Source organism: Epinephelus lanceolatus, chromosome 1 (assembly GCF_041903045.1).
Source record: "Epinephelus lanceolatus isolate andai-2023 chromosome 1, ASM4190304v1, whole genome shotgun sequence".
Classification (NCBI taxonomy): domain Eukaryota; kingdom Metazoa; phylum Chordata; class Actinopteri; order Perciformes; family Serranidae; genus Epinephelus; species Epinephelus lanceolatus.
In genome coordinates, this window is record NC_135734.1 from 50,375,084 (window position 1) to 50,447,172 (window position 72,089).

The following is a 72,089-nucleotide window of genomic DNA, read 5'->3' on the forward strand; positions in this document are numbered from 1 at the left end:
TTTCCCATTAATATTAAACTGTAGTGGCTGAAATAGAGGCGCGTGGAGAGAGAGAGAGAGAGAGAGAGAGAGAGAGAGAGAGAGAGAGAGAGAGAGAGAGAGAGAGAGGACTGTCTCACAGGCTGCAGCTGTCTGACTTAAGGCGGCAGAGCTGGAAGGCTGAGGCCACTGGATCTGTTCAACCCTGTCAGAAGAAATCTTATTTGCATTTGCAGAAACTTCTGTGGTGGTCGCACCAGTTAGAAATAAATATGAGCTGAGAAGACGACAAAAAGAAGGTGAGGAGAAGTGAAGGACAAGAGGAGCTGTGTGAGATGTGAACACAGAAGCATGAGCGCTGAAATGAACAAGAGGAAAAATACTTGTAAAACACTGAAACAAAGAATCTCCTCTCTGAAGAGATGACTAACCCTAACCACTTCCTGTTTCAGCCGCCTGGCTCTTTGGACTCTGCTGTTAGTAATAGATGACAGACAGCAGCTTCTGATGTCCCGAGACAGCAGCCCGCAGACACAGATGAAGGGCAGAGGTTTTTTCCACTGACTGAGAATCACTGAGGCACTGAGCGAGACACAGGCAGCAAACCCAAAGACTTTTTACTTGTTTCTTTACGTCATCTCTTGAGCTCCAGACTCTGGGAAATGTTTCCGTGAGCTACAAAGGACAGATTGTTACATGAAGTCAGCTGAACACAACTGTTCCCTGGTAAAATGAAAATATAAGGTCAGGTCATATGCAAACACCAGGAAATATCTGCACCAGGGTTGAGTTCTGCACATGGAGCAGTTCTCCAGTGGAAAGTTTCTCAGTGATCAGTGTCAGAGTGAACTCAGATTTCTACAGAGTCGCCTAAATGATGAAAAAGAACTTCAGATGTGTTTTTATTCACTTCCTTTCAATAAGACGCAGCTGATCAATCAGTGGTGCAGGCACAAGTCACATAACGTTAACCTGAGATCACCTGTGTGTCGTCAACGAGCTTCAGCTGACGGAGAGACTCTGACATTAAACTGTCTTTTTCTGCTGATCAGCGTTAAATTAAATCAACTTTAATGCTGCAAAACAATAAAACATGACAACTTATAAAAAAAGTAGTTTGTATCACATCTGTGGCAGAAACACATCCCATCATGTCATTGGAGTGTGTATCTGTGCAGGCTGTGACTCCTCTGCTCTGGACACTATTAATGGCTGCTTCAGATTTTAAGGTTTGTTTGTGTTGCCTGAACATGAAATGTTGGAAATATGAAGTTTGCAGACGCTGCATCAGCAACAGCTGACAGGTGTGGTATAAAGTGGAGTGTGGCGCCCTCTGCAGGCCCAATGCAGCACCTACACGCTAAAGCATTGACTCACAACCTTTGTCTTTAAAGAACCCATTTTATATTGAACTGAATTTATTTGAACTGAATTTTATTAGCACTCAAGATGTGACTAAAACAAGTATATAGACTGAAACATGGCAGGGATGTGCAGGAGAGGTCAGACACCAGAAGGTGGTGAAAACCTCCGCTCCAGAATTTCAAATCTATTCTGATACAAATAATATTTCTCTCCTAAACATATAACAGATAAAATAAGTAGTTATAATAATCATAAATGAAACAGACATATAACACATAAACACAAATAACACATGAGGTGTTTTTTCATATTATATATTAACTAGTCCATAGCCATTGGTAGCTTTGTCACCTTCTACCTATGCCAATCCTCAATGCCTATGTGCAGTTTCACATAGATTGACCACGTCAGTGAGTAGAAAAACGTGGGACAGACAGAATGACTGACTGACAGAATGACACACTGACAGTTTCCTTGATTATGTACAGCATACCATACCATGACTTAGTCATACCAAACATTAGAAAACACCAACACTGGTCCACAGGGGGAGCCACAGCGATCGGTCGCATTTTAGCCATTTTGAAGCATTTTTCTGTTGTTATAGCGCCACCCAGTTGCCAATTAGAGTTAAATTTCTCCAGTCACCTTGAGGCGTCCTGTTCTACATATCTACCAAGTTTAGTAAAAATCCATATGGCGCTTAGGCCTAGATAAGAAATGAGCTCTCTAGCGCCCCCATTTTGTTTGATGGGGTCAATAATGGAGGGGTCCCCTCAGATTATGTGTGGTCATATGCCTACAAAGTTGCGTGGTGATGGGTGAAACCCTTGAGATGTTATACACCTTTATGTGATGAGCCACGCCCTCCGCAATATTCATTGCCTTATAGAAGCTCAGTTTTAGTAAGTTTTCCAACTTTTGCCAAGAGGGAACTTTAGATATTGGTCCCTAGATTATGTTCACCCAGTTTCATGCAGATCGCTCAAACTTCCTAGGAAGAGATCCATTTGAAGTGTTTTTCAAAAAATTAAAAATGGCGGAAAATCTATATAAGCGGAAGTTATGGGTTCTTGAGGCAAATGTGTTCCTCATGAGGAGAGGCATCTCTGTGCAAAGTTTCATGTCTCTACGACTTAGGGCTCATTTATGCTCCCTTTACATACGAACATGTATACGTCCGTTTCAAACGATGTTACCGTCACTGCCCACATACTTCCATGTGTCCTTTACGTTGGCATGGATGTTAACCAATATATCCACCAGGGGGCAGCCCAGCGTCAAAAGTTTATGACAACAACAAACTCAAAAACAAACATGGCGACTGTGGAGGAGATTTTGATAATGTACCTCTTGCATACAAGACAAAAACAGAGGCAGCGTTGTAGGAGGCGGTGGTCGGTGAGGCCGTTAAATACATCGCGACTGGAGGACGGAGAATTCTTTTCTCTAGTACTGCCGATGAGAGAAACTGAATTGTTATTTTCTTCTTCGTGTCTCACTAGAGCTACGTATCAGACAGTGACAGCAACACTGCCCCTATGGTTCCCGGTGGTACTGCTCCGTTTGGCCCGTATCCGTAAGCTTTATGGAAACGTGCAGAAATACGGACGAAATGAACGCAGAGCACGGACAGAAGGCTCCGTCTGTATCTGGATCCGTATTTAACGTTGAGCATAAATGGGCCCATACGGGGCATGAGATATGCCCATTCAAAGTTTGACATTTCAAGGGGTTGCTATAGCGCCCCCCTTTGGCCAATTGATGTAATATTGCTTCATTGGCATCCTCCCATGACCCTCTACCACTGTGCCAAATTTCACATGGATTGACCAAGTCAGTGAGGAGAAAAACATGGAACAGACACGCACACACACACACACACACACACACACAGAGCTTTCGTCATTATAAGACGAGTCACGTTGGACAGGTTTTAATGAAATGAGAACTGTTGCTCCAGAGTATCTTTCCTCTGTGTTTCAGGGTGAACTGTCCAAGTGTTGTACAGTAACAGGGAAGATAAATACCCTCTGCTTGTCTTGTTGGATCTGAACACCTGAGTTCATTAAGACAAAGTTGTGAAATACACAAAATAAGCTTTGCTTTTAAAACATATATTTGTTTGATAAATGTTAATATTAAAGTGAACAGCAGATTTTATTTCTTGAACAGAGGAGCCGATGATTCCCAACGATCTGCTGCAGTTGATAATCTGACAGATTTCTTTTGGATTCAAGTTATTTTTAGCAGGGATGATGAAGGGTCTGAACTGTCCTGGCCCAAACCACGTGACATGGTGACGTATGGATCCACTACACTACAGTGGAGTGTTAGCAGACAGGATTGATTCACTGTGGAGCTCAGATTTATAATAAGCCAGAAGACTTTTTGCACTGAATCAAAGGGGAAAGTTCTCAGTGATTAACAGAAAAAAAACACCAGAGTGAACTCAGATTTCTACAGAGTCTCTAAATGATGAGAAAGAACTTCAGATGTGTTTTTATTCATTTCCTTTCAATAAGACGCAGCTGATCAATCAGTGCTGCAGGCACAAGTCACATAACGAGTTAACCTGAGATCACCTGTGTGTCGTCAACGAGCTTCAGCTGATGGAGAGACTCTGACATCACAGGGTGCTGCATCATCAACAGCTGACAGGTGTGGTATAAAGTGGAGTGTGGCGCCCTCTGCAGGCCCAATGCAGCACCTACACGCTAAAGCAGCACACTTTTTCCTTAAAGCATCAGAACAATATTTAATTGACTCCCGAGGGGAAGCTGTGATTCATTACAGTCCCTGCCTTGTAAAGAAAAGAGAATTATAAGAAAAGTATGAAACAGAAGTTTGTAAATATAAAGTCATGAAATGAAATAAAATATAAATGAAAATGTGTTTTAAGAATAAGATCAATGTGCTTTGAGCTCCAGCGTTTAACACTAGAATTTAAGATATTTAAATAACAAATATTTCACACTGTAATTAATGCAAAACACCAATGGTTAAGAGCAAATGATAAACTGTACATTGAACCAAATAAGGAGATTATTTCCTGTTTCATTGCACCAGGTAAGGAAACTAACAGAAGGAGAAGTCATGACAAATTTGCATCGGAGCCAGACGTTGGTGTCGACAGAGATATCCAACCATGTAAAGAAAACAAAATGTCATCGCCGTCATAAACGCTGTTTATTATTGTAATTTTATGGGTCGTCCAATGATTGTAAACAGTCACTGGGTCGGTCTGAGAGAGTTTTGCGATGATGTGATGAAAATATTAGAGACCCATCGAATCTGAATGTAAGACAGTTTAAGACTTTTTAAGGACCTGTTCACAAATGGCCTCATGTGACTCTAACGACTCCAACGACCACCGTTGCAGCAGGAGTTTCAACAACCTTTGGTGACACACCCTTGGAGCACTAATGAATCAGTGACATCATTGGCCTTGTGAAGACCTTCTCAGAGGTTAAATACCTGGGTGATTCCACACCAGTTTGTCAGACTAGTTCCAGCCTAGTCAGACAAGCATGAACTGATGAAGCCTCTTGGATAAGAGGTGAAACGTCTTCTAAGACTAAACTAAGTCCAGTTGTGTTTGATTCAATTGCCTTGAGATAGACGCTAACAACAATTGTGGCCTTGAATTACAGTTAATAGCTCCAGTTTGTTCCTCTTTTGTATCATGTTCAAGTCATAAAGCTACACCTCTGTTTTAATTTAACCATCAGCAAAGAAAGAAAATTGATAGGGAGGCGCAATAATATCAGCTGCTTCAAAATGGACTATCAGAATCAGCGGACACGCCTTTTCTTAATTTGCACGATGAATGAATATTACAGACACTGAAACGTATTTCATGTCTCCATCTGCTGGTGGGCCGTCACGATAAGATAATGCCTGTGTAGTATGATGTTAACTCCACTTCAGAGGAGACCTGATGATCACTAACATTAGGTGGTGAAAGAACGGATATATAGATCAGTTATCAGTCAAATGAGTTATCGCACATTGGCAATAAATCCAAAATCGTGCATCCCTAATTAGGGTCCGGGCAGCTAAGCTTTTACTTACTTTTAATTACTATTCTAATCCTAGGTATTCTTCTTTCTTCTTCTTCTTCTTCTTCCGAGGAAATCATACTTCCCATGGGTGAAAACTCACCAAACTTTGCACAAAGGTCCAGTCTCATGCCAGATATCCTCAGCTGTAAACTCAAGCCAGTAGTCCTGATGGTGGCGCTACAGCAAGCGTCTAAAGTTCACAACTTTGAAAATTCATAACAAATCAAGCATACGTGCTACAACTTCACAACTTTCATCAAACTGTAGCCCCAATACTGAAGAAACTTTTGTACACTTAAACCTATTAAAAATTGTGAAGTTCATCACTCTGTTTTTTTCAAAAACTGTAAAACTTCTTAAACCTATTTCCTCCCACAATTTTTGCTCAATTGACACCAAACTTGCTACAGAGCATCTTCAGACTGTCCTACACAAACAATGTTTCTCAGATTTTTGATTTATCAAAAATTGAGCCTACAGTGCATCAAAATGTTTGACTGTAAACGGTACTGTAAACATATACATGCAAATTCTTGCTAAATAAATCTTCAGTGTTCATGAAAAAAATGACAAAATTCTAGAGTCATGGTAGATGGTGTGTGGCAAATTTCAGAATTTTATCTCAAAAACTGAATTTTTGACAGCATTTTGAATTTTGCTCTAATGTGAACAATTGGAGTCAATGTAAAAATGGCAATTTTAAACATCAGTTTTTCACTTATGGAGCAAATCAATCATTGTTACAAACAAATTACCAACATCTCCATGCTGTCTAGATGCAACATGTGTATTTTCAGATTTTTGTTTCGATAACTGAATTTTTTACAGTGGTTTGAAATCTGCTTTTCCATGCACGGACGGCTGCTAAACCTGCACGTCTGGCTTAGTCAATTTGTGAAGCTACACATGAATTGTCACTGACTAATTAGCTCAGTGAGATAGAAATTGATTCTTAGTCTCAGAGGTTGTGAGTTCAAGCCTCAGCTGATGCAAAAGGCAGATTGTGTTGCTAAATGTCTTCCAGTTCTTCTGCTTGTTGCTCAGAATTGCCTAAAAATGCCCGGACCTGACCCATCTATAACATTTTAATTTGTTTCTCCTGATGTTGGCTGTATTCTCTGCAGGTAGTTGGAAATTAACTTTGTCATCTTTTTTGTTTGTTTTTGTTTTTACTGTATTTATTTCAGATGAGAGGCTGCGTGTGTCAGCTGAATCCTTTGGTTGGAAACAGGAACAAAGCAAAAGTTGCTTCTTATATGTACAAAAAATAACATTGATTTTGTGTTCACTGAATATCGAATAAACATTTACATATTGTTCCAAAAAAGCTTTTTTTTTTAAGCCCCTGACAGCAGTGACAAAACCCTCCTTTCTACTCGGCTACGCCCTCCTCAGGTCATGGTTCGTACTGCATCAGCCTGTTTCTCCTCCATGAGCAGGTTGCATTTCTGGTCTCCATCGGCCAGCTCTATGTGAAGAGCCTCAGTGTCTGCTGGCTCTGGACCATTATGGAGTGCAGTGCATTGTCAGGTTTGTACGTCTCTTTATAAAGTGCCTGAGTCTTCGAGGTATCTTCTAAACTGTTGCTGTGATCCCGAGGCTCCGTAATGAGCCATGACTGTGATGATAGCCGTTTAAGTTACATTAGATTATCAGCAGGTGAATTAACTCGCAACTCGTGGCAGTGCTGTGTTCGCTTCAGTCAACCCTACGTCCTCACTCTTGATTTAAAACAAACAGAATATTGTAGTTGAAATAAAAACGTGTACCTTTTTGTATTTAAAGTATAAACTTAATATTCCAGCTATCGTGCACAACTTCAGGCTAAGCTAACGAGCTCTGAAGCAAAGAAGCTTTTTGCCATTTTGGTCACCAACAGTCAAACAATGACACAAGGCTCAGTGGCTTTATACATCCAGATAACATTTTATTATTTCCACTTTTTAAAAACAAAACGAATCTCATTGTTTTTAATACAGTGATGACGTTTAAGTCTTTGAGAGCTCAGCTTCCTGTTCTGGTGTGAGAGCATCATGGCGAGAGAGCGAGACAAGCAGAGGAACATACAGACTGTTGATGTTCAGGAGCAGAGGAGTTTAACTACAGACCTCTGACACAGAGAGAAAAAGGGCCGTTAGCCCGATGAAATCTGGCGTCTGTTTCCTGGAACCGTGACTTTCATGTCTGATCAGAGTGAGACTTTATTGAACGCACAGTGAAGGAGCAGTGTCAGCAGTCTGAGCTAACACCTCTGCAGGGGAAGAGTGTAAACATGGAAGTATACAAAATACTTTATAAATACAGCGTGGCATTCATGGAAAGAAAACAAACGTGAAAAATATAAATACAGTGTCTTGTTCTCTTCTTGGGTTTTTTTCCTCAACAGTCCAAGAGTTTGCAAAGAGAAAGTGGGAGAGGCTCTCAAAACCGACAGGACAGCGATGGAAGCTGAGGATGATGATGATAATGATGGTGCATGGCAATTCCTGTTTTTGGACTGGCTGATTCGCTGATTGGTGGGTGACTGAGATGGTGTGATAATAATCCCTGACTGTCTATCCTGCCTATACTCTACCTCCAGAGACAGAGGACGAGGAGGAGGACGAGAAGTTGTGTTTTGGGTATACAAGAGGAGACAAACGAAAAAGAGGAGAAAACTACAGCAACAGACCTCATGTCAGGTTTAAAATCCCTCCTTATATGACAGAAGAAGAAGAAGAGAGAGACAGGAGGGGAGGTGTTACATGATTACAGGTGGGAGGGAGGGAGGAAGACACACAGGTGGGAAAAGATAAGTGACAGGAAGTAGGAGAAGAGGTCAGAGGAAGAGGACTTTGGATCAGAGGAAACAGGAGTCTGTCTCTTGGTCTCACAGTCCTGTGTCGTTGTACGTGGGCGTGGCCACCTTCAGGATGCTCTGTGCGTTCTCCTCCACCAGAGGGCGCCACTTCACCTCTCCTGTCAGCAGCAGGTCCTCCCCGTCCAGAGCATCAATGTACTGCATCTGCACACAACAAGACATCCAAAATTACCTCCTGACTTTGGTTCATCTCACACAGAGCAGGTCAAAGGTCACAGTAATCAACTGATATTTATTGCATTGAACCTCAAACCCTAAATGCTACTGACGGACTGACAGGTGTTGTAAACATCAAGTGAAAGGTATTAACAGTCGGAGTGGGCAATAAGGCTCTAAAACAATATCAAGATGTTTCAGAGTATTTTTGAAGAAGTAAAGAGAGAAGTAAAACATTCAGGACGCCACACTTTATTCCAAACTACTCAAGCTGCTCCTCTTTTTGGAGCCACCAAGGAGTCGGGAATCATTTCACTTTCAGCCATGCTTGTTGTTACCGTGGGTAACAGTGAGACGTCAATATGTCAACATGTTGAAATATCACGAGTGTCACATCATATTAAAAAATATACTGGTATTATCGTGAACAAGATGATATGACACACCCTATACTCAACGATCACAAAGCTTCTGATTCAAATCATTATTTTGTTGTTTTCCAACTGTTTCTGTTAAACAAACAAACAAACAGAACTTGGAACGTCATTGCGCAGAACACGGCTTTACAGCCTCGTTGTTGTGGGGGTGTTAAATCTTGCAACTGCGGTGAAGTTTGTTTATGGCCTAATGTTAGCTTTTTACTTCTGGCGATCTTGTGTTCGTGCCTGGCAGCTGTTTGCCTCCTCTAACCAGTCAAGTTACAGTTGATATCCATGTCTGTCCAGACTCATATGTTGCCATGACAGATGACACTGCTTCAAACATGGATGCTGCTGCAAAGAAGCTACAAATTCTAAGACGTGTATGCTTAAGACACATCTTCAGCCTGACAGCACAGAAGATACACATACAAGGCTCCTACAGCTCAAGGAAAGTCAGATTTCAGATTTCTAATGCCACATGGAATGAGATTTAAGATCAATTTTACAATGACTACAAATACCTGTTTCCTCTTGACTGCACTGGTGTCATTCAGTGACAAAGCAGCCTTCTGAGTAACTTACCAACAACTTATGAGATGAATTAAGTTACCGCAGTAGCACACGTACAATACTGTGGGCTGATTTGCATTTCTGTTATCAGCTTAGACACGTGGTGCCACGCCAAGCTGCACACCTACGCTGGGCGGCCCACGCTCAAGCGGGCAGTGGTGGTGTCTCGCCGACCACAGCGAGCCCCTGTTCTCCCCTCAACATGTGTTGTGAGACTCTCCTCACCTCTGTCTGCAGGAGGCCAGAGAGAAAAATGTTTGTGTTCAGCTCTCAGTACGCCTGTAGCTTCTAATTTTATCTCTGTGGTTTGGAGTTTAGTTTCTCTCCTGCGTCCTGTTTTTACTTTAGATATCTGCTTCATTTTTCTGTTTCATGTTCACTATCAGCCGTGCAAGAAGATGTGAAAAGTTGCTGCTCGAAAACTTTCCTCATTTTGATGCTTCACAATAAAAGTGTCACGTAACAAAGTGGCGGGGACTTTTATTTTTAAGACCTTATAGGAATTAAAATATGTTTATTACAGAATTAGCAGAACGTTATAAGCAGCTTTTCTTCAATTAAGACAAGTCTATCAGCACTGCAGGGAGGAAGAGTAAAAGTAGAAACAGCCACAGTGAGATGTTGATGAAGAGCCTCAGACAACAGGCTGCAAACAGCTCACCTCCAACAGGTGAACTTCTTTTACCTGCCCTGCTGTGTGATGGAACACATACAGCAAAAACAACAGGGGACTTTGGGTTCAAGTCACTGATTAATGGGTATGTTCACCGGTGGTGGGGCAGAGTTGATCCAGCAACAGGCCGGGTTGGTACAGGTTTTAAAAAATATTAATATAATAATCTATAATCCTCCTCCACTGAGCTGACATACAGCATCTGATGAGAAATACAGAAACAAAGCAGTGGGACAAATAAACGAGGGGCCGGTTAAAATAAATCAAAGTGAATAAATTAAATACTGGAAGGTGAAGTTAAAACACAAATGTATTTCTGCGGCCACAGCTGAAAAATGTGACGGTAATAGTTTGAAAAACTGTGTGTTAAAATGTTTTATTGGGATAATATGAGGAGTTTTTTTCTACTCAGTGAAAAACTGTGACGCGTGCGTTTGGAGCAACACGGTGTGTCTGTTTGGCATGTTTAATGTTGTCAGCAGGTTTATTGTGACAATTAACCTGACGAACCTGTTTTCGTTCCCTGGAGGTGTGTTTGTCTGTGTGTGTGTGTGTGTGTTACATGGAGGGAGCCCAGAGAGGCTTTATAACCAACAGGCATATACACACAGTAGAGTGTGTCATTTGTTTGTTTTCTGACGTAAGACTACACACACGCACACACACACACACACAGAGGGGGACACTTTGCTGGCTGATTGAGTTGGACACTGCTTCCATGACCTTTGACACACCTGCATATGTGTGTGTGTGTGTGTGTGTGTGTCACTGCTTGTTGGTCTGATACAGCGGGGGCTTGTTCTCTCCACACGCTGCTTCTGAGCTCATGAGAGTCAGAGAAGCTGTAGGTTGGACGAGCATCATAAATATTAAAAGTAAGCGGAGCGGCGAGGGACTGATGTAAACAGAGCAACAGAAATCTGTAGAGAGGAGATGAAAGGACGCCGAAGTTAAAAGGAGAGAGGAGGTCGTGGACCACATGGCCCCAGCAGCAGATGGAGGCCTGCAGGTGTTTCTGAAAGCAGGAGAGTGTTTTCAATCTCATGGAGGGAAAGAAAATATACAGAGAGGAGGAGGAGGAAGAAAAGTGCTCAGAGGGGGTGGGTGAGGCGGAAATGGGCAGAACGCAGAGTGTCAGGTTGTAGCGAATTCTCCAGATACAGACAGCTGACATTTGGGCTGATATTAACCAGCATTAGATTTATTTCATCAACCCAAGAGGAGCGGAGGAGGAAGAACGATCCTTTCCTTCAGTAAAATCACCAGTACAAAAGTATAAAAACACGCCTCTACAAGTTAAAGTTCTGCATTCAAAATCCTATTAAAAGCACACAGGCACTCTCAGTTAGATGGGCTTCAAGTATCAGAAGTAAAACTTCTCTTTCTGAGTATGTTTATGACATTATGAGAATATTAATACTTATGCATCAGTCAGTATGTTCACATGACATCAGAGAAATTGATTTATTGCTTTTGTCTGACTAAAACCAGACTTTTAAGTAAACATGTTAGTCCAACTGAAATTGTACTAAATCAGATTTCTCAAAGTCGGACTCACACACCCAATGAATTAAACTAAGTCCATTTTTTTTCATCCGAAATTGTTGCACATCTAAAACTAAATACGACCTCACGTTGTGTCAATCACGTTTGTCTGATTTTCACCCGTCATAAATATTTTCAGAACAGGATCGATTTCCTGTGTTTTTCACAGCTGTCAGAGACGTCCGTTAGACCGTTTGACGTAGAGACGTTTGACCAAGAATCAGTGAAGATAATGTGGCGGCGGGACACAGCAGCAGATAGTAATATTCAGGTGGATGATGATGATGAAGAGGAGGATGTGGAGGACAGCTCCACCCCTTCATGCAGCTGCGGGGCCAAATGAAAGACAGGGAGGAAGTGATGTCAGTCAGGTAGGTAACTCCAGTGGAGAGAGGCAGAGGAGGAAATGTGTCTTTTAATTTTGTCTCGTATTGGGAATTTTCATAACGAAGAAAACAATCAAACACATCAGATTCAGTGTGCGAGGTTTCTGTGTGTAATAACTGTTTTTTGGATGAGAGATTAAAAATACGCATCTGAAAAAAAACAGACCTAGTGTGCAAAGTTCTTAACTCCTGCATGTATACAGTCAGACCCAAACTGGCCGAGGCGCTCTGAGCATGCTCCACAGTTTCCGCCCCGGGCTTTGACTCGAAAGTCAAACAGCGTTAAATGTGTAAGAGAAGGAGAAGCCGGTAACAACATGGAGTAATCTACATCCAGAGCTGTAACTTTTTGGACGGACCAAATGTACAGAGCTGTAAAGTTGGTGGCAGTTAGCAGTTAGCAGTTAGCTGCTAGCTAACCGTAGCTAACTTGTTTGTCCATTGTTTGGTCTGTGACGTAATAGGTCAACAGGAAAAAGGTCCAATACTAACAAGCTGAAAGGGGGCATATCTCCACCTATCGTAGAGGAGTCGCACATACTTGGCTCAATAAATGGATTCCCCTCCCGTGCTTGTATACTGGGACAAGGACAGTAGGCCAGTTAAATGTCCTCGTCCAGCTGTGGCTGCAGCTCCTCTTCACTGTGTGTGTAAACGTTCTGAGTGTTAGCTAGTTTCAACTTCTTTATATGTATTTAGCTAGTTCAGTCCAGTGTTTCCCAACCTAGGGGTCAGGCCCCTCCAAAGGGTCACAAGATAAATCTGAGGGGTTGTCAGATGATTAGTAATAGTGGAAAATGGAAATAAAAAAAACAAAAACAAAAAGTTGACGGAGAGGAGCTGGAGCGTTCATTAGGAGCTTTTATAGCACCACGCTGTATAAGCCCAGAACGCACTCAGGGCAGACACGCAGCAGCAGAACGACAGGCATATTGAAAGTCAAACAACCACTCATTGTGCTGGGTCTGAAAGTTTGCATTCACTTGCAGCAGCTGCTCCTCTCTGATCTGATCAGCTCTGAGCGGCTCAATAGATCAATTATCAACCCAGCAAGTCACAAACTGCTCAGGACAAAAGAAGTCACGTGAGCTTCGTCTGCACTGCGTTCATTGACCCGCAAAACCCTCCAAATTTAGAGAGGGGTCACACACTCTCATTGTGTGGAAAACACAGACTTGACATATCCTATTTTCTTCTCCTCTTGTACAGATTTTGCACTTAAAGGTGCAAATACAGCACAGCCAAACCTCATCTGCTCATCTGCCAGAGATGCAGAGGAGGGATGTGATGTAATAAAAGCAATGTGATTTTTTTTTTTAAACACAAATACAGTAATAAGTAAGTAGAAGCTGAACACACCTGCTTGCGTACGTATTCCACCATGAGCTCGAGCTGTTTGGGGTCTTCACACTCACAGTTAAAAATGTTTCTCCACAGAGCTGCTGCCAGCACAGAGTCATCAGACAGGATTCCCTGCAGACACACACACACACGTTCATTACATCATTAATCCCGCATTATGAGTGATATGTTTACTATCAGTGAGCACAATAGGCTCAAAATCAAAAATCAGCTCTTTGATGCCTCTGTATGAGTGTGTAAAACAAAATATTTCTTACCTCATCATATCCAAATATTGCAGCGTAAAACGTCTCCGTCATCACCTTCATTCCTTCCTTTCTATGGATGGCATCGATCTGTAAGTGATAAAGAGACAGAGAAATCAAAGTGAAGCACGGCAGAAACACATTAAAGAGTTGTGACAGGACATTCATCTCATTCACTACAGTGCTGGATCGACAAACACCATCATCTTTTACTTTTTCTCTTTATCTGAGCCACATTCACGTTCTGACTGGAGCAATGAAATGTCATCAAACTGAATCCCCTGAGGGTGGAGCTGAGATGCAGCAGCAGTTAAACATCACACGGTGTACAGCAGGATGGCGAAGTCGTCGTAGAGTTCAGCTGGTTTCATCTGGATGCAGCAGTAATTATGAACACAGAGAAAATGACCAGTGTTTTTCTTGCTCTTTACCACAATTAACATGAAACCTAAGAGCAACTCCAATCACTGCTGCTGGACGTGTGTGTTGTAAAAATACATGTGCTGCTGCTGATGCAGAGCTGGACTAGGAACAGTGTGTGTAGGCTGTGCTTGGTACTCCAGTGTGACACACACACACACAAGCCCCTTTTACACTGCCTAGTCAAAGCGGAAATTTCACGCTGTTATTCCGCATTGCTGCTCTTAATAAAAGGTACAATCTTGCAATGGCGGGACAGAAATGTCTCGCCTTTAAGGTGCTATCTGAAGTAGAAACAGCACCGAAACAAGTCTGTATAAACGGGACAGCCAGCAGGACGAGATCATGGGCAACACAGCTGTGACGTTTTGAAGACGTGTTACATGTGTGACCAACAGCGGGAGATTTAAAAAGTAGCTGTTAGCAGATTTGAAGATAGAGAGAAGATTTGACAGAAATATGATCCTCTCTGACAATCAAAATCCCATCAGATTATTTCTGTGCAACTGGGCCCAGCTGTTCAAAAAATGTATCTGGATCAATCTGATCCAGATTTAAATCCTGTGTTTTTCTGTCCGGGATCAGGTAATCCATTTTATTTCTGTGCTGGTCTTTCAAAGCACCATTGGATCAGATCGCCCTGATCACACACACTCTTCCAAGATTACCAAATCCAAATAACCAATGGACTACATATCTCAACGCGATTACCTCTCATCTCCGTAATTGATTTTGACAATTCGGGGATTATTTTAAGAGGACAACATCCTTTTGTTTTTACTTTACTGTATGAAATGCTTCACAGGCAGCCTCATGTCTTCTTTATCTACTTAATCACAGTAACTGTTAAACAAATCAGGTGCACAATATAAATAAATGTAGATGTACTGGACCAATTTAAAAGTTTCATTACACTTTATTCCTGAAATGTACCTTGAATCCAGCCTCCTGCTGGAATCAGAATAATCCTGAGTTCTTGCATCGAAGGTATCCTGATCCTACTGACAAGTTGTGAACAACACATACTGAGGGTTTGATGCAGATTAAAACCAAGACTTTTTAACAACCTATTTTCAAGATTTGATCCTGTCCCACAGCCGTAATCCGATCAGATTACATCTGCACAGCTGGGCCCTGCTGTTCTGCTGACAGTGAAGAATAGTTTAAACCACAATTAACCATCTGGTTTCTTCAACTTTCACTCAAGGAGCAAAAATCTAATTTGAAAGAAATGATAATTTGACATTTATTGTGATAATTATTGATAGAGTTACATGAACATTTTTATTTTGGTTACATTTTTGCCAGATGGCCCAGCCCTACCTGGACCATAAGAACACTTCAACAAGCACTGAATAACTCTCACATGCAATATGATGGCTGTCTCTAGAGGGCAAACCTACTGGATCATGTGCAATACATACACTGAGTCAAGAGTATTTATTAATTTATTTTACATATAATTTTAGAACTTGTGTTGTCAGCTGTGGATGTTTGTTGGCTTAAGTTCTTCTGCATTGTCTCCTGTGTCTTTGTCTTGCACTGATCAAAGTCGTGTTCCTAGTTTTGTTTTATACTGTACAATCACAATAAAGGCAGTCGTCTATTTCTGTTCTGTCTTCTATCTGTAGCTGCAGCCAGGTGTTTAGATTAAATCAGAATAAATCGGATAGAAATTAGAGTTTGAGTTAAGGTTTGTGTTGGGCTCTAACTGATGAAGATTTTTAAGTTCTCAGTCATGTGTGCAGGCTTGTGCCAGCACATAGGGATATACGCAAGTGTACGTACACATGCTGACAAAAGTTCACATGCGCAGCTGTGAAAACACACACACACACACATACACACGCACACACACACAAACATCCCCTCCCCGTGCTCCGCCCAATGCATGCATGCGCACACACCAAGAGTGACCTCACAAACCACACTGTAATTTCTCATTTCTGACCTCTTTCTGTCACACAAAGCAAAATGAGCTAAACTAAAGAGCTCTTATGTATAAAAAGCCCGCTGAACTTTGGCTCCGGTTCAACCATCCTGCTTGGTTAACATCATGGATAATGTAGACTTGATGTTTCTAGGTTATAGCTGCCACCAGGATTATTTGAAGAGTAAATCTAAGTGACTCGAAAAACATGTTTTTGTGTGCAGGCAGAGAGAACTCCTGACCTCTGACCTCACAACCTAAGTAACTGATTGACCTCAAACTACAGCCACAGTTTCATCAACAGACAACTGTGATCGATAATCGCCACTGGACTGGAGTGACATGTAGAGATGAGTACTATCATCTGGTATTAAACGGGCCTCGGGGCCGAATTATCAAAGACAGTAGTGTTGATAGGCTCCGACGTTAACGGTTCTGCTATTGGTATTAGAGAAATTCAGGTGACATAAACTCTCCAGAGGAGAGGTCTCTGTGTCCGAGCCTCACAGCCTCTCTCTGAAACTGGTGGAGAGAGCAAACGCTTTGAAGTTTGGTTATATTTCACAAGAGTTGATGGCAACACTGCTCATTACCATGAGTTCAACAACTCCTGAGCATGTGAGGGCAGAAGCACAAGTTACCTTTGGAAACATCTAGCGAAAGTGCATCACATACAGGCGGGGAAATGCAACTTTTTTCTACCGCCTAGCTTGTACTTCATCTCCCGTTACGCCAACCACCTCGAATATGTTAAAGTCTATAACGGTAATTTATTAAGGTTAATGTGGTTTCTACCATTCAAGTGCTGGATCAATAATCAGTATCGCCAAGAGTAGTAGTATTGTTAAAATCTTAAAGATAACCATCCCTCGTCAGATGACTTGGACTCTGATGACACTGTCGTCAGTGGGGATGAGTGGAGCAGAGAGGCAAAGCTCTGCTCCTAGCTGGAAGAGGAACCTGTTGTCGGGCGTGGAGCTCTTTGCTTCCTGCTGGAGCTCTGACTACGTGCAGGCGTGCTGTGTTTACATGGCAACTCGCGCAAGACTTGAGAACATTCGGAGACGTTCTTGTTCTTGAGTCTCGCAAGTTGCAGGCTAACTGACCACGGTGAGAAATTATGCTATTAAAGTGGAGTAAATTATGTATATATGTATATATTTCAGATTGTCTACTTTACTATTTTATTTTTTGTTTTATTTTATTGTCTACTTTAATATTTTATTTTATTTTATTTTAATGTCTACTTTAATATTTTATTTTATTTATTTCATTGTCTATTTTAGTATTTTATTTATATCTTCATTTTTATCTCGTTTCCATTCATGCTGTATTTCTATTTCTACTTTGCACGGAGCATTGGAACAAAAACAATTTCCCGCCGGGGATTAATAAAGTATTCTGAATCTGAATCTGAATCTGAATAAATTATGTCTTTTCAAGTCAGTTTTGCATGCCGCGGCGTCAGGGCACTTGGATTACGACAGACGAGCCGTTCTGACATTTGTGAAATGCATTAGAAGAGTTTTATTACATTTTCAAAATGTGCGTTCCATGCACTTCAAGTGTATGAAAAAATCCGGTGAGCCGTTATCCTCCGATACCCCGAACGAATTTTGTGGATTAAAAAACTACACCGGACTTCTTGTCTGTATAAAGTGATCATTTCCTTTAAGCATCAAGGTGAATAAAAATGAGCACAGATGTGTCAGTGACAGCATCTACTGTATGGTTCATATAGAACTTCAAGCACAAATTATTTTTTTCAAAGTGCACTTTTATGTATTTTGACCCTTCCTGTTCTTAACGTTAGTTTACAGTTACCATCATCTCTGATAGTAAAGCGCACTGTTTAGTGACAATAAAGTGTTTGGCCTTGGTACATTTATCTTTGTTGCAACTCTTAAATAATTTTTAAAAATCAATCACAAATGCACAACTAACTGTAGTATGTTTTCCCCCCATGAACTTTGGGAGTTCATTCCTGTATAATTTGAGCATGAGAAAGTCTTTCTGAAAGCAACATGCAAGCAAAGCCAAGATTTAAGTCTGTGATGTCAATGAGCGACACTTCCTGGAGCTGCTCCACTGAGAAAGAATAGAGGCACAACTCTGTGGACACGGTGACTGCAGCCAGGCTCGCTCTCCGGGGATTTGACTTCACTTTCTGCCTGAGAACTGTTGGCACAATTATGCTGATGTAAAACTTTAAATAAACAAAACCAGCATCCTATGTAGCATGCAATGGCACGAATAAAACTTAATGCACTGTTGCATCAGCCCAAAGCGGAAATGTTTCGAACATAATGAATATTTATTTAACAGAATGACATTCAGTTGTTGTCAGGCAGAGCACCAGTTTGGACGCCATTTGTTTTATATTTGTGGTTTTTTTAGGGACACAGCACTACTTAACAGAAAACGCTGCTCGACAACCGGTCAGGCATTTGGAACTGCAATGCTGAAAATAATAAGTCAATCACTCATGTTAAACACATGTTTTTGTGTGATTTATTCATACTAATACAGACGTCTTTGTCAGAATCAGATTACAGATATGTCTTAACTAAGTGTGAGACTGCAGCAGAACAGTTGTCCATCTTTGTGATCTTATCCATGTTAGTTTTCATGGTTCATCGGGCCGGTGTAAAAATGTTCAAACTGGTTTGATATTCAGCCAAATTAGACCCCTAGGTCTCCCACTTGACTCAGCAGCTGCTCCTGAGTGAAATATTGTAGTGCCATTTCCACCAAGCAGTTCAGTCCAGTTCGGTTGGGTGATTTTTGTATTGTCATTGTCACAAGTTGAGGATGGTATTGACAGAGCTGCTCCATTCTGTCCTGTTTTTTCATCACCCCTCTGTTCAGGTACCTAACACACTAATATGATACTTAAAGTGGAGGTAGAAACACTGCAGTCCTCTGATTGGTCGAGAGAATCGCCACTCTTGCTCGACTCAATGCACAAACTCATTATATTTTCATATACCATTGATCACCACAGAGACCGTGGGCTAAACACTCCAGCCTGCTCTTTTTTGCTCTGAAATTGTCGGCGTGCGACCCTGTTCCATAGACGATCAGGGAAGTGCGGACATTCCTCTTCATCACTGGTGAATAGGGAATAGAGTGAGAGCTGGATGGAACAGTGACGCAGCTGTTACCAACTGGTAACATTCCGCCTACATTTAAAAGTACTGTCTGCAGTGGAGACGCTAAACTGATCTAGGGTTTAGGTACATGTCTGTACAGGTCATATACCAGTTCTAATGGTACTATCTCATCACGTGGTGTAACATCAAAGCACTCTGACCACATTGAATCCCTACAGGCCCTGACACACTAAGCCAACGGTCGGCTGTCCGTCAGCGTTGGGCCTTCTCTGAGCATCTGTCGCCCTAGACAGTGCAGTGTGTGCCGCACCGTTATTCCTTATCGGCCCTCATCGGCTTCCTTTTGGCCGATTCAGCACATAAAATGGGTGCAGGTGATGGTGGAGCCCATTGGAGAATGAAATCACTCTGACTGTCAGGTCAGCTCAGCACACAAGGAGAGAAACAGAAGTGAGGAAAGTAAACAAAGAGCTGAAGCCCAGAGGGAGTGAGACCAAAACAAACTTGTTCCATAAGGTCAGATTAATTTTCTTTGGTCACTAATGTTTCCTGATGGTTTGTGTTATTGTTCAGTGGTGCCTTAAATCCAAAATATAGTCATACTGGCGCAGTTGTAGTTTTCTTGAGAGAAAAACTATGATGTGTCTCCTCTCGTCACCAAAAAAACAGACTTGGTGTAGGTTTTTCTAGTAAACAAACACAACATGCACTATGCACAGGTCCTTCTGTCCCAACATCTACTGACATTTGATCTCCTTTTTGTGGCCGACCTCAGCTAAGCAGTAAATTGTCAGAAACTGGTGACTCCGTTGGTCCATTTATAAATAAATATGATACTGTGTCAATCAGGTTTTCAAATTGCTTATTACTAATTTGCCCAGACATCATGATGACAAATGCCAGTTCAGCCGGTTTGCATAGAATCAAACCAGTTTTCCATCGTACACAGCACTGGCAAAACCATAATTTGACCCAACTCTAGTTCAAAAATGTATTTATTAATTTATTATTTAACAAACAAAAATACTAAAAAAAAAAGTCTTTGCTGGATTTTTTGCCTTTCTGTTTTGTATCTTTGTACACTGAATATCTATCTTTGACCTGTTGGTTAAAACAAAACATCTGAAATCTAACGGATCATTTCTCACTGTTCTCTGATGTTTTACAGACAAACCGATCGACTTATTAATTGAGAGAAATATCATCAAATCAATCGACAATGAAAATGAAAAGTCTGTTGTGTCATCAGTTCATTTACGTTGAAAGTTTGAAGGGAACTATAGTAGGTCAACAAATACTTGAACACAGTGTTTTGTTCCAGACTTAAAAATGGGCTAAGCAAAACAACTTTTGTCATCATGTCGTATCTTTAGACACTGTGGGTGAAATTTTCCACCAGCAGTTATTGACTGTGTTTCTATGAGGCTGCATATAGTGCATATTACTGTCACATGACATTACTGGTACACAGGCATCAGGTGGAGGCTTCTATGTTTAGGAAACACTAACCCTGTGTGTTATGGCATGCTGTGCATCAGGCCGTACGTGTGGTGTAATGTGATGCATGTACAATATGTGTTTATGAAGGAAATGCTGTTATATGAGCTTGTGGGTTTAATCCTGCTGAATGTACAGATGATTACCATGAAGTTGTGTAAGATGCTACACACACACACACACACACACACACACACACACACACACACACACACACACACACACACGCAGAACGTACCCCCATGATTTTGCTCCTCTGCTCGACATCCTCCCACATGGAGTGGACAATGTAACGGCACATGTACTTTCCTTCTCTGCCCTCCTGACGCATCCGCACCAAACACATCCTGACAATGAAATAAGAGGAGGAAACAAACAGTGAGAGAGAATGAAGACTTGTGTTAAGAAATAAGACAGATGGGAGCAGGAAAGGGACAGCAGGGAGGACAAACAGCTATACTATATATGTGTATGTGTGTTTGTGTGTAAAACTCACCACACGTGCAGCTGCGCTACCAAGAACCAAGAGTTGAGTGTGTCAGGGAGGGAGCACTCTGAAACAAACACACAGCGATAACCAGTGTTACAACACTTACACATGTATAATGGCATTATCAGCTTTTGTAGTAGTTTTCAGAGCTGCACCTGTGAGTGCATTAAAGGTGCAGTTTGTAAGATTTAGGGGGATTTAATGGCATCTAGTGGTGAGGATTGCAGACTGCATCCAGCCGAAACTTCTCCTGGTTAGAATTAAGGTTCGTTATTCGGGAGGTTTTCACTAGGAGCCGAATTAATGGCGGGAGTCTCCTTTTCACCAAAACAAATGGACTTGATGATTTAAACTGCTAAAAAAACTGAATAAAACAGTTTCACTTTACAAATCTGTGTTTTTGCTACTCTTGTCATCACAGATGAGCTTCTAACTACGGATGCCAATGTGAAAATATGAATGTCCCTATCTAGAGCCAGTGTTTGGTTTGTCTGTTCTGGGCTAGTGTAGAAACATGGTGGTGCAACATGGTGATCTCTGTAGATGGTAGGGTTGGGTACCGTTCATAATTGAACCGATACGGTACTGATACCGGTATCTGGAATTCAGTACCGGTACCAAACGGTACCTTATTTCAGTACTTTTTAACCCTATGGGCCCTAGGCCTTTTTGGGGTATTTTTACTGCCTTTACTTTTAAGCTCATATCACAGTCATTATAAAGGCTACATACACATGCTATATCTTGTTTTTTTCGGGACAATCTGGGCTAACCAGATTTGCCATCATTTCATGTTCTTCTATGTGCCTGTATTTTATATTAATTTTTATATCAATGAAAAAAACAAATCTGTGTTGCTAAATTCTTACATTTTTACATGTATCTCAGCATAGCAAGCTGGAAAAAGACATATTCTGCCATATCTGAAGAGGGGAGACTCTCTGGAATCTGGCAATATAAGAACCATGATACTGGGACATTCTGTCACTTCACAGTTGTCCAAAACATGTGGTTTGTGCCAGGCGGACATTAGTATTTTTTCATTATTGCAATAAATTCCATTGACTCATTCACAAGTCAAAAATGTGTTTTATCTGAAAGAAACATGCAATATTTACATCTAAGATAATAGAAAATAGTCAACCAAGTGCAATGATGTCCTCCAAGATAATATTTGTTTTTCAGTTTCAGTTATATATTGGGGAGACATTTTGGGCATTGGTGGGGGGGCACGTGTCCCCCTCAATGTATATGGTGACTACGGCCCTGTCAGCATGCATAATTAGGCTACTTGTCTGGGTGCGCAAAGGTGAAGTGGCTGGTCTTGTCATACAAAGTTTGATGGAGTGTCAACTGGACAATATGGAGATATTTGCATCTTGAAAGCCGGACTACAAATGTGGAGAGACAGGGAGAAACACACGCAAGCCTAAGACGTGGTAAGATACGATATTCCTCACTATATGAAGTGACTGATAACAAGATCTGTATAATGGATTGTAAAGAAATTCGTCAAGTTTTTATTTTGTAGACAATTGATCTGTATTTATAGCATGATGGGATGACAGCACAATGATGTGTGTGGTATCATTGGAAAGCTCTGCTCCTGCGCTTTCATGTGATATGCATGGCATTTCTGTGCGAGCCTGCGTTCGCGAGTAATCCATCCAAGAGTAATGTGTGTGTAAAGCTGTATGAAAGCTCTGTTATACATCATTTTATTGTAATTTTTCACTGTGAAAACATTGGATTACCGACAAGTGCTTGGTCTTGTCGGAAAGCTACAATTCTGTTGTTTCTGCTGATATGCGTGGCTTCTCGCTATGACGCACGGTCACGGAGAAAATCCACAGAGAAGAACGGGTGTGAATTTGGACGCACTATGCGTCGTTCGGGCCCATAGTCTAAACTTCTCAGTTTCAACATTTTATTGAGAACATTTAGGAACAGTGCTGCACGTTAACTTCTGTCTGCACATTGTTTTTGTTGCCATTGTTGCTGAGTCTGAGGTGCGAGTCATGCGCTCTCGCTCCGCCTCCACCTCAGGTACCGAAATTTGGCACCGTTTCATTTTAAGTGAATCGGTACTGGGTAGTACCGACGTGAATCGGTACCAAGTACAAAAAGTACAGAGTTTCGGTACCCAACCCTAGTAGATGGGGACCTGCTCCCTTTGTAAATCTGTTGGCTGGACAAAAGAAGACATCTGAGAGTCACCCTGGGCTCTGGGAAGTTTGAATAGATGTTTTTTTTTTTTTTTGTTTTTTTTAAATGGACAAAATGACTTATCGACAGAGCAGTCAATAATGAAAATAATCATTACTTATAAACTGAACTTAAATTATTTTCCCCTTTACAATTTCTCAGCTCTCTAACAATCCTAATACAACATATCCTGGGTGTGAGCATGTATAATGTGTTTCATTGTCAGCCCGGGCACCAGCGTTGGGCTCCTTAACCAAACCAGCCCCTCATCTCTGAACCATCAGGGGACTGTGCATACTGAACATATAGCAGCGAGCCTTTGCCATAGCAGCAGGTTTAAAATGCAGTATGATAATGTGGCAGCAGGCTCTAAGTGTGTGTGAGTAATATTAGTGAACAAGTGTGTGTTTGTCTGTGTGTGCCAGGCAGCAAAGTGTCAAATAAATGTGTCAGGCAGGTGGTGACAGTGTCCCTGAACTCCAACCAACTCCGTTTGGACCGGGGCGACGCCAACAACGCCTCAATGTTCTGTGTTTGGATCAGGACGAGTATTAGCTCTGCGTGTGTGCGTGTGTGTGCATGCGTGTGTGCCTTTTCTCAGCATGTGTATTCAGTATTATCAAAAAGATTTTCTCTTTTGGATTCAAACATTCATCGTATCTTCAAAAATGTTACATACCGGATGTAAATCTTTTGTGAATGGGGCTCAACCTAACTTAAATCAGTATTCAAGATGGCTGCTTTAAATGCTTTCCTCGGTTAATTTATGGACCTGTTCAATGTCTACAAACTTGAAGAGAAGTGCGGTGTGGGAAAAGATGCCCTCAAGTCTTTAACATCAGGAAACATGAAAACCTTTGGGGCTGATCTGAGCCACTTTTGGAACCAGACAAGCTCAAACAATTCAACACTAACAGAGAGGGAGATCACAGATACACAGTGTGAAGGTTTGAGCAGTATTATATTATTATAGGTGTATATGTAAACAGGCCTCAATACAGGCAGCGTTAGTAGTCAGTTATTGTCAGGTCTTACACTTACTGTCAAAGAACTCGTCGTAATTGATTCTCTCTACACAGCATGTGTACATGCGCAAGGCAGCAATCTTGATTTTCTGTGGAGACAACAAAGGGGGGAAAACATTTGTTACATCATAAACATATTCAATAGATGCACTGATCTGCCGAACATTAAAACCACTGACAGGTGAAGAGAGCAGCATTGATCATCTCGTTACAGTGTGAAGTTCAGCCAGGAATCTGGATGCCATTTGACACGCTCCAACCACCCAAACACTGTTGCAGACCAAGTACACTCCCCCATGGCAACGACAGACCGTGATGGCAGTGGTGCACCCAGCAGGACAATGCATCGTGTCATACCACAAAAACTGCTTCGCAATGACCCGAGAAATGTGACAAAGTCCCAAGACCTTATTCTTATTGTGTGTCTGTAGGGAGTGCTAGTACCCCACCTCACAAGTGACAGGTTTCAAAGGATCTGCCACCACCATCCTGGTGCCAGACACCACAGGACACCCCAGAGGTCCTGTGTCAATACGTTAACAAGTCAGAGCTAAGTCTGATCCAAGGACGCGCTGCCATGGATCAGGGTACCTCCGGGGTACCGCCACTTCCCATGAATGCTAGATCAGATTGGGGTACTTGGTCTGTAATGGTGGTAGGGGCATCCACATGAATGGCAGGACTTCAAGTTCCCCAGCAGAACATTGCATTGTAACAAGATCAATGTTAATCACTTCACCTGTCAGTGGTTTTAATGCTGTGGCTGATCAGTGAATACTGCTGCTTTAAGCCACATTATTTCTACACTGAAATGTTGGTGTCCACAATTAATAAGTGATTGGATATATACAGTAGGTATACCTGCAATAAAATATTTCACTTTACTGAAACAGCTGCTTGAGATTTAAGAGATATGATATTGTGTTTATATACTGCAGGACAGTGTTGTTACTGTCCACACCAACATTTGCCATATGTCACTGGAAACTAGTGAGCTAAAAATACTGTCATTCAATGCAACAGTGTTCAAATGAAGAACTCCTTCCTTAAAGGAATACTCAACACATAAAATGACCATTTGTATATCAATTACTCACTTCGTGTTGACCTTAAACCTTTCTCACATGCCTCCATGGTGAACGAAGACCAGAGGAAGGTCTTGACAGAACATCAAGTTTTAACAAAATTGCATGTTTTAGAGTTATGTGAGAGTTTGTAAACAGATGTTTGATATAGTTTTTCTGTTTTTACATGTGGTCACCTATGGTTTTAATTTATGGAAACTTTTCTGTTTTTGCATTCTTTGTTCACTGTGGAGGTATGACTTGGCATGGCAAGAGTTTTCTTCATGAATTCAACATAACACAGGGTTAGTTATTGTTACATAAATTATAATTTTGTGGGTATTCCTTTCTTGCTTTGTATCGCACCTCTCACATGTGATTCTAAGTACTTTACACAGAAAAAACATGGAAAACATTTACTGACTTCTTTTGAACCATCTGATATATTCTGTGTATTTGGCTTGGGCGGTATCTTGTTTTTCATACCTTCATAGAATTTCATCATGGTATAAGGTATATGACGGTATTTGGGTGCGGTGCTACCCTGCCCCACGCAACTGGTAAATTTGCTACATTACCCAAACTCTCTTGACTTTTCCAGTATAATAAATTTGCAAAAGGTCAAAAGATGTATTTTGTTTTTATCTTTCTCTAGTTTCTTTATTAATCAGAGAAATACTATCGTTCAGTTTTTGGATTAAAGTTTCTCTCTTTCACCAAACTAAACCGGGCTTTTTGCCTTGTGAACTCGCGGTAAAACACTCTTAATTCAAACTAAAAAGAAACAAAAGAAAACTCAACAAAACTGCCTTTAGTTTAGGGTTGCATGATAATATTGGCACATCATCTGTATCGGCCAATATCGGAATTGGCCAACATGCTTTTTCTTAATTTGCATAATGAATGAATATAACATACATTGAAAAGTATTGTATTTTATGTCTCCACCTGCTGGTGGGCCGTCATGATAAGAGTATGCATGTATAATATGATGTCAAATCCACTACAAAAGAGACTTGACGATAACAGATATCAGGAGAAAAATCCAGTATTGTGCATCCCTACTTTAGTTAGTTAGTCCATTGTTAAAACTCGTTTGGTCAAAATAAACTTATAATTCACTGAGTTAGATTTGAAAATGTGCTGTTTCCCCTGTGGTCTCTCTGCTTTACAGTCAGTCCTGTTGCATTAATCTCCGCCACTTGCCCGTTGCACCACACTGACCTCTGGAGGTGCGTGATGTGCACTACTCGCAACTTACGACTTGGGCGATGTGAGGAAGTGAAACATGGGCGGCTTCTCAACTTAATCATTCACGCACACACATCAAAAGAGAGAAGGAGTTAACTTGTTAACTGTCCGTGTCAAACTGAACTGCAGAGCTCTCACTGCTGCACTGTGCCGCTTGAAACTGACGAGGCGTGTGTCCGCATGCCGAAGATACGCGTGTCCGCGTGCTTACTGGCGGGGCGCGTCCTGAAGACCTGTGTGAATTTTCCACAGGAGATATTTTTACTTTTTTGTCTACTCAAGAAATGACCCACAAATGCTACACACCAAGAATTATTATTTCATTTATCCATGTTTTTATTTATGTATGCCTTTTTTACTTATTCATTTTAATATTGTACCTGAAGTTATATTTGAGCAAAAAGGAAAATATTTCTTAACCTGTGTCACTGTTTGTGTTTGTTTGAGATGGTTATTGAAAAGCTGGTTGTATCTTGGGTAAAATGTTCTAATAAAGCAAAGATAGAAAATATTGCAGTATCTTGTGTGCTGTAAAGTGGTTTGAAAAAAAAAAGAAAAAAAAAAAAGAAATCAGAATTGGCCATCGAAAAACTGCAAATCGGAAATCGGTACCGCCCCAAAAAATTGTAATCAGTGCAAGTCTACAAAAAGTCCTCAGTACAGCCTCTCCAATATGAAGTGAATAGAAAGATGAGCATCTGTATTTTTGACAGTATTGAAAATCACAGCATCTGGATTTTTAAATACCCTGGTATACCTTGATACCGCCCGAGCCTACAGCATATGTATATATTTTCTACAGATATTTCCCAGGCTTTGATAACATCCATAATTCTGATAGCTGTGGTGTGTTAGTGAGCTGCCACAAACACACACTTCACTACAACAACTGTATGAAGAAAACAAGAATACAGAAGGCAACACAAGCCTCTGAGCAGAAACAGGACATGAGATCAGAGGTGTGTAAGTGCTCATGCCAAACCTTGCCAAGCCGGCGTGAAGCCCAACACTTTGCTAGATGGCACAACAACAACCCACATTCCTCTGCACATACGCCACCTCTTTCACTCTTTGGCCAAAGCCTCCCACAGAACCAGCACTACCGTGGCTGTAAATCTTTATGCGTTACTGATGTGTGCATTCTTGGAAAACACACTCACTGCACGGATGTAACCAAAAACAGGACAATGTTAACAGCACTTTTATGATTTAATCACCATCTTGCCAACGGGCCTGCACATTTCAAGCAATTTCCTTGGTTATTGGATGTGTTAACAATCAGTAGTCGGTTAATTGTTTAAAAATGAGGCAACACAAGGTGAATGTTCTTCCATAATAACAGTGTTTGAAAGCTACTGCTGCGGCTCACAATCACCATAAAAGGCAAGTAAATAAGCAATGTCCAAAATCTACTTTGTTCTTGAGCGGCCCAGGAGGCCAGCAGATGAAAAAAAAAAATCCCACTGGCCAAACATTTTTTTCTACCGGCCAAATAATGACTTGCCTTTATGTCACATCTACATTTGTTTCAGTACATTTCTCAGGGTTCCTACACATTTGGAATTTCAAATTTTCATACTTTTCCATACCCTAATTTCCAGACTTCTCTGCGTTGTTTTATTTTCAGGGAATATGCGATATCTGAGTAAATATATCAGTGTATCATCATTCAGAGTGTGGGCGTGTTCACTTAAAGGAGTCGTTGGTCTGGGCTGAGGCAAAAAAGTTGGGACTCTGGGTGCAGGCAATGCAGTTATTTCCTTTCATGAGGCTCAGAATCGCCTGCTCACCCATGTTGGGAATGTCAAATGATTTCACACAAAGCTTGCATCTAGCTCTGTGTGTGAATTGGGAATCCTTGGCCAACCAGTATTTATATACAGTATTGTCAAGCCATCCATCCAAAAACTTGCATCTACCCATTGCAAACCACATGAAACTCGTCTTCTTGTCGAAGGTGCAGTACACTGTTGCCAACTCCTCAGTAAGAAAAGTAGCTATTGGCTGTCCTAAAAGTCGCTAAATGACGTCATCGCCTAATTTGCATAATCATCCATATGCATGTAATTGTAATGGCTGCTGTAGGAGAGAGGAATAACATCGTGGGAGAGACAAAAACTGAGTGAAAAACACCCTGAATATGTTTAGAACTACAAATGAACCTTCTTTCAGTGATTTATATTAGACAAGGAAAATTTTACATTTACATCCCGCCAGGTTGGGATCAGCCAGCGGCGGCTCCGCGCGTGTGTGATTCACTAGCAGTCTGGACGTGGAGGGGTTAACATCTCCTGCTCTCACTGCAGCTGGGAGGGAGGACTGGGCCGCCTGTGAGTGCTTTGGGACGGGTAAGGGGCCCACGGCAGCATCCGCTGCTCAATGAGAAGAATAAGAACGATGCGTGCTTTCACATCAATAGCCTCCAAAAGTCTCCAATAACATCAGAAAAAGTCGCTAGATTTGTCGCTAGTCGCTTTTTTGAAAAAGAGTCGCTAGAGGGGTCTGAAAAGTCGCTAAATATGGCGACAAAGTCGCTAAGTTGGCAACACTGCAGTGTTGGAGTGAAACTTGATACCTGGGGGGCTGGAGGAGGGTCATGGGGCAGTGGACTGGACATACCACTTGTCAATCAGGTAAAAGGGACATTAAGTTTTCTGAGACGTTTGCTCTCACACAAACTGTGTGAGAGCAAACGTCTCAGCATAAAACACGATCCGGATTGATTAAATTATTTCTGGAAATACCTAATTTTCTATTTTAGAAAACAGTATTTTAGAACAGTGGTAATAGTCTGGAAACATAAATATTTTTCCATACTTTATTTTTCATTTTCCATACTTTTTAATACCTGGAAATTGATCAAATTTATTTCCATACTTTCCATACTTGCGTAGGAACCCTGATTTCATAGTGATGAGAAGGTACTGCATTAAATACAAACTCACAGAAGAGGCCAGAGCAAAACCTGAGGAAAAATTATTTAAATATATTGAACGACTCATCACCACAGCCTCAGCATGTGAAAAGGTTCTCTCTGATAAGAACTGATCAGATGTGGTCCGGTATGTCTCAAGCTTTTACTGTGAAAGATAAGAATAAAACTTTCTTATTCTTTTTGTTAATTACTTAGTTTTTATATCTGTTATTTGTATTTATTTGTTTAATGAATTTATTAATCTAATTTCAGTTTGAGGTGCCCTGGGATTAGGTGGGATGGGACAGGAAAAGTATCGACTGTGTTCTCTGAAAACTGAAACACATTGTTTTTTATACGTCTGTCACTTCTATCTTGCTTTCTATACAAAGAGAGTTGTTCAATGACAGTAAACTAGTGCAACAGGGGGCAGAGTATCTGTTGATCCAATGCGTTTGAACCTGACTTTCTGAAACAGTGACAGCCCGACTGTATATATTTTCAAAGCAGTGAAGAGTTACTGGGGTGCGTTCAAGTCTGTGCATATGTGTTCACATGCTGCGAAGAATATTCCCAGCTGACAGCCCATAATTTAAGCTCTCTGCTGGGAGGTCGGAGCTCTTCTGTCCTTCTGACACACACACTAGAGTTATATGACTGTCCTTTAAACACAGACAGACCTGGGCGGCAGCAGTGCTCTGTACATTTGCAAACACTTGATTAGCATATCTGCTAATTACAGGGGTTATTTCCCTGTAAATGACAGGTACAAGGCTGTGATTATTACATCAGAGTTAAACCTCTTTATCTGCCCCTCCCCTGCGTCTTGTATCAATGCCTCCCAACCTCGATGTTTCCTCCAGGGTGTTGCTGACATGTTTTCACTCAACCAACAGGTTAAATAAGGATAAAGGTGCAGCTGTTTTTGTAGTTAAACATTTTTCACTGCGCTCGGCACAGAACAGTCTCTGAGCTGACTGTGGTCTGAAGGAATTAGATTCACAGCTATGGAAGTATAAAATAGATTCTTCTGTTTAAAATGCGACTACAGCTTGAGGTCCTGGCTGTGACACTGAAAAGCTGATGTGCAGATAATCCTACAAATGCAAGGCTGTCATTGTTAAGCATTTTAAATAATATACATGTTATTCTGCACAGCTGTGGACTGCTTCAATAAGTAAGAGCACAGATAGAGAAGTAAAGTCAAACACTAACTCCTCTGCTCCTGCTGTTTGTATCTAGACTCAGCCTGATATCTGCAGACAGCTGCCAGTAAATAACTTTTCACAGCCCTGCCCAGCTCCTCTATACCAACGTACTCAGATTTTTCTGAATTGACTAGAATGTCAAGATGATAGGAGAAGCTCACAGAAGATGAGAGAGAAGAATCTGACATTGATTTACCGGCTCATCGAAATTAAGGTGATCAATAAAAAGGCTGTCAGTCATTATTATAATACAACAGCTTCTAAATTACTTTTGTTTCCACTGTATGGTTCGGCTTGACTCGACCCTACACACGTTTGGTACCAGGTGCTTTTTGGTATTTTGTTTTCCACTGCAGATAGCCCCGTCAATGTGGGCAGGACTCTTGGCTGGCAGTAGTTGTCATATTGCGTAATACAATACAAGTTGGATTTAGCACCATGACGCCGTCGGCACAGGTTGCTGATGGTTGCGTGTAGTCCACTGACTAATCTGCAAGACTATTTCATCATCACGGTTCAGCCAGTTTAGCCGCTTTGCATGTAAGCGTGCGAGGACGCTGCATTCATTATTACTCCTCCAACTGTGACGCTCAACATATAGTCTCACATTATTAAATAACCTGAGGTTTTGTGGGCACTATCAGAGCTGGAGGACACATCGTACAGGCAAGGCTTCTGCTGCCACAACTCCACAAGGTTTTCCTCCTGGAATCACACACATTTCTTTTAGCGTGTTTTGCCTCCATGGCGAGCTGCCATCCATCTGTTTGTTTGGCTTTAGCACCAGTGCGTCATTTCATGTTGCATTTCTATTGGTAGGTTGTTAGACGGAGGTGGTAACAGCAGTCACACAGTAATTTCTCACACTGTCAGAATTTCATCCCAGGCTAAGTTTGATCACAAGACTGTGACAACGGCCATCTTTGAACCTCTCTCACTGTGCGATGTAGGACCACTGTTTGAGAGCTACGACCAACAATATTGCCATGTTTCTTTCATGCTGGTCATCTTCCATCTGGGACAGCCCAAAACCACAAAGAGTATACTGCGCTTGAGAAGCTGAGGACACTATCAGCAGACTGGCCAACCCTTAATTATGTGTAACCTTAAGCCTTAATAAAATGTTAACGGGTGAGTTATATAAAAATAACTCCCTGTATGGTTGTCATGAATGTTGATATTAGCTCTGGAGACCAAAACTGCTTTTATACCAGGCTGTAAACATGTTTATTTCTGCTGTAAGGTTGGACATATTAACATATTAACTACAGGGATTGACTCACTTTTGGAGCCAGCCTCAAGTGGACATTGGAGGAACTGCAGTTTGGCTTAATTTTTCAGCTCCAGAGGATGCTGCTCGGTGGTACCACAAAAAGTACAAGTTCCTATCCACAATTTTTGTTGATAAAACCCCCTAAAAGAACAGATCCACATGAGTCAAGTCCAGTCGTATCATGCAGTGGAAATAAGGCTGTGACTCCCCACGCTCCAGTTTTACTTTCCACACCTGCAGTGTCCAAGACATCCACTGTAGTGAGTACAGCAGCACATCTATTGTCTGACCTGATGTCCACCTTTGTTTCTAGACTTTATCAAGGACCTAGCACACTCTCTTCTCTTGCTGTCTTTAATCTACCCATCACTCTCATGTTCCCACCTGTTATGCAATTTCAATTAGAACGCTCTTTCCCACTCCCGCCATTACTCACCCATTTGTTGTATTTCAGAGGTCCAGTGAAGCCCATGGCCTCAATGAGCTTCGTGAATGCCCCGACTTCTTCCTCTGAGTGCTGGGGCGTCTGCTTGACATTGCAGAGCTGACGGACCAGAAATGGAAAAGCAGTGAGAGGAGGATGTGAAATGGGGTGAGAAAAGGGTTGACAGGAAGTTAAGAAGCAGTGTTAGAGGTAACAACAGGTAATGGATGTAAGAGAGAAAGGAAGACAGAGGAAAGGAGGAGTGAAGGAGGGAAAGACAGATGAAGGATAAAGACAGGAGGATGAGATAAAGGTGTTTTGAGGAGCAGAGTGGGAAAAAAATGAGAAAAGGTTGAAGAAAGATGAGGAGGGAGTGAAAACAGCCTTGACACAGATGACACAGCTTAGAAACTACTCCTGAAACAGATTTGAAATTCCCTGTGTGTATACTGTGTGACCCTCATTATATCAACAGCCCATACAGCTTCACTGACACGCAAGCACACAACCTGCCGTATGACGACACACACCTGGGGAACATGGCCTTTACTGGGCGAGTGCAGCTGTTGAGTAAATTATGATACTGACCTATTCTGAGCTGCATGTTGTCTTCATGCCCTGACAGTTTTATTACTGCCACCATGACCCCAGTTCATCAACATAAATATCAGAAACAGATAATCTGTTGTGGTCCTGTCTGGTAGCAGGGCAGAATGGAGCGAACCTGAGACAAACCAAAGCTGTGTCTTGTTCTAAACTGATAAATCATGTGCTGAGCTGCTCGACGTATGCGTGACTACAGTGCTTTTGTAACTTGTAAGTGAATCTCTGTGGCCAGAGAACAGCATTATTTTACGATCAACATATTTTATTGGCCTCTAATGCAAATACAAAGCTTTCTGCTGTTGCTGCTTCACATGAACAGATTTCTGGGGCTGAACACAACTCAGAATTATATTAATAGAATCAGGTTTGGCTGTTAAATACGAATATGCGACTACTTGTTCCTCTTTTTAGTACAGAGCTAGAGAGTTTGAGCTGGGTTTGGCGGGACAGTCACTCTGAGCTAATGCATGCTAACTACGCTAACGATGTATCAGAAATGTGCAACAATATCTTTTAACAACACTAGTACTGCTTTTCCTCACCCATGTGCTGGGTCAGCTTAAGTTTGACTCTGAGCATCAGCCCAGCACTGCAGGGATTTGTGTCTCCATTACAACATGGCCACCTGCATGAAGGTGTCTTTAACTGATGACGGCTTGTATTGAGTGATGACGTTTAAAATCAGTGGGAAAAGTTCCCACTGTGAGTGTTTTTCCATCATGCAGCAGGGCAGGTTAAAGAAGTTTACCTGTTGGAGGTGAGCTGTTTGCAGAGGTGCAGTAAGAGCCTGTTGTCTGCAGCTCTTCATCAACATCTCACTGTGGCTGATTTCTGATTTTACTCTTCCTCCCTGCAGTGCTGATAGACTTTGTTTTTATTGAAGAAAAGCCACTGACAAAGTTCTGCTAATTTAGTGATAAACACATTTGATTTCCTATCGATTCTCCACAATAAAAGTCTCGTTATTTTGTTATATAAAAGCTTTTATTGTGAAGCAGCAACATAACGAGATGTTGGGTTTTCATCAGCAGTGACTTAACACAACTCCATACGGCTGATAGAGAACATGAAACAGTAAAATAAAGCAGATATCTAAAGTACAGACAAGACACAGGAGAGAAACTAAACTTCGAACCACAGAGATTCAGTTAGAAGCTACAAAGACACAGAGCTAAAAACACAGACTTTTAAAAACGTTGTTCTCTCTGGTCTCCTGCACGGTCCGATGTGAGTTCAGTTTCATAACACACGTTTGTTTTGGGGGACTGGAGGTCGTCAGGGGTTGGCTGCGATTGGTGGGACGTCACCGCTAACTGCTTTTGGCCCTACTCTGGAGATGGTCCATCTTGGGTGTGGCTCAGCATGTTAAAAGTGACGAAGAAATTGCACATCACCACGGTGTGGTTTAACTCAGTGGGGCCAAAGACTGAATCAAATGAGTTGCTGTGAGCTGTAAATTCAACACTTCTAAGCAGAGGTAACATTATCTGAGAAACTGATCGGCAACTGCTCGACTTAGAGGAATCTTAGTCAGCTGAGGGGTCTCCGACTGATTGTTCTAATCATCAACTATCAGGGTGCAGCCCCACAGTTTTCCATTGGCAACACAGCAGGAGGCCTTTATTGTGAATCCACTGCAGGAAAAGGCAAGGTCGCTTAGTCAGGAGAACTTAACTAGTCCTGCTATTCTTCAATAAAAATGGTCAACACAACAAGGTATGAGCATGTAACGGGCTATTTCATCAGTGAGTCCGCTTTAAACCAGAGACAACCAACGTTAGATGAAGAGCTGCAGATGACAGGCTCTTCCTGTGCCTTCTGCAAACCATCTCAAACTTATCATTACCTAGGGCTGCACGATTATGGCCAAAATGATAATCGCTATTATTTTGATCCATATTGAGATCATGATTATTTATCACGATTATTCATTGTTTTTAGGGACAAATATTTTTACTGCACTTTCACATTTAAATAAGCAGAGGACGTCTTTCACCTCCATGTTGTGCTACATTTCTACTAATGTACAAATCTTTGTATCAAAATAAGAATTAAAATAAAGTTCTTCTTCATCTGAATTCAGCAGCCTGGAAATCTAGACCCAAATCTAGAAAGATTTAGGGTCTGGCCATGAGTAATGAAAATGGCCCAACTCGAGGGGCGGCACCAAGCATGCATTTGAAAATATCACTGCACGCAACTGGATAACACTACGACCAATCAGAACAATACACGGGGTGACGTATCCAGTCGGCAAAACAGCAAAACGTCCTCCTTGCAAAGGAAAGACTCGAGCGTCGTCTTCTGTTCCTCTTTTAGAGAAAAAGCCAAGTCTAACTCGTTCACTGTAGCGGCCAAAGCCGTTTCAAACAACTGGTGTTCATCCGTAGCCATCTTGCAGTGTTTACTGACTGATTCAGGACTTCGTCGTCGCAGCGCTGTCGTCATCTGTTTAGCTCGCCTCTTGCCCGCCTATATCAGATACACCAATGTGATTGGTGCAGCTCGGCTCCAACGGCATTGGTAATGAGCATCATTACTGATTGCCAGAGTGACTCACTGAGCAAATTCAAATTGTGCTCTCGCGAGAACTCTGGATTTCCAGGGTATGAATTCAGTGCATCTCATATGGATACGTATTTGTTGCTGTATTCATTTATTTATTTATTAAAACAGCAGTCATGGTACCATGATGCAATGAAGCATCACTGTTATGGATATCTGAGCTGACGCTGGACGTGGATGGAGGTTCAGTGAAGTAACATTAGCAACAATATTCTTCTTGCCTTCTTGCATTTATCGTACTGCAGACTGTGTGTGATGCTCTGCTGGGCGGATACAAGTGTTATGCACTTTGTGTATAATTTGTTTTCTCCGAAATCCAAGATACTTCCAAACAACAGATGATGATGGATGATGACGGCTGATTTTTTGTTTGCCTGTCTGCATTCGCAACATTCAGAAGTTTTTCACAAGCGGCTGCAGCAAGGTGAATGCACAGCACACAGCTCTGCCAAAATGGAGGCTGGCTGGCAGGGAGTGCTTAATTCGACATGCAGCAGAGTTCCCTGTAGGTGGTGCACATGTTTTTAACAGCCATATCGCTGTTGATCATGTTCATTTTAAGTGTGAGAAGCCTAAAGTGTGATCGGATCAATATTTGATTATTTGTGCAGCCTATTGTCAGCATAAACAACTTATTTTTTTTACCTTGCCATGCTGGTTTGCACCACACCAGGATGGCTTGAATGTTTATGGGAAATGGAGATGTATGACAAGAGCTGCTATTTCACACAATATGGATGTGAAAATCTTTAAACCTGAAAGTCAGCCCTTTAAAGTCACACTCAAGTTTCCATTTCATGTCCCATCTACAGGGAGGGGAGCCAACAAATGACTAATGGCTGAAGAAATAAGTCTGAAAACATTGTAAGTTGTTGACAGAGACAGTTTGGGCTTCATGTATACTTGAATATTTGTTGAGGAATGTTTACATGTGGAGAAAGTAAATGTGTTATCTATAGTCTGTTTCTCTGTACGTGTGTGTGTGTGTGTGTCACGTTACCTGTGTGGTGATGTGCAGTGTCCGACATGGTGTTAAACAGGGAGAGGAGACTCTGGCCAGTTGGCAAGCTACTAAAGCTCTGGCAAGACAGGCTTCTTGATCTAACACCTGGACGGAGACAGAGACAGAACAAACAGGAGAGACAATGAGATATAGAGTATCACATGGGAAGCTTTTTACTAAATGATCAAACATATATTAGTAGATCCCGATGATGCACTGGCACAAATGAGAAATGATCAGTTTCATACAGAAGCAAACTGAGTTCTGAAGTTTAATAAACAGAAGCAGTGGAGATGTTAGAGGGGAGTATCAGGGATCCAAACATTTGTGTGTTGCTACAATCTGATATAATTCTACAATACCAGCTGTATGTTATGTAAGATGAATGAGAGCAGACATATTCTGAACAACCACCACACTGTGACCCAATTTGCTCTCATGTTTAAAAAAGAAATTTTGGATGTACTGCCAAATTCAGGGAAACGACGTGAGAGCTCCACAAGTCCATGATCAACAGCTCTGGTGGATTCCTTTGTTGGTCTCTAATCTAATAAAAATAATTCCATAAATCAAAAAAAAAAAAAAAAGAAGAAGCACTCGGCAGGAATGTGCAACAATATATTCTAGAGGATGCAGAGCTTGACACTAACTTTTTTCCCAAGGAGCACATGTGCTCCTAAGTTGAAAAAGAAAGGAGCGCACAAAGAACTTTCGGGGCACAATGTAAATTGATCAAATAATGTGTTTTCCGTAATAAACGTGATGCAAATAGACATTTACAAGCAAAATTATTTAATGAATCTGTATACAAAATGTACAGAAAGGTAAAATCATCAAGTTTTGCAATTTTGTCTTATCTTTGCAATATGATTATCTTATATAACGTTATTAACGTTATATTATCGTTACCTAAAACATTCTCCAGGTCCTCTGAAACTCTGCAGGACTTATTTCCACCCTGCCCAGCAGTGGTACCGTGGTGAACGGTCCCTAACTGCGGGGAGAACGAAGCAGGCTTACCCGGAGGTCTGCCTCTTTTCCCGGTCCCTCTTCTCCGCCACACTGACTTATTCCCACCCAGCCGACAGCCTGGCCGTGGCGAACCGTCCCTAACTGCGGGGAGAACAGAGCAGGCTTCCCCAGAGGTCCGCTGCTTTTCCCGGTCCCTCTTCTCCGCCACACTTTGACTTATTCCCACCCAGCCAAAATAAAATAAATAAATAAGATAAAAAATCAACCAGCCACCCTCCTCCCCTGACAGTCCCTTCATAAGTAAAGAGCAGTCCCTAAAGTGCGGTGAGGTTTGTGGACCGTTACCTGCCACAAGAGAGAAATGTGAACGACTCGTTTCTCCTCTGACACGCCACGTACCTGTGTGCCGCCACGGCTCGGTTGTCCAGGTACTACTGGGCAGTCATGACGCCAACGAAAGAGGAAATTACTGGACCTGGAGTCGGATTCTCTGTCGCCGGTAAGCCATTATCTTGCACACTATGATCCTCCTCCGTATTCCTGTCTGTGACCCCCGTTCAACCCACAACCGCTGTGATAATAGGGGCGCCCCAGCACCCACTCCACTAACTTGACGTGGAAATGAGCGGTAGTCTAGAAAACTGGCGAGTTTTTTTTTTTTTATTTTTTTTGGAGGGCGCTCGTGCGCCCACACATAGATTGCGCCCTGCCCATAGCAAAAACCGTCCCTGCCTCTGCCACACTTATTTCCACCCTGCCGACAGTGGGACTTATTACGGCCGGGCTCCACCGGCTGCAAACTTAAGCGTCATGTCAGCGTAGCGTCGCGGCGTAGGCTATTCATTTGGGCTCCACTGACTGCGTACGGAAGCGACACGTAGAGAAGCCAGCGGGGTTGTTTACCGTTTGCCAAGCCGAGAGACTGCGTGTAGGCTGCATGAAATGTTAAAGCATTTTCCACCTGTTATTACATGTATTTGAGTTATCTACAAGTTTACTGTACTGTTTGTCATCTACTCGCTTTCAAATGTCCACTACGGACATTTACACAATGTCACGGATAAACATGGGTAAATGCATGAAAAAAAATCATCACATATCACCTCTGATAATGGTTTATTCATTTAAAAACACATTGTGCTCGTTTAGCACACTATTTCATGTAGTTTTTAATCTGCTGGAGGGTCGCGTAGGGGAGCGTAGCACGACAAAAATAGAAGGTAAAATAGAGAGTTGTCGTGCGACAGACGGGGGTTGTCGCACCGCTCCCGTTGCCGGTGGAGCCGCTGTAATTGATTAACGGGGGCAAGCAGCTACGGGGCTCGCGCTGCAGAGGTGTCGCACCGCTGACGTGCCCGGTGGACCCCGGCTGTTATATTCATTGTGCCGACAGTGGCTTGGAAAACCGCCCATAACCGTGTCACACGGGGAAGAGGGAAGAGGGAAGAGGGAAGGCAGCTGGAGTTCCTCCAATATTTGCGGTTAGATTATCATATTTTTTTACTGACAAAAATATAGGCTGCTTTGGCTGATTTTTTATGCACACATGTGCCCCTAAATATTTTTTACAGTTCGCACACACCTATTTTTAGTCGCAAATGCGAGTGAAACGCTCGCACTGTCGAGCCCTGGGATGGGCACAGGTTCACAGTATCAAGAATAAAAAGAATATGCAATGTACAGAGAGAGAAGTCCAAAAACATGTGCGTTCCTCAAAAGTTTGCTACTCCAAGGTGTAGCTAGTTTGATTACTGGAATTTGTTCTTTTGTCCTTTAAAGCCTAGTTCACATTACACGATGTTCACCGCGATTTGGACGTCGCAGAGGATCTTGAGAGCCACCTTGGGTCGGAGGTGAGTCGGCAGATAGTCTGCCACGACGAGTCCTCATGTGTGAACAAGCCTACGAGCAAGTCACCCCCTCGTCTGTGACTGGGACTGGATATCTGGCATGCTAGAAAACTGGAGAAGTCTGACACGACTGACAAAGAGCATCAGCCAATGAGAGGCGGGATACGTCCCACGTCAGCACACAGGAGGACGTATGAAATGTGAGGAGGACAAGCCGCAGGGTTGCCACTTGCCAGGTCCGCTTATTAGCCGCGACTTTGAGCTTATTTCTAAAGTGGAGTTGCTTATTTGGGCTTGCTCTCTAAACGTCACCTTCCTCTATATATATCCGTCTAATAAGTTATTTAAATGCATGATAGTCGCTTCTTTTGGGCTTGTTTCCATAGCCCTGGTTGCTTGTTTCTCTCCCAAGATCTGTCAACACTGACAAGTCGGCAAGCAACAACAAAAATGGCGGCGTCCACAGGATCACGGGGAGCGTGTTGTGTTTGGACCCAGGCCCTGGAGGCAGATCTGATTCAACACTGGGAAGAATATCCATGCCTTTACCATGTGTCGTCTCCAAGTTTGGTGACGTCACCACGTTATCTGGGGCTCTGTCAGCGAGGGCTCGGTGGAGAAGTCTTGTGGTGTGCACACACAGGTCGTAACGCAGTTGGCGAGACTCCCGCTGACAGAAACACACGTCGCCAGGTATGAACACTCAAAAGATTACGATAGTCTCCACGATGCAAAATCAGGGTGAAAATCGTGTAATGTGAACTAGGCTTAAGAAAGACAAGTAAAGGCCCAAATATAGCAGGTTCATATTATGGTCGACTTTGCAAAACTTTGTAAGCTTAAAATGTTTTAAATTAGTAGAACAAATTGTTTCATCCTCTTGAGCAAGAGAGGTAAAGGCCCAAATATACAAGGTGCCTGTGTACTGTGTTCAACTTTGTTCAACATGTTGAGTTTAAAATGTTTTAAATTACTGGAATTTGTGGTTTTATCCTCTAAAAAACACAAAGAGGGAAGGCCCAAATATAGCAGGTCCCAATGAAGTATGGTAAATTTTGTTAAAAACTGGAAATTTAAAATGTTTAAAATAACTGGAGTTTGTTGTTTTCATTCATTCATTCATCTTCTAACTGCTTCATCCTCTTGAGGGTTGCGGGGGGCTGGAGCCTATCCCAGCTGACATCGGGCGAGAGGCAGGGTACACCCTGGACAGGTCGCCAGGCTATTGCAGGGCAGACAACCATTCACACTCACATTCACACCTACGGACAATTTAGAGTTATCAATTAACCTAGTCCCCAGTCTGCATGTCTTTGGACTGTGGGAAGAAGCCGGAGTGCCCGGAGAGAACCCACGCTGACACAGGGAGAACATGCAAACTCCGCACAGAAGGGCTCCCACGCCCGGGATCGAACCGGCAACCCTCTTGCTGTGAGGCGACAGTGTTAACCACCACACCACCGTGCCGCCGAGTTTGTTGTTTTATCCTGTAAAAAGGGAAGACCCAAATATAGTAGATTTCTAAACTGGAATTTCTTGTTTCACCCTCTAAGCAAGAGAGAAAAAGGGCCCAAATTTAGCTGGTTTCTGTGTCTCTTGGTCAGTTTTGCTAAACATTATAGGTTTAAAATGGTTTAATTACTGGAATTTCTTGTTTCATCCTGTAAAAAGAGAGTGAGAAGCCCAAACATAGCAGATTTCTATGTATCATGGTCTACTTTGTTATATATCGTAAGTTTTAAAATGTTTTATATTGCTGTAAAATGTTGTCTTATCCTCTAAAAAAATAGAGAGAGGCCCAAATATTGCAGGTTTATATGCATCAGGATCAACGTTGTGAGACTCTTACGTTTAAAGTGGTTTAAATGACTGGAATTTGTTGTGTTATCCTCTAAAATATGAGAAGTAAAGGCCCAAATATAGAAGGTTTTTATGCTCCATGGCCAGCTTTGTTAAACATCTTAAGTTTAAAATGTTTTAAATTATTGGAATTTATTGTTTTATCCTCTAAAATAAGAGAAGTAAAGGCCCAAATAAAGCAGGTTTATATGCATCACGATCAACACTGTCAGACTTTTATGTTTAAAGTGGTTTAATTGACTGGAATTTGTTGTCTAACCCTCTAAAATAAGAGAAGTAAAGGCCCAAATAAAGCAGGTCCCAATGTATTATGGGCAACTTTGTTGAACATCTTAAGTTTAAAATGTTTTAAATTATTGGAATTTATTGTTTTATCCTCTAAAATAAGAGAAGTAAAGGCCCAAATAAAGCAGGTTTTTACGCTTCATTGTAAGTTTTGTTAAACATAATAAAAACCTTGATTAGATTAACTTGCCCGCGGGGTCTGGTTAAAAGTAGGTCAGTGGACTTGATGTTTCCATCACAGCCTGGTGACTCTCTGTGGCCGTTAACTTTAACCGGCAGTAACGTTAGATAACGGTTAACCTGACGGTGAAGTTCACCTACACAAACCAGCTGGCAGCTCTCACAGGGGACTAGTTAATCTGTTTAACCTGACGTTAATACCTCTGTGGGTCGATGATAACACACACACACACACACACACACACACACACACACACACACACACACACTTTCTCTCATGTCTTCATCTCCTCTCTCTGAGTGTTTAACACAACTCACCGTCACCTCTTGCTGACGGTACACAATGTTATGTGTCGTGTTGGTGAACTAACTTTGCTTAAATCCTATTAGCCAGCTAAGCTAACGTTAGCTGTAACGGTGTTACCTTTCCGGTGGCGGCTCTGGACGCTGTCACGTTAATAACGTTTCTGACGGCGGACTGCAGCGGCCGCCGATACATGACTCTAACCGTGTCCCGATATCACGGCCAAGAAGCGGGCTGCCACTGAACTGCGGCTCCCCTCAGTGAATCCTTCACGTTTGGTAACACCAATCTGTCCCAGCCTCCTCCTCCTCAGCAATGTCAACGGAATCTGTCCGGCAGCCAATTGTGTCCGGTCAGAAACAGAGGCAGCGAAGAAAAGGTCCGCTTCCACCCTGAGCGGTTAGAGGGGATTTTCTTTTGTTTTTATTTAGCAGACATGGGACCAAGTCAATGTCTTCTGCAAGTCACAAGAACGTCTCAAGTCCCAAGTCAAGACATGCAAGTCTCAAGTCTAGCCCAAAGTCTTAAACGTTGAATTCCAAGTCCCAAACATGTCATAAATTATTGTTGCAATGGTATGAAATTTTCACAGTACGATACCTGTCACAGAAAATACCGCGGTTTCACGGTATTACAGAAGTTATATTAATATCAGCCAGAATGACCCTTAAAGGAACGAAAACAGAAAGGTTGTTTTTGTTTGAACAAGTGTTTTATCACTATACTTAAAATTTGAACCCAGGTTGTTAATGTAAGCTTGTGTAAAAATCTCCCCATAGTAAATAACTAAAATAAAGAGGAGATTCAACAGCCAGCTGTGTTTTTTCATTATTGTAGATAAGCAAATGTACATGGTATGACAACCGTCGACTTTTTATATGACAGTATATCATATCGCTGCTACTGTAGTTAAAATGCACTCTTCATTAAATGTAAAGCCATTTTAACATTTTAAAATATCAGTCATTATTTGAAAATGTGTATTTATTTGTTAAAAGAAGTTTGTAGGAAGTTGTGTTTCTATCTGCAGTTTTCAACCTGCATGCATTTAGTTTTTTTATGTTTAACTGTATCATCATTTGAGGCCTTGTGTAACACCGTGGCCAAGAAGCCACAGATGAAAAATAGCCTCTTGGCTAATTCTGGCATTTTTATACCATGCGTATTTACTAATATGCACAGTACCTTCTTACATTAACTAAACTGAAACTGATGACCACCCATAGTTTTTTCCAAACTGGCAGCCAGTAACATCTCATTAGTTCTTACTGGTTCTCCCCTGCAGCTTGCTGGTGAATTAAGTGTCGACATGCTAGAAATGAACAGCGTTAATGTCACTTGATTCTTAAAAATTAATAACTTTGTAGCACACTTTTGAAATAACATACTTCTTAGTCTCTGAGCTTGGAGGATGGTGTCAAGTATTTTCAGATCAAAAGGCTCAGGTTCAAGTGAAGTCACCAGCGTTCGTGTTCAAGTCCAAGTTGAGGTGCAAGTGTTCTTTTATTTTGTTAAGTCGAGTCTAAAGCTGCGTTCAGAGGGCTCGGAGGTTTCCAAGGACCTGACGTGAAAAGCCCGGAAAAGCCCCTACTTCTGGAAAAAGTGCGTTCATCGCCTCACATCGGACCTTGGACGTAAACATGCATGCCCGCAAGAAGATTTTCGCTCTCCTGTGTTGTGTTCAATGAGAAGGCATAAATCTGTAGCCCAGTGGAGCTGGGCTGATGTTGTTAGCCTTTTTGGCTAAATGAAGAGGTCAGAAATGTTTTGCTAATGTATGGTGTTGGCAATGTTACTAATTCTACGTATAATTACACACATAATGTTCAAATTTGCTTGAAGATGTCTTTGAGATGCATTATTTTACCTAAGAAAAATTATTTGACTCACGAAGGGGGCCATCATTGCTGTAACGTCATGGCGTGTCAACTTGGGGTCCTCGGGTTGCTACACTTCCACATGATGTACAGAACGATAAATTCCACTCCGACCACGTGTTGAAAGCACTTTTCCCCCGAGTTAATGGTCGGGACCTCGGAACCTCCGACCTTATGATCGCCGCTTAAAGTCACTGAATTTGTGACTCGAGTCTGACTTGAGTCCAAGTCATGTGACTCAAGTCCACACCCCTGTTATGTAGTATGTTAGACCCAACGTATTTTACCAAGAAGTGCAAAGTATTTAAAACCAAGTACATGTCACCATAGTGGCTCTTTGTTTTAAATAATCAGCACAGTGTCTCTGTTTCCTGTAGGGACTTACAGTGTTGCACACAGGTAGCTATCCAAGGGCAGCCCCCCTCGCTTTGACATCCTTACATTTAATGTATATGTAGGTCCCATACAGTATGTATAGGTTTGTGGACATCTGTTTTATCAAATAAGGTAAGAAGTTTTCAGTTTGTTCATCTCACCTCATCCATTTTTTTGCAGCAATTAAATATGTCCAGTGAGCTAAAAAAGCAATTGATCGTACTATTCCAGTAAACTACCTAAAGTTGAATTTGTATTTGTAATATTAATAATTGGTACATTAGACAACAATACCTGGCACTGTGTGATGATGCAATTTTGCCACACAAAAATATCGCAATGCCATGTTGTATCAATTTATCGTTGCCCAACCATATCAAAACATAAAACATAAACCAGTGAAAATACTGCATCGGAAAATGACACCATACAATACACATCCATCACCACAAAACTCGGTAAAGTTGCTTTAAATAACAGGTTAGCAAACAATTGCCTAAATAGAGCAACATGTGGAGTCACGTTCGTGTCCGTCTGATGAATGGAATCCAATATTTTCCACCAACTCCAAAACGTCTTTACCTGCGACAGTGAACACTCGACTTTCTTGATCATTAACATTTTCTGTCTGTCATTTGGTGCTGGACATATACTTTGGGTTTATTAGACAACCAAAACAGCTGAGATGTGGCTCAGCTACACAGTAAATGTTCGGGCCATTACATCAAAATAGTGACATAAAGGGTTCAAAGGCCGTATAGGACGTAAAGGACGTATGCACACGTCTCTGCAAAATGAGTCCTTTAACATGATGTTGATGTTGTCTCATTTTTAATTGTAAAACTCTTCTCTTCTCTTCTCTGTCAAATGAACAGTCATCCTGAATATTAACCTCACAAAGGCTCAGCCAGTTCTGCAGCGGCTCCAGGGCCACAGAGTAAGCAGGGCCATGCATGGCTGCCTCCACAGATTGTTCAAAGCCATCCAGCTATTCAGCTGCTTCCTGCTAAAGCCCCCAGACAGGCACAGTATGTAATGTATTTCTGCATGAAAGATTTGAGAAGATAATACATTGCTCCCCAAACACTGACATAGAAATGTAGTTTGACACCCAGACCTACACATACTGAATATTTACATTCATGCACATGCACAGCTTTTTCTGTTGTAAAAATGTTTGAAGGCTTTAAATTCTAAAGATGTCTTCTGTGTGACTAATGAAGGCAAAATGTGGGTGTGTGTAGCAATGTCATTCTGGGCTCTAGTTTCCAGACCGGGCGAGGCGGGGGCGCCAGGTGGATTTTGCAAGTTTGGCACACAGTGCGCCTGGCGCAGCTACTCCTCTTTCCCACCTCCGTCCCTCCTACCTGCGCAAGTCGGAAAGAGGGAGGAGAGAAGGCGTGGAGTGGGTTTTACACATCCCATTCACATCACACCAATCAAATGAGCCCCTCTCCTCGCCCTTAAATGCGCCGCCAGAGGCATAATGAGAGTTTACTCAATTCGCCATGGCAGAAGAGAGCAGGAGCGTCAGACGGCCAAACTTCTCCCAGGAGGAAACTGATGTTTTGGTCCGGGAGGTCCAAGCTCGCAGTGTCCGAATATACAGAACTGTGAGCAGACCTCCACGGGCTGATGATGCAAAGGTAGCCTGGGAGGAGGTCACCACAATTGTAAATCAATGTTGCGTTTCTCTCGTGCGCACGCTCTCTCTTTCTCTCTCGCAGTCTCACTCGGTTTCTTTTCTTTTGACTTTTCTAAGATGACAGATGCTGAATATATACTCCCTATCTGATGCTGTGGCTGTTTGTGGTTGGCTGAGAGGGATGTGAACTCATTAGTTTGCAGCTGTGTTAATCAAATCAGGTTGGGTTTCCATTACGCGTGCCAAACGTGCCAAACGGTGCCAATCCCCTTTGATCTGACATCAGATGTGACGGGACAGTCGATATAGAGATACATTTATGTGCTGATTGCAGATAGTTGCATTGAATAGTGGTTTTTGTGGCTATTTATTGCATCGTTAATGTGCCTGATATTCTGGAAACCTGCCTGTGAGGTTTTGGTGACGTGTGCGCACTGTCCGCCGGTCAGCCAAACTTCGGCTTACACCGGCTGCGCTCCGCCTGTGCTGACAGTAGACCTGGTTTCAGCTGGCGAGCTTTTAGCGCACCTTCGGCGAAGCCTTTTAGCACGAAACTGTCACTGCGCCAAGCTGGATCTGTCGACACCTCCCCCTGCTGCGCCGCCACACCCATCTCAGCGCACCTCAGTCTGCCAAACTACCAAACTGAGCGCGCCTCGGGTTGCGCTGCTCGAAACTAGCTCTGCATGGGGTTCGCCACCCTGCACCGCGCCAGGAAACTACAGCCCTCTGTGTGAAGGCCCACCAATTTTGCTTTCAACAGCCCGAAACCCATTAACATTAACTAAACTGTAAATTAGTAAGAAAAAAGTACAATGATGTAAAATACAGGAGGCCTTTCTGTTTTGTGATGTAAATGCCTTATACTTGGTTTTCTGTTGGCTTTGCACATAGACAGTCAGCTGACTGCATTAACAGGATAGATGCTGAAACATACAGGCCCTTCCCCTTTTCCACCAGAATTAGCATGTGCACACAGGTTTTTTTAAGTAGACAACAGCCATGTACACAGCTTTGGGACAAGCATGCCTCTCTGTTTCATGTTTAACTTCACACACAGGCCAGATAACATCACCAAGATGAAGGCAGCTGTATCCTTAATATTCTGGCTTCATTATTGTACAGTGGAGGTGAGTGGAGACGCGTCATCCATCGTTATATACAGTCTATGATTGAGATGCTTACACACCAAGGCAGCCTGGGGGAGACCAGAGGGTGGGCACAGTGTTTTCAAAGCAACGCTATTGCGTCGAGACAGCATTACAAGTGGCAATCATTAAATGAGTGGTGCTGCTAACTAACATTAGTTGAAACAAAACAGGAGCAAAAGTAACCTCTGGGCCGACATGTGTAACTGGTCAAAATATTCTTGGCTGTTCACTGATTAACGGTTAACTGTCTGTTTTTTCAGTCCAGGCTGAAATAATCCATCCATCCATTTTCTAACCGCTTGTCCTCTTGAGGACAGGTCAGGTCACCAGACTATCACAGGGCTGACACATAGAGACAGACAACCATTCACACTCACATTCACACCTACGGACAATTTAGAGTCACCAATTAACCTGCATGTCTTTGGACTGTGGGAGGAAGCTGGAGCACCTGGAGGAAACCCACGCTGACACGGGGAGAACATGCAAACTCCGAACAGAAGGGCTCCCACGCCCGGGATCGAACTAGAAACCCTCTTACTGTCAGGCGACAGTGCTAACCACCGCGCCACCGTGCCGCCCGACTGAAATAACATTAACAAATATTGGATGGATTGCTGTGAAGTTTGATACAGACATTGAGGCTCCCCAGATGATGTAACCAGATGACTTTGGCGATCCCCTGACCTCTTCCTCTAGCGCCACCATGAGGTTCACATTTGTGGTTTTGATGGACTGCCATGAAATTTGGTTCAGACAGTCATGTTCATGTCAGTGGCAGCCAGCTCTCGAGGAGAAGATGGTGTCTTGGTTGGATAGAAGAGGTGAGGTAATGTTTTAGTTGCCTTGCATCATGCTCTGTTTTCAATCTGTCTCATTTGGAAAGTGTGTGTGTGTGTGTGTGTGTGTGTGTGTGTGTGTGTTCTCATGTCGCAGGCAGGAAGGTCACAATCATTAACCGTGACAAATTGGTGTCACCTTTAACACACACACACACACACACACACACACACACACCGACATGCTTCGAGAATGGGACTTCATTGTCCAAACACTGTTCATGTAATTTGTGGTTCAGCAGAAAGACCAAAGGACAGACGGAAAGCAAACTGTTGATGTTAAACTTACTGACATTCAGAGAGCAGTTGATATATTCTGATTTACTGTAATTCGCTAAGTTTCCTTCATTTTCAAATTATGTCAGAATGAATTTTCCTGGCATGCATGAAAGAAGAGCCAGTGCAGGCAGGAGTCAATGTTCCTGTTATTATTTTGTGTTTTTCTAATTTGTCCTGTGCAGCCCTTTGATTCCTGAGTCACTGCTTGTGGACACAATCAATCACAGCTGATTACTGGGTGATGATTGATGCAGGAATGGTGTGTGTGTGTGAGAGAGAGAGAGAGAGAGAGAGAGGTACAGTGAAAACAAGAGAGAAAAGAAAAAAATCTGCAGGAGAGAAACAAATTGAAAGGGTGTGAAAGGGAAAACTAAAAGGTCAAGTGGAGTTTGTGGAACGGCAGCCTGGTTGAGACCCGAACGTTTGTGAGGAAATGAAATCAGCGGCTTTAGATTGATGCTGAACGTGAACAGTTACAAAAATACTTCAGCAGTGAGTTATGAGACGCGACTGAGTGGGGTAACGTCAGGTCTAGCCACTGCTATTTCCTCTGCAGTCGGTCAGATGCTGTACTCCCTGCAGTGACCTCACCTGACAGCACACACACACACACACACCATTTCCCATCTATGACCTTGATCTAGCACTGAAGAACCCTCCCAGGAAGCTACCATAAGTCCCCACAGTCTGCCTCTGCTCCAGACTTGTAATGTGCCAACTCCATTAAAGTTCATCTGGTTTACAGTTTAGTTTATATCCCGCCATGCCAAAATTAAAAATCTGGTGGAACCCCCTTCTAAGCATTAAAATCATTGATGGGCCTACAGTGCACAGGCCAGGGGGGCCAAAGTGTTAGGGGGGCCCCCTCGGGCCTCCACCTGAAAAATGTCATCCAATAAGAGACTCGTACCGACCTGAAAAGACTCAAATAACCACAAGGAAACATAAAATAACAACAAAGAGAGTCTAATGAGATCAGCCACAGACATTCCTGCACCATCTAATCGTTTTGAGAATATTTCTCCTACCTCTTTGTCTTTCCACCATTTTCTTAAGTCCTCCTCCCTACTCCTAACAATACTTCATCTTAGAAGCTCAAGCTCTCTTAAAAGGGTGCTTCGCCGATTTTCAACCAGCTTTTTATCAAATAGGTGTGATAGTATGTGTAAATGAACTGTGGTAAACTTCCCACCATCTAACCAGTGCCTAGATATCCCACCTCACCCCCGGCAAAACTCGAATGACGTAAATATCGTCATCCGCTGGCTCTCAGGCTGTTGCTCGAACTACAAGCTGTACTTCCACATTTTCTGCCACCCATGCTGCCACGCAAACTTTCGAATCCTTGGGCTGAATCCAAATGTCCGGCACGTTCACAGGGAGTCCTGGAGTGCTGTCCAAATCCACAATTCAACCAGTCCACAAGGGCCTCAAGGGGACTTTCTGCAGACTTCCAGAGAGTCCACTTGGGGTGCAGACAAGTCACTGCAATACGGATGTGATGTTGTGGGTTTTTCAACTGCTGAAAAAAAAAATCTCATGAATGTGTAAAATAGTTATTGACTGTTAGGCCTGTTAAAATCATCAATCCATCATGATACAGATATATATGTATAAGTACAGGCTGTAGAGGGACTGAAGACAAAATGGCTGAAAAACAGCAAATGTCAGTAACACCCAATTTATTGAGGTAACGTCCTTATTTACAAACATTTCTCTTTTTGAACACGTGTAGCTTGTTATATAGAGATGTATCAATTTATTTTTGTTTAGTCTAATATCCTGTTTTCTGCAGGAACAGATGAGTGGACACTATTTATCAACTTATATGACACATATAATTATGACAGCAGCAATAGTTGAACGTTTCCATGGCAATGAGTAAAACAATCTTGAGGGCTGTCTATCAGCTGCTTGCAGTCTCTGCCATCGCAGACATTACGTGATGACAGTAAATACGTCACACAGCGTACAACTGATGTCCACAAGGGTTCACTTTGCAAATCCAGAGGGTGGACATTTGGATTCAGCCTTGGATGGCGAAGGAACGACCCGCCCTACTCTCCCTATGAGTGGCTTGTTGGTGGCTGGTTGCCTTCGCTGTTCATTGTTTGTTGTGGATTGGTTAGGTTTAGGCAAGAGGAGTGGCAATGGTTACGGTTAGGGTAAGAATGTCAGAGTAAGCCAATCAAAGGCAGAGTAAGGCGGGCCGTTCCTTCGCCATCCTAGGATTTGCAAATTCACTGCCGCCACTGTGGACACAAAGAGTACAGAAGCAGATCAAGAGACAGACCCGCCCCTCTCTCTTGCTTTTACAAACTACGAAGAAATCCGATCATAACCAGGCAGCGCTGATTGAATATATATCAAGATTATGTTAGTGCACTGCCTATTTTTCGACGACAGTTTTTCCAGAAACATATTTTAGTGCTGTGTTTAGCTGTAATAACGAGAGGCCGAAAAAAACTGGGATCAAACGGTAAACCTAGGCAGCGCTGATCAAATATAATCCAGGATTCTGTCACTGCGTTGCCTGTTTCTCACCTCAGATGTTTTAAGTTTTAGCTTTGTCTTTGACTGTAAGAGATCAAGATTGTTTCTTGCAAGCTAGCAGCCATTGTTTCAAATGAATGTGTTCACATTACGTCATCCGCCAATGGGAGTGTTTATTGGTCTGGTGTGGCACTGTGCATTCTGGTTGCAGGGGGGTTTATCAATTATTATTATAGCTGATTGCCATTATCAGGCGCTCTCCTCCTGCTGTCTCTGCCCAGTTAGCACAAGCTAACACAGCACAACTTGATCTCATCCCTACTCACTTTCACCACTAAGTGGCAGCTTGTGCAGCAGTAGTTAACATACAACACTGGGCCATTAATCTCACAGTGACAATAAAATGACACGGCTCTGTCTTTGTACCTGTTAAGAACAACTGCGTAACATTAGCTATGTGACGCTAACAGTTAGCCTTGCCACTGTGCGTGACTCTGTCCCAAGCACAGAGGGGCTGAGCAAATCGATACGCTGCATGCAGCTCTATAATAAAACAAGATTTTACTATTTTAAACAGTGATTGGACAAAATTGCAAGGTCGCACAGAACTCGCAGGGACTGGCTGAATTTGTGTGAATTGTTGTGACTGCATCACCCTGGACAGTTTAATGCCATTGACATTCTTTGTTTTGGTGTGTTGATTTTTTTTGTGTATGCAGATTTTTATACGTGTAATTGTCTCTTCTGATGTGCATTTGTGTGTGTGTGTGCATGTGTGTGTGTGTTTGTATTAATAAAGAGTGATAAATGACGGACGCAGAGGAAGCGTTGGATTCCTGCTCGGCTCCTGTTCCTGTGAGAAACCTGGCTAAAGAAAGCAGACATAAATAATGGCTGCCACCTCGCCATCCTGCCCGCAACATGACACTGTGTGTGTGTGTGTGTGTTAGTCCACCTTTAACAGTATCCCATAGGAGAGAAAGTGCAAAGAAAACAAAGGTCAAGGATGTATTTATACTCACCCGTGCACATACACACAGACATGTTTAAAAAAAGCAAGAGAGTGATGGCCCTGCCTCTCCTCAAAGACACATAGTAAAGTGTGTGTGTGTGTGTGTGTGTTTATGTGGTGTGTGTGTCTGTTCCATCATCGGCTCAGAAAGGCAGTGAACGTCTCACTAAAGTGTGTGAACACCTTGTTTCCACATGGCCCCTGCTTTGAAAGAGTTGTTTCTTTAAGGGACGGAGCCATTAAGAAGAAATGTTATTAGCACAGGAGCCATTAAATCGGCCTGTAACACATGATTGCAGTTTTAGATTAGATTCAGAGGTAATTTACTTTACTTACCACATGCTGCTGTGTGGTAATGGGATCTCAAATACAAATAAAAGTGCACCAGATTAGATTCAGAAGTTCATAAATGTTGACAGATGGGGGTCGTCCTGGTGGGTCAGTGGGCTGTGAGCTGAGCTGCTGTGGGCATGAACCCGTCGTCCCCTCTCAGGTAGCGTGAACACACAACCTCTCTCATTGTTGTACAGTCTTTCTTCCTCTTTTGACTCTGTTATTGCTTCTCCATGTTACAGACGATTATGTGGGAATCATGAGCAGTGCTGGGGAGTTATTAAATGTAAATTACAAAATAAATGTAATTGTAATCACTAATCAAAATGTTGGTGAGTACAAAAGGGTAACATTGAAATATAGACCATTCTACTGCCACTAAACAGTATGACTTTTTGGGTGGGCGGGGCTTAGCTGGAGGCAAAACAATTAATTGTACTTTTTCTTTTGTTTTCACGTCTGTAAAGGACTTTGTAAAGTTACCTCACTTTAGAAATGTTAATATGATACATATGAAACGTGTGACATATTCGTCGTTTGCAGAAACATACAATGCCAGCATTGTCTCCTGATGACTGCGCCGTACATCTACATAATAGCTGCGACCAGTGGCACCAGCACAGACATTCCCAGTGGTGATCATGGCTGCCAAATCTGTGGTAAGAGGATTAAAATGCTGCACGTTGGAATAAAAAACACCACTGAAGCACCTTCCAGACATTTATATTACTCACCTTCAAACCAAGTCAAGACGGACGCCAATTAAAACCAGTAATCATAATGTCTGGTGTGGTTAACCCTGTCTGCATCCTGTTGTGTCAGTTGGTGTCATCAAACCCGCCTCTGTGTTGTCACTCTTGTTTCAGATTTAAAGAAAGAGAGGAGGAGAAGAAGGAGCAAAACAGGAGCGAGACGAAGACGAAGAAATAAGAAGGCAAAGAATGGATGAGGTGATAAAGAGGATGGATCAGCACTATGAAGAGTGAAAGATTAAAAAAAGAAGTAGAAATACAAGAGGAGAGGAAAGGGTGTCAGGGTGTGATGACAGAGGAGGTCTCCTGCTAAGACAGCCTGATTTAAATGTTTAAATGGTGGGGCTAAAACAACAACAGAAATGACACGTTTAAGCCTCAGGTTATGCTAACACTCCACCTCACTCTGTTTCTCTTTTACTCTCTCCACCCTCCTCCTTTTTCAGGGCCTGGCTCTTCCTTCCTTCGCCCCCCTGGCTAATGTTACCACTAACACCTCCTGACGCAGGACAGGGTACCAGCCTGCTGTACAAACTGATGATCTAACCCACACAGCTGCTCCGAGTGTGTTTGGGTGTGAGTGTGAGAAGGAGAGATGTTGATGTTCTGTGAGTGTCTTCATGCACACATGTTGTACATGAGGCTGTGCATGTTCAGGAAACATAATATGACTGTGTAGCACCACAGAAGAAGAGATGTGAAGAGAGCAGGTCAGTTACACAATGTGAGTGGGGCTTTGGTAACGCCATTAGTTTCACAGGTAAAGCACTGCATCTCTTCTCTTTGCAGATGATGTGGTTTTGTTGACTTCATCACACCATGACTTCTAGCATGCACTGGGGCAGTTTGCAGTCAAATGTGAAGTGGCTGGGAAGATGCTGATGATGATGATGATGATAATGATGATGATGATGCATTTTATTTATTTATAGGCACATCTCAGAGCTCTCAAAGTCAATGTAAGGCAACAGACAGCATCTATTCCTAAATATATCATGATGAAAATAATGTGGGTTGCACAGCGTAGTGGCCACAGTAAATTCAGACTATCAGCGTTTACATAGGTTACTTAGTGGCTTTGCAATCTTTGTAATAAGCTGCTGCCACCAGTGCCGGAATTTCACGGAAAAAATCTGCTTTACGGCAGGAAACGCGTCATGTATTGCAAAACTGGTCAGTCAGCCAATCAGGGACTGGAGCTGGGCCTTATGAGGAGTTGGGCATGAGATAGTTGAGTCACGAGCACAATGGCAGACGGACAAAGTTTGGAGACAAGTGAAAAACGGCCTAGCAAAAGAAAAGGAGCTCCTCTGTGTGAGGAGGCAAAGAAGAGCAAAAAGGAGAGTGATAAAAGAAGAGGAAAAACAAGAGTAAACCTCAGTCAGGCGTTCAAGAGATGGAGGGAGCTCCGTTACCAAAGAGGCCTCAAAATCCATGTCCAGCTAGCTTTCTTTCTAATGGATCAGTAAGTAACACGGCTAAATGTTAGCTAGACCAGAGAGGACTGTACTGTACTGGCTGCTAGTTCATTCCTAGCTGGCCAGCATCGCAAATCGCCGCAACCAGGGAGCGGGTAGCGAGTGTTGGTCGACTGACATCCTGGTTGCCATTCTACGGCAGCCCTCGGACAGTGAAACCCCCCTCCCTTCCTTCTGTTCTCTTCTCACGGAGGCAGCTATCCACGGACATCGCCCAGCTAAGTTACGCCCAGCTAAGTGAACACTGGACTTTGTTTCCCATTCAATTTGAGCTCCAACCGGCCGCATGGTTTCCATACGGTAGCGTTTATTCTAGAATGGGGACTGTTTACATGTGCATATTGGTATAATTCCACTGTGTCTACTGTTGTTTGTACTGATACTGTACATATTGGTATCATTTACTGTGAGCTGTTTGTACTGGTACTGTGCATTCTGCTATAATTATTTGCATTACTATTTGTTTTTTCTTCAGATAAATCTGATAATTGTTGCTCGGTCTCTTTACTCATTTATTTAGTAGAGTGTCCACACACCTTCTCATTCTACATATACATAGAGGTATACTGGTGGCTTTACAGCCTGCATTTTATTGATTATCTCTGATCCCCACGCTCAATTTGGTCGTTGCAACAGTGCGACGCAACACCACTGACACTAGGTGGCGGCAAGCTAAAAAAACCCTGAATCCTATCTGTTGCCTCTTTAATTAAAAGTGACTCGATGTAAATAGATGTAGTTTTGTTGTTTGTACATGGGGTGGCGCACTAGAGCAGGAAAACAAAGGTAATATAGGTGAGGTGCAGGTGATGAGCAGCAGGTGTGAGACGGGGGACGCAAACAGTTCTTTGACTGTGAAGTGTGGCAGCATGAAGAGTTTGTAGCGTGGAAACTAATGGTGCGTTCCAGGCAACCCGTAACCCATGTTTTTACAACCAGGTGGATGGTTGCACCAGATTAATGTACTCCCAGTTACGCTCTCTGACGTCACACAGCCCTCTAAACAACAATGGCAGCCCTATGGATGTGCTGCTGATGCAGGTGTTACAGGAACTGCCCATTGGTCCGACATCCCATTGTTCCGACATCCCATTGTTCCGACATCCCATTGGTCCGACATCCCATTGTTCCGACATCCCATTGGTCCGACATCCCATTGTTCCGACATCCCATTGGTCCGACATCCCATTGGTCCGACATCCCATTGGTCCGACAGCCCATTGGTCCGACATCCCATTGGTCCGACATCCCATTGGTCCGACATCCCATTGTTCCGACATCCCATTGTTCCGACATCCCATTGTTCCGACATCCCATTGGTCCGACATCCCATTGTTCCGACATCCCATTGTTCCGACATCCCATTGTTCCGACCATATTAAACCCATTGTTCCGAAGTCCCGTTGTTCCGAAATCATCATGATGCCCTGTGGTTAAGGTCTGGTTAGGTTTAGGCACAAAAACCACTTGGTTAGGGTCAGGAAAAGATCATGGTGTGGGTTAAAATGAAAAAGAAAGTGACAAACACATAAGCTGTGAGCCTGCTCCGCCTCAAGCCTTTCCCAGCTGACCCAGAGCCGGTCACGGCACACCATCAAGGAAGAAATACACCCGCCGGGAGCCGTTCAGCACCGCGGACCATTGGACTAATGGGATGTCGGACCAATGGGCTGTCGGACCAATGACATGGACCCGGTGATACACGGTGAAGAATAGACAAAAAATAACTGCTAATGTTAACACAGTATTGGCAGCCACTCTAACAGCTAGTTTCCAGTGCAAGAGTAAATCAATACAAAATACGTTTCCAAACACACAGATAACGTAAAATAAAAAGTATAATAGCATCTGTGACCTTATGCGGCGTTTCGCTCAAATGAGCAAGGAACCGGCATTTTTGGTGATAGAAATGATCATAAACAAACATAAACCTCGCACAGTCCACCATGTTGGTTTGACAGTTTGGCGTGACTTGGCTGGAGCGCTATGAAGTCGTGAGTCGTGACTTGAAGTGGTGACTTACGGGCTCAGAAACTTGCCTGGAATGCAGCATGAAATTGACAAATGTAAACTTGAGCACGTAACTGTTGACACTAACCTGAGATGTGATCTGAAACTGTTAAGGTGAAACCCACCTAAGATGAATTATGGACAGACCATGTTTTACCTGTGTGAAGGTGAGCACACTTGAAAAAAATGGGTCATCGCACTCAAAGAAACCGGATGATGAAGTGGACATTGGTTTATTGTTGTTGCCCAGAACACATGTCTGAAAAGTTCCCCCTGTTCACCCCTCAGATCCTTAAATGTTACCTTGTTTAATTTAAAGACTCTGGAATCATGAAGTCATACAATGTCAGCAATATACAATTAAAGTTAATAAAATGACAAGACAAAAATCATAATTATAAATATAAGGTAGACAGTCATCATCAGTGCAGGTCACCATGTGTGTCACCATTAAATCAGATCGCGTATGCCAAGTTGTAAAGGGTGTGTAGATGTGACGGAGTGATACGATGACATGATTTATGGAGGAAGCTCTAGTGATACGAGCAGCTGAATTCTGGACTAATCTGAGTTTATGAAGACACTTGAGAGGAAGACTAAAGACAGACAAGGAATGTGATGACTTGATTTTTGGTATGCTCATGCCAGAGTCCTGCACCGGGCTCTACTCTACATGGAGTCCACAACACCCAAGCAGGATCTTCTGGAGGTTTGATGGTGGTGGAAGGAGCATGCTAACATGTTTCCTAACCTGGCAGTGATTGAATGTTTTCACCATCCAGTGAGAGAGACGTCTCCTCCGCTGGATCTGGAATTCAAGAACGGAGAACCAGCTTAATGTGAGGGACTGGAGCCTGGGTGGGTTTAATCACACGCAGGCTGCAGACTGGGTCGCGGGACTTTTATTAACAGGTACAGGCAGGTGCGGCTTTGATTTAGAAATGATCTGGTACTGAGTTTTATGGGTACGTGTGAGTCCGGGTTTTCAAAAATGGACCCGTGCAGGACTTTGTCATTATTATTCAAATATTTTTTATTGATTTTCACATTATATACTCACAGTGGTACTCAATACCCCAGACAAGGGAAATAATAATAATCAGGAAAATAAAACAGTGAAATTACTCAGTATACGCAAAGTAGCTGTACATACACACACATAGATGCATATGGGGGGGGTAAACTTAGGCTACACTATATTGAGGGAAGGGAGTTCATCCTCAAAATAGGATAGAAATGGTTGCCAAACTTTATTATATCTATGGGTAGTGCCCTGGGCAGTGTATTTAAGTTGTTCAAGCTTGAGATGGGACATCACCTCCTCCACACAACGCTTATGAGAGGGTGGCGTCGCCTTCTTCCAACTAAGGAGTAACAGACGTCGAGCTAGTCCAAATAATGCAGTCAATGGGTTGGGACTAATAACTTTGTTACACATATATGAAAATGTACCAAATATACCTGTCCAAAATGGAGTCAGTTTTGGGCATAACCAAAACATGTGACTGAGGCTAGCTGGGTCCTGCCTGCACCTGATGCAAGTTGGGTCTAAACCAGGGTAGAGTTTGGCTAGCTTACTTGCAGATAAATGTAACCTGTGCAGATCCTTAAACTGCAGCAATCCATGTCAAACACATATGGACGAGGAGTGTACCAATGTAATTGCTGCCTGCCAGTTTGCATCTGATATGGTGGTTCTTAATTCTTCCTCCCAAAGCCTTGCTAAACGGTTAAGTGATATGCCGGCAACCCTCTAGATATTATCATATAACACAGACACCCTACCTCTGTCAACTGGATCCATGTTCAAACATTCATCTATCCATGTACTCTGAGGGGTTGTTAAAGAGAAGTGTGTTTTAATAAAACTCCGCACCTGTAGGTATCTAAAGAAATCTGACTGAGGGATACTGAAGTCTTTCTTAAGCTGTTCAAAAGAAATGAAGTGCCCTTCCTTAAAAAGGTCCATCACACATTTATTCCCTCTCCTATGCCACAATTGAAAAGATGGGTCTGTGAGAGATGGGACAAAACTGATGTTCGCTAGAATAGGGGAAGTGACCAAAGCTTGTTTATGCTTAAAGTGAATCCTAAACTGGGACCATATCTTCAGGCAGCCAGAAATTATTGGGTTGTTCGTCCAACAACGTTTACTTAGAGGTAGTGGGGAACAAATTAAAGAGCGAAGCGAAACAGGATTACTTGAAAACTGTTCCATTCGGCACCAGACCGGCGAGTCATCATCTGATACATCAGAGACCCAGAACAGCAGTTTATGGATAGTGGCCGCCCGTGCAGGACTTTGAACCGAACTGTCATTCTGAGATTTATTGTCTGTACATGATACATGTTGTATGACACATTGTTTAATGTGCTGCTGCCTGCTTTCACCAGGGCAGTCTTGTCAAGGGGATTTTAATTCTAAATGAGTCATTTCATTTTTCATGAAAAAATAAATTGAAGACAAAAACACTACTGCTTTACATGAGCCATTAATATGAACATATTATACCAGGTTGTGGAGAATTGTCCTTCACCATAACACTTTGTATATAGCTCTTATACTGTTTGGGTGAGCAGGCACTAAAAAATCCTTCCTGGGTTGTGTAACATCCTTTAGCATAACTTGCTCTGTTTGTTGCTGTTGTTGTTGTTGTTGTTGTTGTTGTTGTTGTTGTTGCTGTTGTTTTAAGCTAGGCTTATTAGCAGTCTATAAGAGTGGTATTAAGTACATGTTGTTAGACTCACAACAAAGGGATTTAAAAATGGAGATATCTTGATCTTGGCAAAACTTGCTCCTCAAACCCTGGATTCTACATTTCCCATACTCTTTATGTCAAAAAGCTTGCTACAGTTCAGACCGCTTTGAAGTGAGCTGCCCTGTTTTTTTGCAGATGCCTCACAGTCCTGGCAGTCGGCCATCACGGGTTATAATCAGCTCTTTATAACATGTATTCCATAACCCACACAACCCCAACCCCGGCTGCAGCTGGTCAGATATTTTATCCTTTGTGAGCACTTACTAAGGAAAACACCGGCCAGAGGAAACACTAGATGGTTTGGAGCAGCAGACAGGTAGAGACAGTAATGTGCCGACGGTAAGGTTTGGAAACACTTCCATCTGTATAATGAGAGAGAGACAGAGAGAGAGAGAGAGAGAGAGAGAGAGAGAGAGAGAGAGAGAGAGAGAGAGAGAGAGAGATGTGGCCTTGAGGTGAAGGAATGACCCAGAGGAGTGAGAAGCCAATGAAGTTAAGTTCTAAGTTTCACTAAAGTGTTTCCTGGCAATGTGTGTGTGTGTGTGTGTGTGTGTGTGTGCGCACACGTGCAAACCTCCCTAAAACATTAAGACTGCAGTATTTCTACTGTATTGCCCTGAGGATGCATGTTTCAGCTTACTCATTTAAGAATCTGTTTGTGAGTCTGCATGTGTTAATAATTCAGCCCGCTCTCATCCCAAAGTCGTCAAATACCGCCAAAAGCCACCTTTGGCTGCAGTATGATACGTCACCAGGCAGCGGTGGCTTATTAACCTTAATTTAAAGGAAGGACGTCAAGGCGTGCAGTTGCCGTTCACCAGCAATGTCTTTATCGCAGTCTTCACCAAAGAATAATAAACATGCCCTTCTCATGAGGTTATAAGGCTGCGGTGAGACTGTGCCTACTTACGGCAAAAAAAAAAGATTAACTTGGGTGTGTTGGTACGGTGGACAATCAAGAGGGGATGGCAGAAGAAATACCCGCACACCAATTAAACTGAGAAAGGTTCACAGGCTGAGATCAATGTCTAAAAAACGTTGATTTATTCAGAACATCCGTGCACAAAAAGAAGAGTGCTCAATGTGCACAATATAATATTTAAAAGTGATAAAAACAATAGCAAACGTTTCAGTCATTGACGATCATCAGTGCTACTGACGTGAGCTTCACAGAACAGATACAGACACAGACAGATTCCTACCACGGTAATGTTCAGTCAGCTGGTGCCACTAATTAGATGAGATCAACTCCAAATCACAATGACCTAATAAGTATTGTACAAATCACAACATCCTCAAATACCAAAGTAGGATAGCGGAACATGTACAAATGTAGAGCAACACCACCATACCAGAAGTACAGAGAGCTGTTGACTAGAGATGATACACTGTCTCATCGTGGTCACTTCATGTGAACCAGCATGTTTTTAGAACGTTGCAGAATGGAGCATAGCAAGTAGTTACCTATATTAACTTGTCTCGTTGTGAATCTTTGGTCTGAACTGAGCATAAGTTTTAAAACGCAGAGTTTCAGGGTTGAGACCTGAGTAAGATTTGGTTAAAGGTAAAACATGTGGGCACGTAGGTGTGATAATTAACGCCTGTTGCATGCTTCTTGCCTCGGGCTCTACAAACTTGCACGCACCCACAAACCTTCATAACTTCAGAACACAAAGCCTCTCACCTCTTCAGAAGGTCAATCGTGCAGGAATGGAGAGAACCAGAGTCAGATTTTATCGTCCACTTGTTTGCTCCCTACAAACGTCCAGTGAACATTTTTTAGCATTAGAATACATTTTAAGTGGTTTGTCTTGGCTTTAGGTCTGTTATAATATTTCATCTGTGTGAGAGACAATGCCAGCTGTTGATTACAGTAAAATAACAGAAACAGTAAAAGCAGAGTGGGAACCTGGGCTTCCTGCTGGCTGAGCTCAAAGTCATGGACTCAACTTGTCCTCAGCTCAGACTGCTGTTGGTCTGCTACAAAACAAACAAACAAAAACACAAACTTGAAAACCATTTGGGACTCAAGGCACCGTTTCTCACTTCATGATGTTTCAGTAATTCATTACAGGAAACCAAGTAGCTGAAAATTGAAGCAGGTTCATCTGTAAATCTTGCTGCGCCACTGGTTCATCCTCAAGGCGCCCCGTGATCCTGTGGCACCCCCTTTGGAAACCACTTATACAGTCAGCTACTCTTACCTTCTTGATGTTACCAGGTGAACAATGGCTTTTAAATTTGTGCATTCAGTGCTGCTGAGTGAAAATATGAGTCATTCAGTAGTATGTACACTCACCAGCAACTCAATGTATTTAGTCGTGTAGACATGGTGAAGACGAGCTGCTGAAGTTCAAACGGAGCATCAGAATGATGAAGAAAGGTGATTGAAGTGACTTTGAACGTGGCATGGTTGTTGGTGCCAGACGGGCTGGTCTGAGTATTTACTGGGATTTTCAGCACAACCATCTCTAGGGTTTACAGAGGATGGTCCCAAAAAGAGCAAATATCCAGTGAGCCAAAATGCCTTGTTGATGCCAGAGGTCAGAGGAGAATGGCCAGACTGGTTCAAGATGATAGAAAGGCAACAGGAAGTCAAATAAGCACTGGTTCCAACCAAGGTGTGCAGAAGAGCATCTCTGAAGCAACAACACCTTGTCCAACCTTGAAGCAGATGGGCTATAGCAGCAGAAGACCACACCAGGTGCCACTCCTGTCAGCTAACAACAGGAAACTGAGGCTACAATTCACCAAAACTGGACAATAGAAGATTGGAAAAACCACATTCAGATGGAAGCATGGATCCATCCTGCCTTGTATCAACGCTTCAGGCTGCTGCTGCTGGTGGGGGAGATTTTCTTAGTACCAACTGAGCATGGTTTAAACACCACAGCCTTGTATCCTGCCTTGTATCAACGCTTCAGGCTGCTGCTGCTGGTGGGGGAGATTTTCTTAGTACCAACTGAGCATGGTTTAAACACCACAGCCTACCTGAGTATTGTTGCTGAGCGTGTCCATCCCTTTATGACCACAGTGTACCCATCTTCTGATGGCTACTTCCAGCAGGATAACGCACCATGTCACAAAGCTCACACCATCTCAAACATGACAATGAGTTCACTGTACTCCAATGGCCTCCACAGTCACCAGATCTCAGTCCAATAGAGCACCTTTGGGATGTGCTGGAACGGGAGATTCTCATCATGGATCAACTGTGTGATGTCATCATGTCAATATGGACCAACATCTCTGAGGAATGTTTCCAGCACCTTGTTGAGTCTGTGACACCAAGAATTAAACAGGGGGTCCAACCTGGTACCAGCAAGGTGTACCTAATAAAGTGGTCGGTGAGTTTATATGAACATGTATGATCATGCACACATAATGTTTTTACACACTTCCCACCAAAAAAAACAAAATTTCTCTCCTTTGCTTTCTGTAACACACACACACACACACACACACTTGGGCACAGTTGGTTTGTTCAGTGTTTCCTGGCTGAGGGCAGGTCATGCCTAGGTGGGGAAACTGTGACATGTCAAAGACGCCCCTGATTATAGCCACAACGGGAAAACAGCCAAAACTAACACACGCACACATACAGTATGTACCACCACTTGGCCTCTCGTGTGTGTGCGTGTGTGTGTGTGTGTATGCCAGTGGTAAAGACTCATGGGAACTAAAAGCATCTGTAGTTTGGGGCTCAGCAACAAAGGGATCGGAGGGCGCCAGTGTGGCAAATCCGGCCAACACACTTCCAATGAAGAAGGAAAACAAAATCTGTGATGACCTTAGTAGTAAACTAAACAAATGGAAAACTTCAGTTACACTTGATGAACAAGCGAACGTGTGTTTTGTCATGGTCACCCTGACAACCCAGATGCTAATGAAGGTTGCTATAATGAATGTGTATGCTTTGCAAAATGAAAACATGGTGGATGGCGACCAAAAGGTTGGACAAGAGGCCTTAAATGTAGAATTTTTATCAAGTCAAATAGCAGCTTTCCAACCATCACTTTTTGGAAAATAACCCATGTGCTCTCTTTGGAAAAGCAGAGATATTTTACTGGCAATGTGTCGATCGGTCCACCACTTTGATCCAGACTGAAATATATCAACTACTCGATGGACTGGGATGACAAACATTAATGGTTCTCAGAGGATGAATCCTGCCAACTTAGGTAATCATCTGTCTTTTCTCTTACAGCTCCATCAGGTCAACATGTCGGGCTAAAGAATATCTTAGTAAGTAAAACATTAATAGGAAATGGAGTTTGCAGAGTTTTCTGGGGCCATGCTACCATTTTTGGAGGATAAGTGTCCATAGCTATGGCAACTGTCATCATCTGTCACCAATCTAGTTATGTCATCTATGTCATCAAAAGACAAACGCCTACATCAAGAGAAGCTCTCGGCGAGTGAGTTAATGATATTGATCCTGACAAATTAACACAAGGAGATAAAGAATTGTCAAAGGACCTTGACCGCTTGCCACCCATTAATGTCACTGATGTGTCTGTTTGGTGTTGGCACTTTCACCTGTCAGCAACTCTAAAACTTTCAATCTTTGGAGACCCATGTCCAGCACGTTGTCGTAGCAAGTGGTCAAATATTGCCGCTTTGTATCTTGTATCTCGACCAGCAGCCTACTTTTGTTGTGTTTGCTGATCTTCTATGGTACACAAATACAATATAGCCTAGTATAATCACATATTGGAACAACAGGACATTGGACCAGTGACATGGACCCGCTGTCCCGCCATGTTATTAACAGATGCCACCTGGTGGCGTATTATATGTCAAAGGTGGCTTTTGCCGTTGGTGTCTGACTCACTGACTAAGTAGTGGTATTTGACAAGTTTGAAACGACAACGGGCTAAACCTTTAGATCTACAATCCAAGTGCTAACACGTAACGTTAGCCTACCCGTTTGTCTGACTGTAAACTACATTTCTTGTTTTGAATCTTGTTGACTAAGTAGTGTTTTGTGTTCGTTCAGCAGTTCTTTTTGGATTGTACGAGGCATCCCTGCTTCACTCTTTCAATGATTTTGGAAATGCTGTGAAGAGCTACAACAAAGAAAACAACATGTGAATGAATCTAGGAAAAGCCGCGACTCCACCTTGCACTGGGGGTCTGATCTAAGAACGTCCTGACTCTCTGCCATATCAGAAAACTTCCTGTCGTCACTGTCAACAAAGTTTACCCGATAAGCATGAGCTTTCAAAGCAGCAACACCAACACTCAACACTCAACTATGAAACGGTCCCAAACCGTGAGCACAACAGCTCGACTTTGATGTTCAGCCCATTAATAACCATTTGGTAGCATAACCTGTGTGGTGCCAACAGTTAGCCCGGTCACTGTTTGTGTTGCAATATTTTACAAGGCCATCATAGCTGCATCCTGGCTCAGCACAACTCAGGACAGCTGTGATTGGTTTAGAGAAACACAAACAATCCAGAGTGGTTTTTTTATCCAACAGCAAAATGTTAATGTGGTGACGCAACACAAACAGTGCTGTAGTGACAGATCTGAGACTACAATATCATAACATCAACAAGATAGATTGGGACAAAATTTGTTTCAGATATTTCTCTCCCCCACAGGATGAAGCTCAGTAACTTTGGTGATCCTTTGACTTTTCCTCTAGCTCCACCAATTGGTTATCTAACTATTGGAATGGTTGCTTTGAAATTTTGGGCAGAAATTCACGTCCCACTTTGGATGAATTTGCAATAACGTTGGCCATCCTGTGACTTTATATGTGGTGCCATCATCAGATCAAAATTTTATTTTGTAACATCACCTAACCCTTTGCTTTATGATCAAACCCCTGCAAAACGAATGACATTCCCATCAGCCTCAACTGATCCATCAGAAAATCATCACTCGTGTTCGACCAGGACTAAATGCACAAATCTGCTATTTTTAAATATTCCATCGTTCTGAAAATGCTGACATGTGACCTTGTTTCACGGACGATCAACGAGGTGCAGCACTTCCTTTGCATCGCCTGCAAAGAGGAAATACAGCTAGAGCTTGATGGAGCACTGACGTGGCTGTTACTAAAAGCCCTGCCTACATTTAAAAGGACTATCTGCTGTGAAGACACTTAACAGACGCAGGGTTTAAGTACATGTCCATATGAGTTAGATGCGGGTTCAAAGGGTACTGTACTGCATGTGTTTGGTGGAAACACAGCTTTAGGTCACAGCGACAACTAGATGGCATCTCTCCAGTGATGACTCATGTCCCCAAAAAGAGTTTAGAAACCTGCAGCTGATGTAATGACATTTTATTTGGTGTTTTGAGAGAACAACTGAAGATAGATCTAATATAAAAAGGAAACAATTCAGCTACCAGTTGAAAACATGACAGCCGTGTTTATAAAGTGCCTCTTAGAATGAAAGCAAAAGCCTTTATTAGGATTAGTAATAGAGTTATGAGTCATCCAAAGACCCCTGAATTACAAAATAGTCGTGTTTCGAAGGTCAACATCGTTCATGGTTTTGATATACTCACTGATGAACTGCAGGTGATGCAAATCTTTCCACAATAGATCGATTCTGTTTAGGAACAAAACCTTTAATATTCATGCTTGCACTTGTTTTAGTGCAGCAGCAGCAGGGGTTTTCCACAAAACATCTTTTTATGTTTTTACTTGTTTGAGCATAGTTTTGTGTTCCACTCGATAATAGTGCGTCCAAAAAGTATTGAATTCTATTGAATAATATGTAAATCCAGTGTATAAGCCAGCATTGTCAGGGAGAAGGTCAAATAGACCCATTGGTACTTTTCTAGGGTATCACTGCTCCATTTAAGAGGGACAATAAAGGACAATGTGCACCATGAGAGTGCCACAAAACACAACAAGTGATATTAAGGGCATCATATTAAACTTTAGATTATACAAATGGAATGAGACTTTATTTGTAAACGTGGATGAAAATATGCAGCAAGAAGGTCAGTGTCAGCAGGACTGTTAAAGTAAATTATGCACTTAACGTTAAGTTCAACACATTCTCAAGTTGTCACACAGTGCCGCTTTGTCAGTGGACTTTCACATCTGCATATTGCGCACTACGTATCCTCTTGTGTCTGCTGTTGACAATCTGGTACACCGCAACCAACATCGAGACATTACCAAAACATGTGGTTAGGTTCAGGCCACAAAACCACTGGGCATCCAACGCTGGGACATCAATAAAAGCACATGTTTAGGTTTAGATAAAAACATAATGGTTTGGCTCTACGTTCATACAGGAAATACCAGCCTCCTGGGTGAAAGTCCTGGGTTTGTTGTAACCATCCACTGTCTCTTCCGCTTGCCCTTTAGGGACTTTCCAGCTCATTGTAGTAAATTGTCACCGTCAGCGTTTCAAATTGATGTCGGGACAGGTGCTGTCTGGCCGACTGGCAGTGTATCATAACAACACAGAAGGTTCTGTCCAGTCATGTTAAAAACTCACATGCCCGGCTGTGAATCATCATAAAGTTACGGAGGTTAGGTTCAGACAAGTTAAGTTACTGTGGTTAGGGTTTAAGTGAAGAAACATAGTGACAAGGTACCTTAAAATTAAAGTCTGGTCCAGGCACCGCTCTCCAAGGGAAAGTCCCTGGAGAAAGTCCTGTGTTTTGTGACCCATCCACCACCCCAAACTGCCTCCTTACGAGACCACCTCCCGCTTTATTCGTTACTCCCATCAGCACATTGGTCACGTGATCACAGCCTTCCAAATGACATGGGTTATGTGCAAATTAATGGCTCATCATTACATAGAATATGTACAAACTTTGGTGCATTACTTTTATGAGGGAAACGTACGTACAGTGCATGAGGACAGCCTGCTGCAACCCAGCATGCACTAGCCTAACCATGGGGAGCAACTGGTGTCCAGCTTCCTGCTCAGTGACACTTCAACCCCACAGCTCTCTACCCTTGTTGTACCCTGGTGCTCCGATCACTTGCCTATTTTTCCTCTCAACAGCTTTTGTCCCAGCGTAAGTTTGTTTGCAGTTGGCAGCTTTGTAGTCAAACAGGAGCCTGTTACTGAGGAGAGAAAGGAAATCCCCAAATTCTTGTTGGAAAGTTAATTCGCTTGAAAGAAAACCGTGAAACCAAGTAGATGAACATTAAAACAGCATGTAAAACAGATTATGAATGCAATCAGTGAGTTCATCATCCACATAATCTGACTGAAGATCATTGAACAGATTTATTTCATGCAGTCAGAACAGTGGCAGACACAGGGTCGAGCTTCTGACTGTTTTAGATGCATCTTGTGTGCTGAGCCATCCAGAGCAGGAACCACTTCTACCTTTTTTTATTGTTCAGTTACTATAAAGGATCACCTGGAGCTTTACAACTTCCCAAACTCAAATTACTGCAAACTAAACAGAAGCAGCAGGTCTGAGGGGAAATCGAGGCTGCTCCACAAATGCCTGGTAACTGCTGGAGGCAGTATTCACATTATTTACTCAAGTGAAAGCGTAAAAATACAAAAAAGTAACAATATTTTATCTTAAAGAAAGTACTTAAATATCAAAAGTAAAAGTGACAAATGCTAAAAGAAAAATAGCTCCTGTGATTCATCTGAGGTTCCTACAAAGAACTGTGGTACCAATTATCAGTAAAACAGTTTTTACAGTCAGTCATTTAGTGGTTACGTCATGGAAACACAAATATATAAACACAGATAACCATCACAGAACACTGTCTACTTTTTCTGTAATTTGTACTAAGTTACAGGTTTGAGACGTCCGACCATGAAATTATACACTAACTAGAAAAATCCACGCAGTAGAGTGCAGATCTCTGCCAGGCGACCAAGCTGCTAGATCATTCTTGTATTTCAGTACTTCACTAAATGTAAATTTTCATTCCGCCACTGAATAGCCTATAGACAGTACAGATAACTAGAGGGTGACCAATGAGAAATAAAAGGTACAAGAGGAGAAAATGGGAGTGAGTGAAGGAGCGAGGAAGGAAGAATGAGACGAGGGAGAGAGAAGGGAGGGAGGGAGGCATGAGGCCAGTGACAAGCCAACAGGTTGACCAGTCCAGCCAGCGCAGTGTTGGTGTTGGCAACACATGTTGGTACACACACACACACACACACGCACACACACACACAAATCCAGTAGAGGTGACCTCACTTCTGTAAAGTTTGTGCTAACATATAATCACCCGCTGAATGGCCAGAGCTGGCTTTATAGACTCCCAGAGCTCTGGAATTAAACACACACACGCACATAAATATGCATGGACAAAAACACACACTGGGCACACACAACACACAGGCAACAGACACATATGAAGCCTGCGTGTACACACTCACACCCTGGGGCCGTGCTCTCACTGTAACTGCCCACTTAAAGCTTAAATATCCACAAAAACAGGCCAGACCACAGCATTAACCTCAGACAACACCACAGAAGAAGAATTAAAGTAGTGACTGCATTCAGTGGCAGAGATTTCTTCTTCAACATGACCACATTAAAGAGGAGAAGTTTGTGTGTTTGCCTATTTACACTTCATTAAAGGTCCAGTGTGTAAGATTTAGGAGGATTCAGTGGCAGCTACAGTGAAGACTGCAGATTACAACCAGCTGAAACTGCTCCTGGTTAGAATTCCTTCAGTGTTCATTGTTCAGGAGGTTTTTATCAAAAGCAGAATATTCACAGAGGTCTCTTCCTCTCCCCGTCTAATGGACCAGCTGATTTAAACTGGTAAAAACACTGAATCAAGTAAAAACAAATGTTTTCCAACACAGCTGGTGACAGGGCTGGTCACTACACGAATGTTCCTATCTAGAGTCAATGTTTGGTTTGTCTGTTCTGGGCTACTGTAGAAACATGGCAGTGCAACATGGTGATCTCAGTAAATGAGAACCTGCTCCCTATGTAGAGATAACAGTCAGGCCACTGTAACACATAAAAAATATATAAACGGTTAGTTTTATTACAAGAAAATATTACAAGATTTTGATGCTCCACAGTGAACAGGTGAGTTTTTCTTGATATATTGTGTTTTTTTGTGTCCTAAATGTTACTGTTAAATTTTCTTGTAAAAATATGATGCCATTTTCTCAAGGTACTTAACTTTTTTTATATATATATAACGACTTATTTCACCAGAAATTGCAACTTTGGTCTTTAGATATTACATTTTTTTCTTGAAATATTGTATTATTTTCTTAAATGTTATTGTGAAATTGTCTCATAAAAAACATGACATTTTCTCAAAATACTTTGACTTTTTAAAAATATATATTATGAGTTGTTTTTCACCAAAATTCACAACTTTGCTCTTTAGATATTAACACTTTTCTTCTAGAAAAATTACAACTTTTTTTCTTGAAATATTGTCATTTTATATATTTATATATATATATATATATATATATATATATATACTTTTATTTGCTCTTTAGTTATTTCTTTTCTCCTAAAAAAAAAAAAAAAAAAATTCTTGAAATATTGAATTTTTTTTCTTTTTCTTCTTCTATTATTGTAGAACTGTCTCATAAACATATCATGCCATTTACTAAATACTTTTTTTCTCAAAATATATTATCTTTTTTTCTAGAAATTATTTCTTTTAGCCCCATAAAATTTTGGCTTTCTTCTTAAAATATTTTGACCGTGTTCTTTCAAAATATGACTTTATTTTCTCAGATTATTAATCTTATTGTGGCCCTAATACCCCTTCACGATTAGTTTTAGTGAAAACACAGATGACCAGTAAGGTCTGAGACTCAACAGAGCAAAAAATATTTATGTTTTGATATCACGTTCAGACATTTATCATGTTGACATTTGGATGTTCCTGTTAAAACGTCAGGTCAAATCGTTTGGAGCGATGTTCAAAGACGAGTGTGTCTCCTATCAGACTCGCCCTGTCAGATGTTTTGCTGTGTTTGGCTGGGAACAGTGAGGGGAGCTGTTTCCTCATTTCCTTCCTGCTCTGTCCCGATTGGCTCAGACACATTCTTCTTCTTCACTTGTTATTCAGCTGTCAGACTCCAACATTCACTCACACTGTCTCACTAAATCTGTCTTTATCTGTCGCCTGTCAAAGTGTGACAAATCATCTTCGCTCTGAGACAACGCGCCCGGTCTTTCCATTGTTAAACGCTGCTACCGTCACACAAACGTTCAGACAATGGTGTTGTTTTAGTTTTTATTGTTTCTTTGGGAGTAGAATTACCAGAATAGGCCCTACCAGTGTGTGTGTGTGTGTGTGTGTGTGTGTGTGTGTGTGTGTGTGTGTGTGTGTGTGTAGGGGGTCATGGCTGTGCTGAGTGGCTCGTTGTTTGGTTGGTATTTTATTGCTGCAGCCTGGTTTTCATTGACAGTCCCATCAGACTCTTTACACTCAGCAGCTCTCCAGCTTTATGTTCGTACACATGCAGGTCCAGCTGCTGAGAGTTTAGAGAGGATTAACACTCGCAGGAACACACAGCTAACTGAAGGTGTGCAGCCACTGAGAGCCTCTCCACAGCCTCACCATATTCAGGAGGACGGATGAACTGCCGAGTGTTCATGGCCAGAGGAATGGACAGATTTTAGGTGGTAATCCTGCACTGTAAATCTTAGCAATTTACAGTGGCACTAATAGACGGTTGGCCGGAGTTACTGTTCCTACGTTTGTCAAGGTTCCTGTTCTTCACATAAAAAATGGAAAAGTGCACTCAGTAGGATGCAGATCTGCTCCAGGCGGCCAAGCTGCCGCCCAGGCTGATCGCAGCCACTCTAGACAGTTCTTATTTCAGCAGACGTGGTGCAGCACCTTACAGAAGCATTCCAGAAGCTAAGAGAAATACGCACCTCGTCTACTTTTGATGGAGCTGTGGTGCATTGACCAGAATAGACCAAGTTTTCCTGCCGACAGGCACCAGACAGAAAATATAGATACAATATAATAATAAAGATGAACGTGTTTTTCAAAACTAAAACACAACCACGAATCTTTGATCCGTGTTGTTCATTACAGTATCAACTTTGTCTGTAGGCTACAGCACAAGATGGAAGGAAATAACAATAAAAACAATGAAAATAAACACAAAAAGAAGCCATTTACTATTTACTTACCCGTGCTAAGAGCAGCAGGCAAAACCTCTGAAACACTCCTGGTGTGGTATGATGCCATGCCAATGAATGGAACAAAACCGGGTCGCAGCCATGGCAGCCAAAGCGCGCAGTGTTCCTGGTGGAACTGTAAAGATGGCAGTGAAGATTACAACACAGGGACCATTCATCTCGTATTGTGACTAACTTTAGTGGATCATAACACATCAGGTATGGAATCAATCTGCTCAAAATAAGACCAAACTTTTCTATGAATGTCAGATTTTGAACCACGACGAAAGACAAACTGTGTCCTGCAACTGACGGTAAGGCTCGTTTTCTACCCGAGCGATCTCCAGAAAATTTGTGGTCCCTACTGGCCGCTTAAGAGGAGTGAGGAATCAGCAGTAACGGTATAAAATAGTCAATAAATACTTTGTTTTTAACAATAATGAATTACTGCAACCATGAGAGGTCCTTAAGCATACAGTCACAAATGTGCCTAAAATATTAGGCTGATTGCTCCAGTAGTTTGCAAGATTAGCTGCAGACAGACAGTGGCAGCTTTATCATCTCAATTCTTAGTCATTTTCAAAACATTATCCTTATAGGGGTCGCAGGGGGGTGGAGCCTATCCCAGGTGTTACTGGGCGAAAGGCAGGGTACACCCTGGACAAGTTGCCGGACTATCACAGGCATTAGACATTAGAGGAAATGGGTTTATTGTGTTAGTCCGACTAAAACCAGACTTTTAAAGTCCATGTAAACATGTTGACTGACTGAAAATCGTACAAAATTAAATTTCTCAAAGTCAGACTAACACACCCAGATCATGTGACTCCTGCATGTATACAGTCAATCAGACCCAAACTGGCCGATTTGCTCTGAGCATGCTCCACAGTTTCAGCCCCGTGTTTTGACCCGGAAGTCAAATATGTAAGGGATAAT

The 72,089-nt window shown here is 42.3% G+C and overlaps 1 protein-coding gene across 1 annotated transcript; it reads right to left on the reverse strand.

Annotated features, from left to right (window-relative positions):
* Positions 1-7,310: 7,310 nt before the first annotated feature.
* Positions 7,311-42,450, reverse strand: uqcc1 (ubiquinol-cytochrome c reductase complex assembly factor 1). The gene is made up of 9 exons (XM_033627283.2): positions 42,187-42,450; positions 36,613-36,720; positions 32,454-32,561; positions 24,324-24,396; positions 21,084-21,141; positions 20,826-20,934; positions 13,640-13,717; positions 13,380-13,493; positions 7,311-8,412 (listed from the first exon to the last, which is right to left on the reverse strand). Exons 1-9 carry the CDS (start codon positions 42,259-42,261, stop codon positions 8,278-8,280), a joined length of 858 nt encoding a protein of 285 aa, XP_033483174.1. The 5' UTR covers positions 42,262-42,450; the 3' UTR covers positions 7,311-8,277.
* Between the last annotated feature and the right edge of the window lie 29,639 nt (positions 42,451-72,089).

Coding starts and splice junctions, on each gene's coding strand:
- uqcc1 (XM_033627283.2), bottom strand. CDS start 42,261: ATGTATCGGCGGCCGCTGCAGTCCGCCGTCAGAAACGTTATTAACGTG. Junction 36,721..42,186: donor CCAGAGCCGCCACCGGAAAG/GTAACACCGTTA, acceptor GTCTCCGTCCAG/GTGTTAGATCAAGAAGCCTG. Junction 32,562..36,612: donor CACTGCACATCACCACACAG/GTAACGTGACAC, acceptor CTGGTCCGTCAG/CTCTGCAATGTCAAGCAGAC.